Source organism: Neltuma alba, unplaced genomic scaffold (assembly GCF_004799145.2).
Source record: "Neltuma alba isolate B1F8T4 unplaced genomic scaffold, ASM479914v2 tig00003439_pilon, whole genome shotgun sequence".
Lineage (NCBI taxonomy): Eukaryota > Viridiplantae > Streptophyta > Magnoliopsida > Fabales > Fabaceae > Neltuma > Neltuma alba.
The window spans coordinates 17,977-82,139 of NW_021633283.1; the positions used below are offsets into that span (position 1 = coordinate 17,977).

Here is a 64,163-nt window from a genome sequence, read left to right on the forward strand (position 1 = left end):
TATGGGTTTGTCTAATCCCATATAACGAGCAATCTCTGATAGTAGATACTATTTTCTCAATCTCAATCACAATTCTTATCCCTTATTTTTAATACTTCGTACCAAATGATATCTTAGCATTGACTAACAGGGATTAGGTTTAGTATATTTGAATTCTCATTGAGAGAAATACTCATATTTAGTGACAAAAGTATTTCAAACAAGATTATCTTCAATAAAAAGATATCTGTACGTAGGGAAAAGAAACTTACTGTTGATGCCTACAACAAAAATGGAATTGTGTGGGCATTTAGTATGAACTTCATTCTTTAAGCCCTCTTCTTCCAGAGTAGTCCTGTCTGAGCAATGAGATATCTATTTCTGTGTTCTTGTTTTAAGAGACATTTAAATCTCACATAGAATATGAGAAGAGCTTTTATCACAATATATATTGAGTACTTTAATAAGCTTAGAAATACTCCAAATTCAGTGATTCTTCGGATCTCTCTTTTAATAGTAGTTTTTTTGCTGGGTAATGACGCAACAGAAATTATTTAAAGAGGACTCTACTTTTTGCTTTAAGAAAAAAATAAGATAAGAGTTACATGTCACTTTCAACATGTTTTACACATACTAAGAAAAACTTTTAATTTCATTAACTCTATCTTAAAATTCAGCAACTTTTTAACTTTATCTCTATTTAATATGTAATATGCCTCATGAAAATAAAGTTAACATATTAATAAATGAGAGATAAAATTATAAATTTATATGAAAAAATTTCTGCTTTTACCCTATAAATAGAACCAAAAAATTCTTCTCTCTCTATCATTTAAATAGGACCAAAAGAAATACAAGTGAACCAAAACCATGTAGTAACTAAAGAATTAATTTTCTCAAAAATGATTGGGATCATAGAGCACGATCGGATTTGTTAGGAAGAGATGCTACAAGATTCATATGTAACAAATACTTGTTTTGATTTTTGGAAAAGAATCATTTTTATTATTGATGAAAATCTAATACATTTAAGTGATAAAAGTCTCTATACTCATTTCAGTCCTACATATAAACTATAAATAAGCAAATTACGTAAATTAAAAAACTGATGGAGTAGAGTTGATTAAAACCCATAAATGTGTAGAAAAACATATAATTTTCTGTCCAAATATACCTTTATCCATGGAGAGAATACACGAGTGAGAAATAATGAGTGGGAAAAGAGACGAGAGAGACATACAGTTAATTAGAGTAAAAAATATTAAATGATAAGAGTGTAACTTAATTGTAAAAAGGACCAGACTTATTTTTAAAAAAAAAACCGTAACTTATAAAAATAGTGGGAAGGAGTAATTCTTATATGACATTTTAATTTGGGAAAAGATATTCAAGTGTGCTTCTCTTAATGTATTGAAGAAAAGTGTACTTCTCTAAATTGTAACCGATTCCACTTAAATTCTATATGGCTTATTTAAAAAGGAAAAAAGAAAAGAATTTTTTTTTTCTTTGTTTTTTATGAAGGGTAAGACCTAATTTTGCCTCAAAAATTTTTCATGGGTATCTAGATTTTTTTTTGAATTAATATTGTCCCAAAAGTAGTAAAACAACAAAACTGTTCCTTCAAAAACTAATATTAATTATTAAAAAATTAACATTTATCGTTAACATTTTCAACTGCTTTAAGATAATATTGCTCTTTTCTTCAATACTCCTGGGTAACTATTAATCCAAACAAAATTTTCACCCACAGAAACCTTAACCCTTTCATTAACAACGCCCTTTTAAGGCTGAGCTCCCCACTGTCCGTAGGGCCAAATATTTTCTCTCTCCTCTCTTCAAATATTTTCAATTTGAAGGAGAAAGAAAAGTGAGAGAATCTCCTCTTTCATAGTATCGGTCGAGTAGTCAAAACTCATCTCAAGACTTTGGTATTATATTTTATAATGTTGTAGAGTTTCTATGTTGTTTAACCGAAAGACATGTGCACCACTCAAACCCTAATCTCGTGAGCATTGGATTCTTTGCCTTTTCACTATTGATTGCCATAATCTTGTATAATTCACCCCCAACAAAGTCCAAAAAACTTAGAAAACACACACACATATATATATCCAAGGGATACAACTTTTCTTATAATGCAATATATATTCGACGAATGCAATTTTTCTTTAATTGTGTGTCAACATTTGTAAATAGCCAGACATGTTGCATGTAGTAAAAGAAGAATTGTATCCGTTTAAAGATCTGACTCCTTGACTATTTCTGGATGATAAATTTTGAAATTATAGATTTTTTTGAGTAATTTTCTCTTTAAATTATTGTTTAGCTAATTATAAGGAAGGATGAGTCTAATTTTTTTAATTATTATAGTTTAAAGAATGTTCTCCACCTGAAACTATGCCACATGGGATTTTACAAATGTCAGGAAGATTGAGACGAGTTTAGAAAATTGAAAATATGATGACACACCTCCCAAAATTAGTAAAGACAGCAACACAATTGGGTGCTTTGAGTCATTCAATAAATACAATATTATTTGTTTTTAGTGTTTCAATAAATTATGTAATCAACAAAACATTAACAAAGCAGATACCTGCAATTTAAAAAAAAAATGGTTGACACCGCTCAAACCATTCCTCCCTCCATTTCTTATTATAAGAGACATTTGATGCTTATGACATGTTCCTATATATTAGAGACACTTAAAAGTTGTCTCTATTTTTTTGTGTTGATTTTCTATTTTACTCATATTTATTGTCTCCAACTTACACTCTTTCTCCTTCCCACTTCTCTTTCTTTGAATAATTTACCATTGTTCTCTCTCATGCTCTCTTTCCTTATATAATGAGGGCTTTTTTGGGGAAAAAATTACATATTTTACACATTGATTGTTCTTAACTAATTTTAACTGTTTTTTTTATCAACGTAATTCGGTTAATCGTCTCTTATAATAAGGAACGGAGGGAGTATTTTGAACACCCCCAGGGTGTTAGATGCAATGCCTCTGTGTGTGTATTATATGTAAGAAATTTTTTTTAATATAAATAAATGGGTTTTTAACTAAATTATATTATTCTCTTTTTACATGCATAATCGATTCGAAATATACACAAAAGGTATAATGTTTATATATATATATCAATTAAAATTTATGACTTTCTATTGCAATTATGTAAGCTAATTACGTGTTTTTAAAAACTACAACTCATATATACCTCTAAACAAAAATTTAAAATAGTATAACTAATTGAGAAAGAAATAAATTAAAAGACTGCTGGTAAAAAAAAAAGAAATAAATTAAAAGACATATAAGAAAGTAGTGAGAGGAAAGATGCCATTGAAATTGAAAGAGAAATAAACAAAAGAAAGGGAGAGGTGTTGGTAACATGATCAGCTTTGAAATCGAGGAAGGGCCACAAGCTACAGTAACACACAACGTCCTCATCCCTTCGTTTCACTGTTCCTGATTTTAATTTTTGGCCAGATTCTGATTTTCATTATATATATACATATATATACATATATATATATATATATAACTGTGTGTGTGAATGAATGCATGCATTTGTGTGTATGTGAGAGAGAAAAGACAGATACAAGTCAAAAAGAAAAAGGAGATAGCTCGTGAACTTCTGGCCTTGATGAATGTACAAACTAGATCTTATGCTTGTTTTTATTTTTATTTTCTTTTTGCATCAGATACACTCATAGAAATATAAATCAGATTAACTTGGTATGTTAATACTCCCTATCACCTAAGCTGCTGCGTTCTCAAAAAATGAAACGTGTGATCTTTTGATTTAGTCAAAACAACTATTACTAATTAATCCAAATGCTTGATGGTTAACTTGATCTCCAAACATGTATTGTTTGTAAATAATGCAATTTTCAAGAATTTATATATATGGATGATTATGTTTTAGAAAATAACTTTGAAATCTAACCCCAAAAAAAAAAAAATTTGATCAAGCTAGACAATATTAAATCATTTTGAAAATTGAGGATACATAGAGAAACACACTTATGTTGGAGATAGTAAATTAATGTTATTATTAAGATCCTGTGTTAAGTAGTTAAGATCATGTACGAATTAGTTAGTGACTCTAATTCATATGAAGAGTCCATTATCAAAGTATTATATATGGTGTGTCTATGTAGTTCAGGATACATAAATCATTTTTAGAAAGATTTATTATGTTCATTATCATTTGTTGAGTTGAAAAATGCAAGGTATTCCTCATATTCTTATCAGCTTCACTCATATATATGGGTGTGAATTTTGAATATTCTTGAAATTGTTAAGACAAAAACAAAAACTTCTTTGGCATTTTCTACCTCCGGTCCTAATTATAAGAGCCAGTTGACTAATTTGAGGAGATTAAGAAAGTAAGTTGAATTAGTTATTTGTTCTAAATAAGTGTTGTCTTTCCTAAAATATCCTTACTAATCAAGTGTATTGCTTAGAACTATCATTGTTAGAAGGGCTATTTTGAAAAAAAAATGTATAAATATGAGAGACAAAATGGATTAGGATCTTATATTTAGAACTAAAATAAAAATCAAACAATGTCTTGTATGAAGGACCGGAGGTAATATATATTTTCCATCAATTCCACATTTTCATGTTTGCTTCCCGGTTGATGAAGTGGCTTTGTGAAAGCAAGTGGTTACTATATTGAAGTGAAGGGAATTTTTGTACATACTCTTCTCATTGAAAAAAAAAAAGAAAAAAGAAAAACAAAACAAAGCATGTGAATAATTTTTCAGATTGAAAAAAACCCATCCAGTGCATTGGTAACAATTGGCTTGGAAAGATTGGGGATGTGACCCTTTCCTTATCACCTCAAGTCGGCAATATCCAAAAATCTAAATTGTGATTCGTAATGATAATGTCTTTTCCTGCAATGCTCATCCTCATGTGATTTAGTAGCACGAAAACGTAGGATTCTATTTATTAATCCCAAGTCATTAGTACTTGTTCCTTCGAAAAAAAAGTTAAATTATATATTCAATATCCCGAGATATTTATTATCTAAAATATTTTATAATACATTCAGGGCTCTAAAATATTTTTTTTCTGTATTTTTTTTAATGAATGATGGTGAATTCAATCTCATATGTCACACGCGATGATTTTTACTTTGTTTATTCATCATTATAGGACATCGCCATTTCAGCGTTATTAAATTTGTTTGGAAATAAAATAAATTTTTAGATGCCTAGTGGTGTATACAGAGAAGGTCTCGTAGCCAATAGTAAAAACCTTTTGAGAAGTCTACAATAAGGGCGAATTAGTTATTGCTACTGAAAGTAGATAACTTTGATCTCGACCAAAAATAAGTAAATAAAAAATTTATACTTAAAATCATGAATCACATCTTGAAAAATGAGAAAAAAATTATATAAGTTTTGAATCGGAGCATTCTTAGCAAAATATAAGAAAGAATTCTAAAAAAATACCTCTCAAATTCAAAATTTTAAATCAAGAATGATAACAAAAATGTATTCATTTGCTTTTCAAATATTGTTAATTGTTATTAAAGTATCGTAAATAAGACTAATTTGGAATTTTGAAATTCAAAGGCATTTTTTTATATTCTCCTAAAATATAATTAATGTCTTCTTTAATAACTTATAACAAGGATCACTTGTTTCTTTCTAAAATTGCCTTAACTGAGGAATCATAATAGCATATTTCAAGATTGTGGTAGGCTTGGCAGTTGGCATTAGTGCAAATTTTTCTAAATATTTGGCATATTTCCTTGTGTATTTATAAAAAAATGAAAAATAGATCATGTATGATAAAAAAAAATAAGACATATTATTTATAATTGATGAATAATAATAAATATTATTTATATTGTCTGAAAATGTTCCCCGTCGACAACATTGATTTGTTAGTCATTAATTAATGATTGTAAGAAAATGTTCTGACCCGACTTTTTCCTTCTTTTTTTTTTGATATGATATATACTTAACTGAATCATCATCAATATTTAAAGAGAAAATTAATTCTTTCTTATAATTTTATTTGATTCTCAATTAAATTCATTGCTTCTTCTTTTTATTGGTTCTTACAATTTTTTTAGTTGATGCACAAGTTTTTATTATGGGCATTAGTTTTTATGTTCATAATTTATCAGTGTATAAAAATATCTTTGTTTTTTTATAGAATAAGAAACACAGTGTTAATAGTTAACGACGACGTGGCTCGAATAAGAAAAATAGATTTGACATTAATTATTATGTATAAATGTCAGAAGATAATTATTAGCATAATTTGTATTTTTATGTCAATAATAAATAATTTTATTTTATCATTTTATTTCTTTTTTATTTATATTTTTGAAAATTTATATGCCACTTAATTAGCATTCAAAAAAAAGTATCGAACTAAGAACAAATGGTGAGCTAACAAATGCGTAAAAAGAATTTTTTTTTTTGCAGGAGAAATATTGGTTGGGGTTTTGAACCAAGAATGAAATAGGAAAGCTGAAAAAAAAAAATTAACGCTAGTGACGAGAAAAGTTCGGAAAAAAAAAAAATAGAAAGTGAGTTTAGTTGTGCAAAAGAAAGTTGAACTGTGCATCACCAAAAAAAAAATGATTGCACATAATAAAAAAAATTGCACTCAAAAAATGTTAAGCAGCAAGTAATAATAGAAAGTGAGTTGCATGAAGTTTTGGAGATTATTTGTCAATTAATTTCTCAATAAGGAATGAGACACTAATCCTCGATTTTCCTAGAAAGGAAACTACAGAGATATCATTAAAATTAGGAAAAATCTAAAATAAATATCTCTTAAAATTTAAAATCTTAAATAAGGAATTATTACAAAAATATATTGTTATCTTTTTTAAGTGTATTCAATTGCTATTAATGTGTAATAAATAAGACTGATTTAAAATTTTAAAATTTAAGGGGTATTTTCTTTCAAATTTTTTAGTAAAAATTAGAAATAAATATTAGGAAAAATGACCAAAAAAAAGACGCAGAAAATTACTTAATTCTAAATCAAATTTGGTAACAGTATTTTATGTGGTATGGACAGTACTGAATTTGTAAATAACAACAAATTTTTGTTAATATTTTTTATTTGATATTTAGTAATTTTTAATTTTTTTAATTATTTTCTCTAAATATTAATAGTAAATAAGATATCACGGGAAAAAAAAAACAAGAAAGAAAGTCTAGACTTTTTTTTATAGCAAATAAGTATAAATAAAATAGGGTGGGGGGGTGATGTAGAGAGAGAGGGTATTACTATTAGAGATACGATAGGCTGTAAAATAGTTGGTTGGGTAACAAATGATGTGGTCGCTTTCCAGGGGAATGCCAACTTTCTGACGTCTGTGAACAAAATTAAATGATTTACGATTTGACCTTCTCCATTACTGATTTGACGCAACAAGACTTTCCTTTTATTTTTCTTTTTCTTTTTTTCTCCCCATATTAATATTAATATTATTATTATTATTTTCTCAAAAGGCTTTTCCAAAAGACTCTGATGCTACATCAATCAGTCATTGTGCATGTCACAACTATTTTTAATTTCTACGAAAAGGCATAAAAAAACAATTTTAATTTATAATTTTTAACCATTCAAAAAGTAAGTGACAACACATTTTTTAATAATTTTTAATTTATAATTTTAAAATTTAACAGTCATTTTAATATTATTATTTTAATAAAAAACACCATTTATTTTTTAAATATATTTGTATGTTAAATTGAATTATGAAATTTGCTAAAAATAAATAGTACAATACAAAATTTATGATCCAAAACATACATAAGGATTTGGATTCATTTTAAGTGGATACAACTCTTCTTCATCATGTAGTATCATATTTTTAGGTATGTACAAATATTTTTTATTTTATATACAATTAAAAATAAGTGGCATGCACCTGAAAAAGAAATATATATATATATATATTGAAAATAAGTTGTATATGGATCCTCACACAAATTTTAAATGTTTTCGGGAAATTTTTCAAAAATTTTCTCGATTAAATTTCATTAAATAAATACCATTTATTCATTTATTGTTGAATAATTATTACTGAATAAAAGTTAATGATTAAAGAGTTCAAATAATTTCAGAGCTGGGCCTATATCAGTCTTTTGTCAGTAATTTTATTGAAGAAGTAGCCAATATCGTTTGATTATTTCTATTTTTGTGTCATTCTTGGCCTAAGCAAAGTATACAAATGAAGATTAAGATCATTCTGGTTAAATTAAAATTTTTGTAAATTATGAATACTCAAGGGTTCATGCTTGGAAAAATCACAAAAAAGACTGTAAAATTAGAAAAATTTAGGATCCATAATAATATTAGCATGGGTTTTGACAACAATTTTTATAAACTAGTCCCTAAGTGTAATTTTTTTAATTTCACAGTCTTTTTTTTGCGGTTTTCCCTTAATGCTTTGAATGATAGAAATAAAATAAAAACTAAGTGAATTTATAAAAATAAATCTTCTTTCCTTTTATTTTAAACAAGTTCAAAATTATTTCAAAGTATAGCTATTGTTCCATTTTATAATCAGCATTATTTTTTTGTATATAATAGATCGCCAAACCTAATAAAAATTTTTGTTCTTAAAAAATAATTATAGTTTCCAAGTAATCGAAGAAATAGTAATTTTTTCAGTGCTTCGAGAGAATAATTGATATTTATAATTTATAAATATAATATATATTGAAATAGCTCAGGGAAATGAACATAACAACCGGGGAAGCAGCCGGCACATGAAAACCGGGTTCAAGCGGACATACGGAAGATATTTTTACCATTTGAACACAGTACCGTGGGGTGATTTTATGATTTAGTGTTGATTAAAAAAATCATAACTATGATATTATTTCTGATCCTTAATATAAAAATTCGTTTAATTTTTATTTTGATCATAAATATAAAGTATCAATCTATTTTGGTTATCATATTTATCTATCTTTTTTTAAGGTAGTCCTGGTAATAGTGGTAGTAATAGCCAATACACTTGATTAGTAAGGATATTTAAAAAAACACCTATTTATTACAAATAACTAATTTAACTAGGTTTTTTAATCTATTCAAACTAATCAACTAACTCTTATATTAAGAACCTAAAGTAATATAAAAAAAGATAAATTAAATATTTTATTTTCATAGTTTTGACTCACTTAAAATTAACTTTTACGGGGCGAAACTTAATTTATTTTATAATTTTGACTCAATCAAAACTCAACTCATAAAATTTGACTTGAGAAAACTCAGATTTATAGTTTTAATCCTTTAACACATAACTCATTCAGTATTATATATAATATAAAAATAATCGAATTATGTGTGTGGGTTAGTTAAAATTAATTAAAGGTAATAAATGTGTAAAAAAATATTGTTGTTAATATAAGATTTACAAACTAGATTTTATATCAAGAACTAAAAGTAATATATTTATTTTTTTCAACTGTACATTTAATTATAGTGGGTGAGTGAGTGAGAGAAAGAATAAGTGGGAGAAAATGAAATATAAATCTCAATCAAGTTATAATAATTAATGTAGATACATGTAATCAATGAAGATAAAAATAAAAAAATCAATTAAATTTTTACTCATATGCAAAGTGTAACTTAAAAAAAATATAAATATAAACTAATATCTGTGATCTTGATGTTATTTTTCATATGTATCTGACACTCTAATTTTATTTACGGTGAATTCAGTGCCCTCGAAGTTGTTTTTACTAATCAACACATTTGTTAACTTCTCTTGATGGTGCATATGATCACATGCATCAGTTCAAAAGCGACAATTGACCCATTGGATCATGATAATGCCTCAAACATTTCTAATTATACGGATGATTGAGCGAATTGACTGATAAAAAAGAAAAAAAAATACTCCTTCAGCCTTAAATATAAAACTCATTTTATAAGGCAATTTACACTACAAAATAGATTTTATATTTAGGATCAGAGGAGTACAATAGTTTGATTAAAAATTAAATGAAATTATAAATATGAGATAAATTTTTTTTACAGAAAACTTGATTAAAATTAGGTAAAATTCTAAGGATATGATAAAAATTAAAAAAATTACAAAAATCTAATTGCAAGTTAGGTGAAGTTATAAATACGCACAAATAAATCAATTTTGTTTTCACGTAGGATATGTTGAGGAAGGAGAGACCATCTATCAAACCAGAAAGAAGAAGCATTACCCTTCCCAATTCTCAAGCCACCGTTTTTCATAAACTTGAATCCCACACTTTACAAATACTTTTCCATGTCTGAGACGAATAAGGCCTCACCAAAACTTGGACGCATATGACGCGTTTTTGCTCAGTTAAAGCAGTCATGCGCTGTGCAAGGTCAAAAAGAAAATACTCCTCCCGTCCTAGATATAATATCTTTTTTATAGTGTAGTCTTAAATATAAAATTTTTTTTTATAATGTAAATTATACTATAAAAAATGATTTTATATTTAAAACCGGAGGAATATATATACACACATACTCATGTAGTATTATTTACAGAATAAAGAGAGAATGGATTTTTTTATCCTATTTATGATATAGAAAGAGAAAATTTTTATATAAATATATAATTTTACCTTTTATATATTATTATGTTGACTTCATTTGAAAAAGTTATTGAATATTAAGATAAAGTTAACAAATTTTAAAATTTTTCTTAGTTTATATGAATATGTTAAAAGTAACTTATAATATGATTACAGAAACGCGTATATATATAGACACACAAATTTGTTCATGCTTATTCCTTAGCTTAAAATATATCTTGAAGTAAATTATTTATCATTCTTCATAAAAAATACAACAATTATTAATCTTGTTCTCGCTGACCAAAGCATATGTATGCCCATATTTTTATATGAACGAGGTAGATGTTTTATACCTGACAATGCATTTGTTTAACTCTATATATACCTTGGCATCTGTCTGTAAGAAAATTATAGTTTAATACATATATAGTTGCCCACACATATATATAAAGAAAAATTTATGTCTAATTTTCCAATATATTTTCTTATAACAGTTTTAATTAAAATGTGCCAAGTTTATAGTTTTTACATGCACGTTTTTAGTTAAAAGCATATAGTTAATTTATCTTCTAAATAACTATTCATATTTTAATGATTTTTAAATTAACAATTTTTTTATATTTTTACGAAAATTTGTTGATCAGCTTTAAAATTTAACTCAACAAAAAAATTGTTAAACATTCACATTTGTATGTTTAATTCTTCAATATTTTTTACTGGCAAAATTAGCCGGGAAGGGAATCATCCCATCTACGTTAGTGACTGGCGTCTTGAAATGAAAGCTTCTTTTTAAATGAGACTGTGGGGGGTGTTTGAACACCGTAAAATGATTTTAAAAAGTATTTTTTTAAAATCAAAATAAGTCTCTTTACGTTTTTATTTTATATGCCGTAAAATTATTTTTAAAGTTATAATTTTGTTTCCATTTGAACACTTCTTATACGTATGATTAGCCGTTAGTGGTTACGAGTTTTTTTAAGACAAAGAAAAGAAAGTAAGTGACTAATGGTATCCTGATATACTAATACATAGTAAAAATTATCTGAAAGTCAGGGAATTTGAATTTAAAAATAAGAAAAATTATGGACAGCTTGATTATTTCAACCATAACTATCATGAAAATTCAGTTATGACAACTAATGAAACTCGACACAATAACTGATAGATAGCTAAGTTTTTTAAACATAATATGCAGTGTAAACTGCGTATGGAAAAAGCTTTATTGAGATAAAACCTATTTTAATAATCTTTATGTTTTAGGGAGATTAGCCCACAGTTAACATTCTCTGGAGCTTCATTCAAAATGAACTTTTAAACAAATTCACGTAAAGTGATATAAAACTTTTCTCATATATTTATTTCGTATTTTATGAAGCACATTTAAAAAGTTACTTATAAATTAATATAAACAAATTCTTAGTTTCTAGCAAAAAAAAATTAAAGTTGCTACCAAACAAATAAGTAAAAATGAGATTTAGAAAAACAAAAATGGGAATAATGGCATGGAACAATGGAGAGAAGAGAGAGAAATGTGTAAGGAGTAAGGAAGGATACACATTTGGTCAAATGAGAGGGTGGACGACCTTAATAAATGAAGGTGTCATAGTGGAGAGTGCTCAGATAAGAGAGAGGAAAAAAAATGAAGTTTTCAGAGACAGTACACATTGGTGGGCTGTCTTCCCGCCATTAAAACTCCTCTCTTTCTCTCTCCTCTTATATTTCATTTTCATTTTTCTTATTATTCCCGGCTTTTCTCTCCCATTTTCTTTCTGGGTTTGCCATTTCCTCTCTCTCTAGAAACGACAACAATTCTGGAAGCTCCTCTTCTATAAATAGGACTCTCAGGCCCTTTTCGCTTAGCCACTAGGGTTTTCAGTTTTCACACCTCCCACACACGAGAATCATCAAAATCAAAATTTGCTCCCAAAAGGAAAAACAAAAAGGGAAAATTATTGGCCATCTCTATCTGGTCCTTCACTCCTGCTTGCAAGCAAAGCAAAGAGAGAGACCGCTCCCAATTCATAAATATCCTCACCAGAGAGAGGAGAGAGAAGAGAGAAAGAGGTTTGGGCAAAAGAATTAGAGCCAGGGGATCAATAATTCTTGTGCGAATTGAAGACTTATAGGAGTGATCATCATCAGCAGCAGCAGAAGAAGAAGACGAAGAAGACGAAGGGGGAATTTGGAAGAAGGAGACAATGATGAATGAGAGTGGTGTGAAGCCTGCATGGCTAGAGTCGCTCATGGCGGAGACATTCTTTGGTGCGTGTGGGGTCCACCAGAATCGCAGGAAGAACGAGAAGAACGTCTTTTGCTTGCACTGTTGCCTTAGCATCTGCCCCCACTGCCTCCCTTCTCACCCCTCCCACCCTCTTCTCCAGGTACTTCTTTCTCTCTCTTTCTTCATCAATTCTTCAACCTCCTCTTCAGTTTTTCCCCCTTAATTCCTCTCTCCCAATCTTGATTCTCTGTTTTCTGCTGCTTAATTTCCCCTATTCTTCGCTGGTAAGTGAGAATTCCTTGATTTTCCCCTTCTGTTTCGCACCCGCATGTGGTTCTATCTTGGAAAATTTCCCAGTATTTGTGTTTCTGTGTTCACTTTCTGGCTTACGATTCTTTGATTTTCATCATCATCCTGTGTTTTCTGTCTGTGCTGGGAGGTTTTAATTCAGAGGCAGCCTTGTGTGTCACTGGATCTCTGTTGCCTCCTTTGATTGTACCTCGCATGCAATTAACCGTCACTGATTATGAGTTAGCTTCTGCTTTAATTTTGCATCCTTCTGGTTTCTCTTTGAACACTGAAGATGAAGATATGGTTCAATAATTAAGCTTCTCAGTGATGAAATTCAGCTGGGAAAGAACTGGGAAAAGTCATGTACAGTACCTAGTAGCAAATTCTTTGGCTCAAGATTCTTGCCCAGAAAGAAAAGATTAAATTTGTGTGTGCAGTCCAGGATGAATTAAATTAGTAATTGTTTCTGCTAGATTCTCTTTCTATGGTTTTAGGATTTGGGGTTGGTCAGGGAATATTTCAAATTTGCTGGGTTTTGCTTTGTCTTTGTGGGGAGGGGGTTTCTACTAAAAATGAGAGGGGACTGAATTGATTATCGAAAAGAGAGAGTGGAGAGTAAATTTTAAGGGGGCAATAATGTCTCAATTAAAATGGTGTTTCCTGGGAAGGGTTCATGAAATGGTTGTTTGATTCCCGCTTTTTGGTTTTTGGTTTGTTTCCCATTAATGGAAGATCTCTTTTTTATCCATTTCCACCTGCAAAGGTTTCTCAGCTGTTCCTTTCAGTGAAAGCGAAAGTTTGACCAATTTTTGTTCTTCCCCAATTCCTCTGTTTATTTATTTATTTATTACTATTCCCCATATTCCCTCATTTATTTCATCTCCAATTTCAGCCCCAAAATTTAAAAATTAAGGGTTATATTTCCCCTTTTGGTGAATGATTTGAGAGGATAAGTTTCAACAATTCGCTCCTTGAGCCCTGTTTTTAGCCTTTTTCTTTTTACAAGACGTGATATTTTATTTAATAAATATATGTCCACATCCGGTAAGAGTAGTGGGAAAGAGTAATAGTTGATGTGATATTAGAGTTTATTATAATTAATAAGGATAAAATTGAGAATCATTTGAATTTTATAACAAATTATATACTTTTAACTGTTTTTATTTATCTGTATGTGTGAATTATTTGAAAATGACTTACATCTAAAATTCAGAGAGAGTTGAAAGAAGTTTGAGATCATAATTTAATTTGATTTGATGTGACTGGTTTGTACTTTATGCCCTGAATAAGTTAATTGAATGTTTAATTTTAAACTTTCACAATATGTTCAAAAGGAATTTTGATTGTCTCCAACTATTGGCAGTATATTGCTAGTTGCTAAATATGAGTAAAATTAAATTAGTGACTATTTATAGAAAATGTAGCTTTATCAATTTATGTGAATATTGATATTGATAATTTGTGTGTTGTAATTTCATAGTATTCTTCATGCCACATAGAGGTGGATTGTAGTTCTCTTTCTACTCCTATACACTATTTTCTGCATAGTGCCTTCAATTATTTTCTTGTCTCATTCTGTTCAGTTTTTTTTTTTACTTATTTATTTTCATAAATTATTGGAGAAATTTGGTGCCTAGCTGTTTCAAGAGAAGGTAAGGGTTTCTATATGTGTGTGTGGACTTTTTTTAAAAAAAAATGTTTTAGGAATTTATTGTTATTTTTAATGAGATTCTTACCCACTAATTATGCATTGAAAGATTTAAGCAAAAACTATTCACATTCATTAAAAAAAAAGCTATTCACATAAGTGCTTAATATTCAGAATTACAAATATTTACAAGTCTCAGTTTAAGAATTTAACCCTTAAAATCTTTCTAAATTTGGTGCTTGTGGACAATTTTTTTTTCAAGAATTAAATATAAATGTTGATATTGAATGAGAAAAAGCATGAATGTAAGGTACATATGATGCAAAATAGATTCTTTTGGCACAAATGTGGGGTCTATAGTGAGAGATTTGAATGAAGTTATTGTTCCTCAATTTCATCCTCTCTCTCTCTAATAATATAACTTCCTGTCTTTAAAGGATCTAAATTAGATTTCGTGTTTATCCTTTTTTTTTTTTTTTAACTATCTTTATGATCTCCATAGAATTTATTTATGTATTTATTTATTTTTGGTTTTGATGAAAGCATTTAACAGATTTTCTTAACTGTTGGTTCAAAGATATAATAATAATTTAAAATATAAAATAAAAATTTAATTATCAATTATTCAAATAAAATATCTGCAATCAGACAGAGATAACTACCATGTATGCATCTCTTTTTATTCATGACTTCTCAATAATATAATTTATCATGAACAACATATTTGTGATGATAAATACGTGGAAATCATGGAGAGAAAAAATGAATGAGACTTAAATACTTGTACTAAAAAATAAGTGTAACATTAATTAAGCCTGCAACAGTTCACCTGCCCTATTACACTGCAATTATGTATGTGGAAGTAAACTACGAGGTTTTTGGAAAATTATTTATTAAAAACAAGAAAATTAAATTAGAGCTTTTTTTTGCAAACAATTGACCATCCAATTAGAGGGTGTATTACAGCTGGCGCTGAGTATTATTATTGATTTATTGTTTTTTTTTAAAAATTTTTGGTGACTGGTTGGGACAGGTGAGAAGGTATGTGTACCACGACGTCGTTCGACTGGGTGATCTGGAAAAGCTCATTGATTGTTCCAATATTCAGGTCAGCAAAATGCCCTTATTCTTCCGAAACAGTAAAACAATGAATAAGAGGAAATGATGCTGTTACCATTTTTGCACATCTGTTTTTAAGAGGTCCCAGGGATCTTATTCACATAAAGGAGATTCTTTTCTTTTTGATTCGGGAAAACCAGTCAAAACGCCCTGTTTTTAAACTTTTTTATTAGAAAAATCCCTCAATTCGTTTTCATCATAAAATAATTTTGTACTTTTTCTAGGTTTCAAGTCTGTTTAATCAATAAAATTTAAATACATATAGGGATTTTGCGCATTATATTTTTTCTACCTTTTCTTTTGAAAGGAGTAGAAAGGGAGTGTTGATTATAATTTGTACACTGAAAAATAATTGTATTGCTGAGTTTCAATATTTTTGGATTTAAATAAATACTCAAAAAGTTGCTTCAAGACAGGCATATACGATAAACGGAGCGAAGGTGATATTCTTGAAGCAAAGGCCACAGTCACGGCCATGCAAAGGCTCCGCCAACGCTTGCGGCACTTGCGATCGCATTCTTCAGGACCCTTTCCTCTACTGTTCTCTCTCTTGCAAGGTCTTTTTCTTACCCTCCGGTTCTTATTACTCTTCCGGTTCTATTTATAAATCATTTTCAATATATTTCACGTAGAATAAAGAAAATTTTAAACTTTATTAACTCTCGTTTAAAAATCAATAAATTTTCAACTTTATTTCTATTTACTATATATTATATATTGTGTAAACAAAATTAATATAATAATACATAAAAGATAAAATTATACGTCCATGTGAAAAAAAATTTCTCTTAGTGTCTTTTAAATAGGAACAAAAAAAATGTATTCGCTTTCTATTCTATGAGTATAACAGCTGTTTGGAACCTTTCTTCTCTTCCAATCCTCTCTTAATATATTTCAACAGTTTAGATTTTAATTTTTTATAAATTATTTATAAAAAATTTTGAAAAACATTTAGTGCACTTGTAAACCATTAGAATTAAATTTTAATATAGCTTGTAATTTATTATTTATAATCTAATATTTTAATAACAGTTTAAAAAAAATTTAAATCTAAGCTGTTAAAATATTAATCTAATAGTTAAAAAGGAAGAGAATGAAAAAGGATGGAAAAAGAAAAAGAGAAGAGGTTCCGAGCGCGATCCCTTTATTTTGAGTCATTAATTAGGAGACAAATATGTGCATTTTCTGTTTAAATTTGGACAAAATCTGAAATTTGCTTTCTTAATTACTAGTTCCGAACATTGTGTTTATGTGTGCAGGTGGATCACATGGTGGAGGAAGGGCAGGACCTGTCGGGGATTTTGCATGGATTCCAGGAATCCGACTTCGCCTTCTCCCACTCCGCTTCCTCCGACCAGGATTCCCAAATTGCCCCTCCCTCCTCCTACGGCTCCTCCGGCAATTCCGTCATCTCACCTCTCCGCCTTCCCCGCCTCGTCCTCTCCCTCGGCGGCAGAAGGAAGGGCGCCCCTCAACGAGCCCCTCTCTCTTAGCTCACCTCACCGCCGGACCACTCCTAATAATTCATTTCCATCAATAACTTAATTATGCCTCTTTAATTTACTTTACTGAGTCCTAATATATATTCATCAATCATCCAATTTCAGGACGCAATGAAGATGTTATCAGTCAAATAAGCAGCTTATTGTTAAGTTTTTAGTTACTTGCGTTGTTATTATATTCGCCTCATAACATGCATGCAAAAAAGCCAGAAAAAAAAAGTGATGTATAATATGTGAATTTTTTCTAGTTTTTTTTGGGGGGGGGGGTGTTTTAAAGTTCTCTGGTGGTTTCAGTTAGTGGCATGGTATGCAGGGAATTTCCATCTTCATCCTATGTCGTAGGTGGATCTCAGGGTGTTCTGGAAATCCGCCAGTTTTGTGTCTGGTGATGTAATGGAAATTTGAAGTTTATGTAATGTTTATTAAGCTAATATATATATTTATTATAGCTTTGTATGAAGTTATTATGACTTTTTTCACCACCTGATTCTTCTGTTTAATCTTTTATTCATCTTTTTTCAGATGGGAGTGACTTCTTGATTTTTGTTTTCATTGTGGAACGTAATGGTTCTCGTGAAAAAAACAAAAAAGGAAATAAGAGAGATGAAAATAAATAGATCCCCAAAATCAAATTATTATTATCCCTGACCATTTAGTATGGAGTTTTGCATGTAAATTGTTTCAGGCGTAATGCAACGCTATAACTTGATATCCGCTTTTAAAGTGAAAATAAGTCTTGTGCCTGTTACATTTAATTTGCAGCAAAATCAGTTTTAATTGCGTTCAACATGAAACTCAACATGCAATGATTTTGTAGTATAGTGGCATGAAATCTTATTTTGTAAATGGAAGGTTTTGGATTTGATTATACTTGTAAGTTCAGTTGTTCATATCTGTCTAAGGGTGTATTTGAATCCCCCAAAATTCATGCAAGTAGAGATAAAAAAATTTTCATATATTTATTTCGTATACATCGTAAAATCATTTTCTATGACCATAATTTGATCTCTATCCAAACGCTTAATAGTTCAAAAGGAGAAACGTGAAATTGAACATGCTTAAAGTAGTCTTCAATCCAGTATATTGGCTCTAGGACGTTTATGCTCAGAAAGTTGCCTCAACAAAGTTTTTTGGGTACAATTTTATGCTCAAACTTTAGATAGGGTTCGGGCTTAATCCAAATCAAAAGCAGTGCACTTAATCTGGCTCCTCACTGGTGATACTCTTTCGATACTAAATATAATACTCATTTTGTAGTTACACCGTAAAATAGGTTTTATATTTAGGACCGGAGGAAGTACTATTTTAGATGGGGTAAATCTACAGCAAACAATTTGGTATATATCTAGGTACCTCTAAATCTTGCCTTTCCATAATTAACGGAGTATAAACCCCCTTTTTTCCTATTTAATGATGAGAAGGGGTGGTTCTTACTGCTAAACTCACTGATGATTGGCGCAGCAACAATCAAATCCTAAGGTAATGGAGGATAGTTAATTTTTGTGGTTATGGAAGGGGTCATATCATGGGGTGTAAAATGCAAGTGCTGGTTTCTGGGGCATGAGGCAGTTATGGTACAGCTGATAAAGTAAGAAGACGAGGGGGGAGACGTAGGGTTTTCTGAAGGGTATTGGTGGGTTCTTATGTGGGGAAGAAGATGCCATTATAGTCATCTACATTATATCCCTCCTTTTGTTTTGTTCTTCTCTCTCCCGCCATCTCCTTGTGGTCTTCTGTCACGTGCCCCTCACTTCTGAACACCTCCGTACAGTTCCAATATTACAATTATTGCAGGCGAGGCCGGGGGGCAAGTAAAATCTTATGGAACAAAAAATTTTCCTCGTAAAATACAATTTTTTTTAAATAATTATGGGAGTTTGCGAAACAAGCACTAATTAAGCTTATTTGATGCTTCATAGTTGTTAATTCAATAAAAACATGATAAGTAATATGTTAACTCCTTTTTTTTTAACATCAACCTTTCAATATGTGGCAATCATATTGAACTTGACAAGTGTTGTGAGGTTCTGATTAAGAGTAATCTAACATTTTTAATTGAAAAGAGCAAGCACTAACTATCTAAGATCAGAAACTGAGAGTAAGCCCACAACCTTACAAACAAAACTTTTATGTCACCAGGTTAAGAAGTTATTGACAGAACATATTACTATCTCCGGTCCTAATTATAAGACTCCGTTCATAGATCCCGTTCATAACATTGTATTTCCAAGAGATTAGCTTATTATGCATGGGTTTGCATTTTTTTAAATTAGTTTTAAAAGCTTTATATTTATAGCAATGAAAGTTTTGCATGGTGTCTTTAAAATGTTTATATATATTATTGAATTATATATTGATTAACATGTCGTGAAAACTAGTTTAAATACAAGTATAAATATAAATATTTTAAAATAATTTATTTAATTTTTAAATTAATCACTTAAGTTTTATATTAAAAAAATAGGCGAAAAAGACAAATAATAAAAGAGGAGAGAGAGTGGGGGGAGAGAGTTCACATGGCGTGTCACTTTCTATTCTCATCTCTTTTACTTCTTCGTCATTCTCAGTCTGACCCTATCATCACACTCCCTATGCCCCTATCGTTTTGCCCTAACCCTGCTACACTTCTTGGGGTTCTTCCACGTGTCACACTCTCCTGTCCCTTTCCCCTACCATTCTTCATTTCTTACTACCTTTCTCAACCATAACTTCTTCGTCCTTTTTTTTTTTTCAAGTCTAAAATATAATCTTTATAACTCTCAGGTACTAAATCCGAAGTGACGTGGAGACAGTGTTTACTTTTTACCTTCTGAAGGGACGGTAAAAAAGGTCAACAAAGAGTATGTATATATGACTATTTAGAATAATTTATAAGTAATTTTTTAATTTTAATTTATAGAATATGAAATAAATATATAAAAAAAGTTTTGTTTCGATTCACGTAAAACGTGTTTATAAATGATTTTAATTGTGATGACAAACAAAGTCATAATTATACAGGGAGACACTCCTCTTGTAGTATACGGGAAAATTTTTCATATAAATATATAATTTTATTTTTTACTTATTATTATATTGATTTTATTTTTATGGAGTATAATAATAAGGATAAAATTTAAAAATTGTTAAATTTGTATAAAACATATTAGAAATGACTTGCTCACTTTAATCCATAATATAGTAAGTTGCTTAACTTTTTTCACATGTCAAGAAATGAAAGTTTAGTTATTAAATTGATTCTAAAATGATAATTTTTTTTCTATTTTATTGCTAAAAATGATAAAGTTGTCTTTAATGTTACTCCCTCCATCCTTTATTCCAGAAGTAACAACTACTATTCTTCTCTTGTTTCTAAATATAACTAACACTTATAAGTTGTCTTAAATTTTCATATCAAATTTTTTATTTTGCCCCTATTAATTACTTATTTTAATATTTAATATATTTATTGTCTCACTTTTCAAACCATCATCTCTCTTCATTACACATTCTCTCTTTTTCATAATTCTCTTTATGATAATAATTTTTTTATTCTCTTTCTTATACTCTCTCCCCTATAAATAAAGATATTTTGAAAAAAAACTTTTAATTTTTATCTATTTATTGTCGTTAACTAACTTTTTGACCTATGTAAGAAACGAAAGGAGTACATTATTATTATCTCATATCTCTCTCTCCTCTCTCTTCTATATTTAATGGGGTGAAAGTGAAAAAAATCATATGAATTATTTTAGATCATAATGTTTTAATCCACATCTCATGTTACGAAGAAGAGGGACTATACAAATGAGATGAGGGGAGTATTATTGATGAGCCAAAGGCCATGCCCGTGCATGGGGTTCCATGCAGCACAGGGAATGCAGAAAGCATATAATTGGCTTCAATGAGCATTCCAACGTATTTAATTAATAAATAATAACTAATTGCCATCCTAACGAGCATTTCAATGTGGAATCAGCAAGTTGTTTCTCACTTCACAGCCACTATCTTCTCTCTTGACTCAAGTTTTTGTTTGCTTCTCACCGCATTACATTATTCTTTTTATAAATTAATTATTTTTCAACATCATGTACGGAGTCTAAAGTTAGAATCTGCACCTTTGCAAATTTATACTATCATTTATGGGTTTGAAGAAAAACTCAAAATAGAATTTGCTTTTAAATTTTTAATTTCTTATGAATATAAATTACTCTTTTGGTTCTATTTATAAATCATTTTCAACATGTTTCATATAAACTTGAAAAAACCTTAAATTTTATTAACTCTCATTTAAAATTCAACAACTTTTCAACTTTATCCTTATTTAATATATATTATGCCTTATATAAACAAAGCCAATACAATAATAAATGAAGGGTAAAATTATACATCTATACAAGAAGAATTTCTCAATACCCTATAAATAATACTAAAATTTTTTTCTCTCTATATCCTATAAATAAGACCAGATGAGTAATTGATTCTTGTAAGATATTTTTTTGGGTGCAAGAAATAAATTTTTGTGGGATACTCTATGTCTTGCTATTTATTAATAGGTTGATTTTATTATTTGTGAATGGTTCTCAATGCTTTTATTTTTATTAATTTTATTTATAATTGCAAACCATTTTTGCCTGAAAATTATAAGATTACATAATTTTAAAAATATGACTATTGATGTTAATATTATTTTAAACCTCCTATTCTAGAATGGAGGGATGGACATAGGAACGATAGATATCTATTTATAAGCTTTAAATTTGAATAGTAGTGTGATTTATTTTATAAATTTAATCTGAGTTTATCTTAAAGATATATTTAAAATTAAAAATATATTTCTAACATATTTATTATTATCTTTGATTCTAATTATATGACTTAGTCTATAATTTAGAAATGGGGTTTTATTGCAAGACAAGGAAATATTTGAACACCCTCAGCCCGCTTCCTATCATTTATGATGAGAGCACGGCAATCATTCTCTCTTCTTTTGACCAAATGAAACAAAGGAGCATTAAAATTTCTCTCTGTCCTGCAACCTTCGTCTCAGAATTTTTTTAACAATGTGATAAAACTTTTTCACATATGTATCTTGCATATTAGTATAAAATTACTCTTAAGAAGTTAATTCAAATACCTCTCCTAATTAAAATTAACATGGAATAGCGGGATATTTAGATAAGTTTTTTTAAAATCAATTTTACTATATATAAAATAAATATGTAAAAAAAAATTATCTCAGTTTAAATAAAAGGTGCGTGCTTTCCAAACGAGCCTAGAATGGAAAAGTTAGGGGGGCTGGGTTGGGGAGAGGAAGTCAAAGGAATGTGAGAAATGATGAAGAAGATGATGGGATGCGTCAGAAATGCGAGAAATTGGAATGGAAAAGGCTGGTGGCAACAGTAGCCTACGCCCCCTACTCCCACACCACCCCTGTGCCTATTCCCTTTCCCTTTTCCCTCTATTATTTCGGCCTCCCTTGTCAATATGTGGCCAGGATTACTCTGCAACCCCACGCTAGTTCATTGTTCTCAAGTCCCACGAGATGCCCAAGTAATATTCTTCTGTTTTTTAATATAAAATCTATTCTAATTTAATTAAATTAAAAAATTAAGTAAGTTAGTTAATTATAAGAAATATGATATATTTTTCTTAAAACACCTTAATCATCTTTCTTAATATTCCCTCTTATCTTCTACTTGATTATGGTTGTGGGAGTATCTATAGTAGTAATTTAGAAAAAATTAATAAATATAAAAAATAGGTCTTATATTTAGGATCCTCTCAGAATTTTTCTTTCTCTTTTTATTCTCAGAATCTCATTTCCACCGTTAGATCAATTAATAAATGGTTCAGATTTAATATTTTAAAAAGTAGATATCCACCTTCTCTATACTATTTATGTAATGTTATATTAATAATTTTATAAAGTATAAAATCTAAACCATTTATTATTTGATCTAATGATAGAGATCAGATACTGAGAAGAAAAAGAGAGAGAAGGATTATGAGAGGATCTAAAAGAAGGATTTTGAGAAGATCCAAACCTAATCCAGATCTCTTAAATAATGTCCTATATTAAGGACATGTGGATATTAAATACCAATGACCTCAATTGTAAATAAATTTGGAAATGCAATTAGCAAAATGCCCTTACAGCCACATCGTATCAAGTTATAGTTCAGATTTTGACAACCTCCTCTTTGGAATGTTAACAAGCAGTGGGTTAATTAGAACAAAATTCTTTAAGTGGTCTTTGAATATTGACAGCCAGTCCCCAGAATGTTGGCAAGTTGTAGCTCATATTTTGATGTCCCTTGTAATGGCTGCCAAGTTGTAGTTTAGATTTTTTTATTCTTGACCAGCAGTAGTTTAGATATTGATAAGTTGTTTAAGTTCTTTATCACAGATTTTGTTAATAAATATAATATTACCTTTTGTTTTTTAATACTACCTCTAGTTCTTAATATAAAAACTAGTTTGATATTTAATTTAATCCCAAATATAATACCCCACTTCATTTTGTCTCTTATATTTATCCTATCAGTCCTTATAGTAATTGTATATGTTAAAGGTTCTATTAAATGGTAGTTCTAACTAATACGTATTATTAGTAAAGATATTTTATGAAAGATAATACTTACTTACTATAAATAGCTAACTTAACAAATTATTTTAATTTATTCAAATTAATCGATTAACTTTTATATTAAAGATCGAAGGTAGTATAAGAGTTACATAACCAATTTAGAGATATTAAAAAAATTAGTTTAGTTAGTTATTTGTCACAAGTGTATGTTGATCTACTTGCACTATTCTTTTCAATCATGCACAATTAAATTCTAGGTGGGAATTCTTTTGTAATCAATATGGATATTTTAGGAACAAGATAGGAGATAAAATGAATCAAAATCTTATATTCAGAACCAAATTCAACTCTCAACTAGCTCTTATATTAAAGACCGAAAGTAGTAATTTCTATTTACATTCATAAACACTCCTTCTAGTAGCCTTGTCTTAATGTTTACAAATCTTTCCCATCATATTCATCTAAAACCCTTTTCACCCTAACTTCATTTCGTCCATGCTCACCCTTACTATTATTTTTTTTCCCCGAAAAACTGCATTACTTATTATTGCTTATAGAATACTCCCTCCGTTCCTTATTATAAGAGACATTTGATGTTTATGGTATGTTCCTATATATAAGAGACACTTAAAAGTTGTCTCTACTTTTTTGCATTGATTTCCTATTTTACCCATATTTATTATCTCCAACCCACATTCTCCCTCCCTCCCACTTCTCTTTCTTTTAATATTTTAATTATTCTCTCTCCTATTCTCTTTCCTTATTAATGAGGGCATGTTTGGAAAACAAATTATATTTTTTACACATTAATTGTTTTTAACTAATTTTAACTGTTTTTTTTATCAACGTATTTCGGTTATCTGTCTCTTATAATAAGGAACGGAGGGAGTAGTATAATTTGTTGGAATTTTTACATTGTGTCTCAAATGATATGCTACCTCTTATCTTTCATATAAAATTTAGTTAACCAATTTAAAGGGACTAAAAAAGTTAAACAAGCGATTTAATTTTCTCTGAAATGTTTATGCATGTTACTACTTCTGTTTCTAATTGTAAGACCTTGTTTATAAATTACAAATGAAATTTTATAATTAGTACTAGAAGTAGCATTATTTTATATATTAGTTCATAAATTAGAAAAATTAATTTAAAAAACAATGATAAACATAAATATTTTAAAATAATTTTTTAAGTTTTTTAATTAACCAACTAAATTTTATATTAAAAATCTCGAGTAAAAATAGATATAATTTGTATATGTGATGTGTGGGGATACTCCACATATAATAAAACATATGGCTGTCACGCCAGGTGACAGGGGACTGAGAGCATCTTTCTTAAGGTGACCAACTTTTCGGTGTGAATTGACAATGCAATGTTCTAATCTTTTTGATTTCTCTCTTGTCTCCTCTCTGGGAGCAACTCTCATTTCCTCAAATACATCCCTTCTTAAGCATATTGCAATCATTTATAAATATCAAATAAAATTTATAAATATACAGTGATGAACAAGTAATTGGAAAAAATTGCAAAAGCATTAAATCCTACATGATTTAATAGTAAAAGATTATGAAAATTTTTTCAGAAACCACTTAGAGTAACTTCTTAAAATCACTGATGGTAACAAAAAAAAAATTCCTACAGTAACTTGAAATCTGTTTTCTTTTTCAGATTCTAAATATTTTTTTAAGAAAATAGACAGGCACTGTAAAATTTTACAAAAAATGATTTTTTTTTCCAAGAAAAAAGCTTTAAACAAACTGGCCTTGGTACGTATGAATAAAAAAGTTGTTAATTTAAAATAAAAGAACTATTGAATGAAAAATAAATACTACTTTCATTTGGATGATATGGACCTGCAGTTCTGGGCCTGTGAAAATCCAGGTTCATTTGGTTTGTTGATTGCACAGTGCATTTGAATTCTCGAGCACTATGGGCTTTATTTACCATTTCATTAAGTTTTTTCAGTTAATATAATATATATATATATATATCTTGTCTTGTAATTATTTTTGAACCCTTATTTTGTAAATTTTTTTTATTTATCTAATATTAACCTCTTTTGTTTTTGGAATAGAAAACTGAATACAAACTAGACAAAGCAGCTAACGAAGAAAGCCAATATACTTATCCCTCATCAACCTCCCTTTCTTGTCTAATTGTTGGATGTTGATTAAAGATCCAGAGATTGGCATGCATCCTATGAGAGAATTTAAACAGATGTTCCCTAAAAGAGTGCTTAATCAGGACTTGCCAATCCCTATTCACAAACAGTCTAGCATCATCAATGATATTTTCAAATGGATGATTATTATCGGATCCTCTGGTAATCAAATTAATAGCTTCATTAACCTCTTTAGTTTCACTAATAAAAGAGTCTGATATTAAAATTTTAAATGTTGACAAAATATCTATAAAACATTATAAAAAGATCATGACTTGAGGTTAGTGGCACTAGAATTAAAGAACTCAAGACATACCTAATAAATTAGCTCAAAAAAAGATATTCTTCCGGTTCTAAATATAATACATTTTTTGTTATGTAAATTATATTATAAAAAGAGTTTTATATTCAGGACTGAAAAATACTTTATAAAATTAAGAAATTACATTAAGAAATCTTTTTTTTTAAAAAAAAAAATATGTGAATTGAGAAATATCAGTCAGAATTTAACCTTCTGAATGTCTACGGGCATGGCAGCACCGTACTGGCGCCACGGCCGGGCAATATTTGAAGAAATTTGACCGTTCAGTCAAAATCTATAATTAAAGAGAAAAAAATAAAGCGTATTGTTCAAAAAACAGTATGGTTATTTCTGACCCTCTGTCGGCTCATATAAACTGGTTCATTTAATTTCATAAACTGGTTTAAATCAATCAACTTTTTAAAATTAATCCAGATTGCTGGCTGTTTTGAATTTATTTTTCCCTATTTACAAAAGTAAAATGTGTTAGAAAATCAAATCTACAAAAAGTTATTTTGGGGCAAAATAAGTTGATATTACCCACATTACCATCACATATATGAATTATAAATCTGAAAATAAAAAATTGCGATAGATATTTATCCCGACGACGAGAAGCTCGTAGCGTCATCAACAAGAAAACACCATGGAGATCTTGGACTTTGTAATGTAAATTTGAAACTAATGAATATATAATACCTCAAAATTATCAAAAATTAAACTAAAATCTGAAAAGCAACCAAAAGTTTCTCTTTTGCATCTTAATTAAGATTGAAGAAGACCCTCCCAAGATCACAGAGACGGCGCCGAACAGAACCATGGCTCACAGAAACACACCAGAAGAAAGAATAGTGCTCGTGTGTGTATATATATAGCTAAGTCAATAACACAAAAACTGATCTCTGTACAATTAATTAATCAAGGGTTTGGAGTTAATGATATGGTATTTACATAATAAAACCCTTAATTAATTAATTAATCAATTAATCAGTTAGTTAATTACTCCTCCTATAGTTTCCTAAATCAACAGAATATAGGCGTTAACTACAAAATCGCCTGCGAAGCCAAACCCTAATCATTACAGACAAATATCTGAATCGTTCTTTCAGCTGAACCGAATTTGACTCGAACAAGAAGGCCATTGATAGAACAGTAGCAATTCCAACCATCATCATCAGCACGCGCTGAGGCGGAGCGTGGGTTTATGCGCTTCTTGCTTATGCCAATGTCCTTCTTCTTCTTCGATCAACGGAGGAAGATTCAGGTCAGGGAGGAGAAGAGCAGCAGAAGAATTAGAAGAGCGTGTGACCTTCCTCCTCTTCGACGATTCATCTTTCACAGCAAAGGAACACGATCTTGCTTTTGCACCGCAAAACCTCGACGAATTTCTGTGATGACTCTCCGATCGTTTTCTCTTCTGAGCGACTTGAATCTCCAGATTTGGGAACCAATGAGGGGTTTTGCGGCCACTCAACGGATCAAACTTGCACATCGTTCGCTGTTTCAGGGCGCCCCAGCGGAGAGGAAACATGTTTCGAATCTCAGAATCGTGAATCAAAAGAGGAAGCCGAAGCAAAATCTGAGCGACTTGGAGTTCATTCTCATCGAAAGCCATATAGGCGAACGAAATAGGGAAATTTACAGCTAGGGAGCAAGCGAAGGACAGAACGAACGAACAAAACGATGGATTGTGAAGAAGATTAGGATTTAGGAATATATAAGAGGAAGGGATTCGATTGCTTGAGCCTCAAGAACTACAGAGGAGTCCGAGTTCAATCAGGAGAGATTTAGCGCGCTAATTGGAATCTACTCATAACATCCAGTGATCTTCATTTATTATATGACCCTGGAAGCGCAAGCAAATTGCACGCCAAATTTTCGCTTAGTTTTCAGATGGGCCCACTTTTTATTAATTAAGCAGTAGTAGTATTCTTTACTTAAAATAAAAACCTGAGCTGCTTATTTATGCATTGCTGCTGTTGAAAATATCTTGTTTTAATGATTTTTTAAAGTTATTTCATTGATTGATTTATAAATAATGTGGGTTTAATTTGACCAGTCTGAATTTCATTTTATTTTTATTTTAATTAGAAGAAGGACAACATACAGTGTACGAATATATTTCTTATGAAAAAACCAGCACATATTCAAGAAAAATAATAGTTCAGTGCTTTTGAAAAAACAAATTTAAAAAAATATATCAATAAACTCAAACAAATTCGAAAAATATATGTAAGATTAGCACTCTACCTCGTGCATTGAAAATAAGTGATAAAATGCCAACGGCCTTATTTTCTATTTATAACGTCACCTCATCAGTAAATGGACTAAAAATCTAAGACCGAGTTGCGTCACTTTGCATTGAAAAAATTACTTATAATTAAAAGGAATAAAATAAGTGATTAAGGCTTGTTTAGACAGTTTTTTAATCATAATTTATGAAATATGAAGTAAGTACGTGAGAAGAATTTTATCTCAATTTATATGAGATGTATTTTTAAATACTGACGGCCGTCAATCCTAACAGGGCAAAACCAATTTTCACAGTCGCAAACGCAAAACAAACAGTTGTACAAAACTAATCTTCACTGTCGCAGGCGCAAAACAAACAGTTGTATTTACAGTCTGAGAGACCAGCTGGCAAGCCTAAACTTTAATTTGGGCTATATTTTGGCCGCACAGTGAAATTTTTTTTTTAAAAAATAATCGTCTTCATCCGAGATAAATAATCCTATCGAGCTGGCAAGCCTGAATTTCATTTCATTTTATTTTAATTAGAAGAAGGAAAACATATAGTGTAGGAATATAGTTCTTATGAAACTAGCACATATTCAAGAAAAAATAATACTACGTCTGGCCCTATTTAGAATACATCTTTTGTAAACTATAAAGAAAATCTTATAATTAGGATCGGAGGTAGTAGTTAAGTACTTTTGGAATAACAATTTTAAAAATATATCATAAACTCAAACATATTTGAAAAATATGTAAGATTAGAACTCTACTTCCTGCATTGAAAATAAGTGATAAAATGCCAACGGTATTTTCTATTTATAATGTCACATTATTGGTAAATGGACTAAAAATCTAAGAAGGAAGTGCTTCACTTTGTATTGAAAAACTAGTAAAAAATAAAATAAGTAATAGAGGACTGTTTAAAATAACTTATACATAGTTTTTTAATTATAATTTACAAATTATAAAATAAGCATGCGAAATTAATTTTATTTAAGTATTTACTATCACCAATCCTAACAGGCCCAAATCCAACTTTCACCTTCGTAAACGCAAAACAAACTCTTGTACTTATAGTCTGAGATATTAGCAAACCTAAACCTCAATTCGGGCCACATCCTGGCCGCACGGTGAAAGAATTTTTTAAAATTGAAAAATAAGTGAGATCGATTTAACTAATTTAATTAGATTAAAGAAGTTAGGTAAGTTAGTTAATTATAATAAATGTGACACATTTTCCTAAATACCTAATCATCTTTCTTAATACCCTCTCTCCTTCTTCTACTTGATTATGGTTGAGGGAGTGTCTATAGGGATAATTTAGAAAAAATTATAAATATGAAAATGAGTATTATATTTAAAACCAAAACCAACTCAACAATTGGGTCCTATATTAAGGCCGGACGAGTATAAAAGAGTGAATTTTTTTTATATGAAAAAAAATCATATTCATCCGAGATACCTTTTTATGAAATAATTTCCTTAAAAAAAAATATATTAACATAGTTATACATTATTTTTACATGATATAATTAGAACAAAATCAATTTAGAATTTTAAAATTAAAAAAAGGAATAAAATATGAAGAAGTTTTAATATTTTTTATTTTGCCAAAGACAAGGTTTTAATGTCAATGAACAATAATAATTTACGTAATGTACGTCTTTTCCTGTGCATAATCCAAAAATTTCAGTTCTGTAGTTTTATTTTCTCACATCCACTTGGGAAACAAAAATTCATTGGATATCGAAAGAAAAGGAAGAACGTTGTGCGATGCGCGATTCGTATTTTAGATTAATAATTATACAGTTGAGGGAGGTCTTCGCATTATCATCAGAACCACAACGTTACTTTTTACAAACTTGGATTCTAAAATCTGATTGTTATTTATTGCAACAAGATGCTCATACCTTCATCGACAAGACAACAATCTACAAATCTGCGATCTTTCTTATGTAAATTTCTAAATATTAAATAACGAATACATCAAAATTAACAAGAATATTTTATAACCTGAAGAAAGCAGAAAAAATATCACCCCCAAAAAAAAAAAAACAGAGAAGACTCTTCCTTCTTCATGCAGTGAAAAAACTGTGAATCACATAGGATATAAACGTAATTTTACACAAACACAAGGATATATACCCAGTGAATAGCACAAAACAGATCTTGCTGTACAATTAATTAATCAAGGGTTGAAGTTAATGATGTGGTATTTATATAATAAACCCTTGATTAATTAATTAATTAGCTAATTAATTACTCCTTCTACAGTCACCTGAAGGACTAGAATATAGCCGTTAATAACTACAATCTCACCTACGAAACGAAACCCTAATTACATACAGATCCATCTGACACGTGTGAATGGTTCTTTCACCTGAACCCAATTCGACTCGAACAAGAAGATCATCGATAGAACAGCGACATTTCCTCCAGTCGGCGTCATCATCACGCGCTGAGAGGGAGCGTGGGTTTATGCGCTTCATGCTCATGACAGTTTCCTTCTTCTTCTTCGATCAGCGGAGGAAGATTCAGATCAGGGAGGAGAAGAGCACCTGAAGAATTAGAAGATCGTCTGACCTTCTTCCTCTTCGACGATTCATGTTTCGCAGCAGAGAAACACGATCTCCATTTGGTGCCGCCGATCGTCGACGAATTTTGATGTTGATTCTCCGATCGTCGTTTTCTCTTCAGAGTGATTGTCAGCTTCGAACTTGGGAACGAGAGAGGCGTTTTACGCCCACTCAACGGAACGAACCTGCACATCGTTCGCAGTTTCTTGGAGCCCCAGCGGAGAGGAAGCATGCTTAGACTCTCAGAATCGAAAATCAAACGAGGAAGCTGAAGCAAAATCTGAGCGACTTGGAGTTCAGTCTCATGAAAAGCCATATGAGCGAACGAAATAGGAAAATTTACAGCTGGGGAACGAACGAGAATGATAGATTGAGAAGAATAGTTGAGATATATATAAAAGGAAAGGATTGAGTTACTTGAGCCTGACGCTAAGCTATAGAGGAGTCCGAGCTCAATGAGGAGAAATTTAGCGCGCTAATTAGATTCCACTCACTTTCAGTGATCTTTCACATTTAATGTGCATAACTGTAAGCTTTAGGCAAATACCACGCAAAATTTGCTTAGTTTTGTTGTGGGCCCACTTTTTATTGATCAAAATCAAACGGTCTTCTTTAATTAAAGCTAAGCTGCTCAGGCTGTTGAAAATGTATTATATCAATAATTTTAATTATTTAGTTGAATAATTTAATTATTGTGAATATAAATTCACCAGTAGAATTTTTATTTTTATTTTTTAAATTTAAAAGAAAAAAATGAATTCAAATGTACTGTTTAAGTAATTTGATAAAATTCCTTGTACATCAAGTTCTTTATACCCATTATATCAAGTTCTCTAATAATATATTACTATGTGTTTTATTTTTTAAATGTTAGTATTTAATGACGATAGCACCATGGTTGAAGCATAAATTGGGGAAAAAATTGGAAAAAAAAAGATGAAACTATGGCGAGTGGATCCAATGTCGGCGTACTATATTTCCGCCCTTGGACAATCCTAGATAGATGCTTGGGCCTTTTACTTAGTAGAAAGATACTATCTCCCGTCATTAATATAAAAGTTAATTGACTAATTTGAATAGATAGGTGTTATCTTTCTTAAAATATCTTGTAATCATATGTATTAGTTAGAACTGTCATTGGATAAAACTTTTAATATATGCAACTATTATAAGGATTACTTTAAACAAAATGGATAAATATGACAATGGCACCATGACTGAAGTGTACGTGCGGAGGTTGTAAATGCGATATGCAAGAACAACTTCTAGAGATGAATGAGCGGGATCAGCTCTATGACTTTGTGATGGGATCAGACGAAACATTTGGAGCTGTGAGAACTCAAGTACTTAGCACAGAGCCTACAACAAGATTGGGCAATGCGTAGCTTACCAGCTGGTGGCAGAAGACGAGCAACGTAAGAGAGGGCAAATATGAGCCATGCGTGGGAAAACCAGTCATTGAAGAGGCAGCATTCCAAGCACAAACCACCAAAGGCTACTCTGATCGGAGAGATCGCAAACGGGACAAGTCAAAATGTGGACATTGTAAAAAGACTGGGCACATCTACTCCGATTAAGTTAGCAAAGCACCTCAGTCGTCAGGAAGAGCAGTAAAAGCACACGAATCATCAGCCAGGGGAAAATATGGCAGTAGCCCTTGGATTATAGATTCTGCAGCCTAGGATTTGGGAGCCACAAGTATAATGAGAGGTAAATTCGCAAACAAGATTTATTTTAATATAATTTTTAATTAAAACACATACCACAAGAATTGTTTCAAAATATTCTTTAACGACGTTATCAAAATGGCAAAATAGAAAGAGTGGTTAGAATATTTTACTTTTCATAATATAACTCACTCGAAAGTTATTTATTACCACTTATCAATTTTACCTCTATTTATTGGTTGTATAATTTGGTCATTGAGAAATAATTAGAGGGGTGTGAGGTGCATGTTTGAATGAGGAAAAAGTTGAAAATTTATTTTAATTTAAGATAGATTTAGTGAGTTAATTTAGTTTTGGTGAGGGAGTTGAAGAGGGGGTTACGTTTTGGAGGGAACAAGTACAAGATGTATATACTTAATTGTTTTTAAATTTGGAATTTCCAAATTTGTTTGACCAAAAAATTTATCAATTTAATTTACATATAATTAATTAATAATAGATGGAGTAGAGAAATATTTCATATTATCTATAAATTATTCGATAAAATAATTTGAAAAAACATTTGAAAGCATTTTCAACTAATTAAAGAATCGCTAATACCACTACTTACCTTTGGTCAAAAAATAATATTGTTTAGTCAATAAAGAGTGGGCCCACCTACTAAAACTTCGGAAGATATTTGCTGACGCTTGGGGTCTCACGTGCATTGACTTTGACTATAAGTGAGATCGATCCCTGAGTGCGAGGTGCCCTACCCCCACCGATCGAAATTAACCACGAATCCCTTCCTTTTGCTCTCACGACTCAAAATCATATTTCGTTAGTTCGCTCCTGATATGGCTTTTGATGAGACTGATGAACTGGAAGTCGCTCGCATTTTGCTTCGATTTCCTATTTTGATCGACCATTCTGAGGCTCGAGGCATGTTTCCTTTCTCCTGGGGCTCCAAGAAGAAGCCATCAATGCGCAGGCCCACTCCGCTGAGTCGCCGGAAAACGCCTCTTCCGTTCCCAAATTCCAAGAACATCAGAAAAATCACCCTGAAGAGGTCATCAAAAACATCGCAGAATCATCATCATCATCATCATCGGAATCCCTCCTCGAGACTTGTTGATAATGACAGAAGATCGTCGCAGAGGAAGAAGGTCAAACAGTCTTGTGCTGAATCTTCAGGTCCTTTTCTCCTCCCTGATCTGAACGTTCCTCTGTTGACCGGAGAAGAAGAAGAAGAAGACTGTACTGGTACCTGTGAAAGCAAGGATGGAATAAGCCCACGCTCCGTCTCGGCGCGTGATGAAGATGGAAGAAAGCGTTGCTGTTCTGCCAAGAATCTCATTGTCCGAGTCAAATTCGGTTCAGATGGAAGAAACGATTAGGATATGTGACTGACTGTAATTAGCTAGGGTTTCGTTTGTAGTTAATTCCTTATTTTGTTCATTAAGGGTTTATCACGTAACTACCATATGATTGCAGCTTGACCCTCCATTAATTATTTGTGCAGATACAATTTTGTTTTGCTGACTGATCAGTTACATAGAGGAGCATCATATGCTTCTCTCTTATTTTTGTGTGTTTATAATTACGTTTATGTTTTATGATAGATTCATGCTTCTATGTTGGTTTGATTAGGTTTTCTTGAGCTTCGCATAATTGGTAGTGCGCAAAGAACCTAATTTAATAGACACCCACTTAAGACCAGTAATATTGGCTAACCAACCCGCAAGCAAGTTGGCTTTTCTAATTAGGAATTCAATTCACTCAATGATTCCCAATAAATTTCTTTTTTTTTTGGCAAGAATGTTTTCTAACCAGCCTTCACATTATAGCTGATGGATGGTCAAATGTACCCTCTAGGTGATCAACAATCCACCACTAGCAAATCGATCAAAAAGGATCAAGTTAAGGGGACAGTAGAGGAAGTCTGAAACGATTAGGGAGGTGCAACAGTATCCTTCCCTCTTGACAAAATTTACACAACAGGCTAAGCAAAAAAAAAAAAAAATTTTTTTTGACCGAAAAAACTTGTTCGAATGGGTGTAAAAGCCAAGCAAAAGGTGAAGTTGACACCTCAAAAGTTAATAGTTCCACTCATTGATCCGGTTGTTGTCGTGAGATTAGCAATCTTGTGAGTTGCAAGGAATGAGCTAAATAGCATGTTAAATAACATGTTATTATCTCTGATTCTAATTATAAGACTTCGTTTATAGACTATAAATAAGCTGTTATAATTAGGATCAGAGGTAGTGATTTTTACTTAGTTTCCTTATTTTCTTTAAATTAATTAAGTGGCTTCTCTAAAGACGGGAGAAGTATTTTTTGGGACTTACCATTATGTATAAAGGGTATGTGCTTATTCAGATTTATTTCCAGCACGTTGTATAGCAATAGCATGTATCTTAAGGGAAACTATGGCATATCTAATTACAAATAATTGGCTTGAACTATAAAAAAAATAATGATAACGCAACCTGTCAATTATATTTATATCAATAGAAAATAAGAATAAAATGAAGTTATTTAGCTGGTGGCCTTGGCCTGTGCCATAATGTCAGTAAACTTATAATGGTTTCTTATAAATTTACTATTTAAAATAAAGTAAAATTTAAAAAATACAATATAATACAAAAACTAGTCAGCAACCTTTTCTTAAGAATTTCTGTTATTTGAAAAATAAAATAATTTGTAAACTGGTTTGAAAACAGCTAATTAGGATCAAATTTATAATTATTATTTATTATTTATTTTCATATACTATTTTTTATACTTTATAATTATAAATGTAAACATTAAAATAAATAAAATAATAAAATAATATTGCATCAATTATATTTTACACCAAACATTATTATAATTAAATATTTTTAAAAATAAATGAAAATATTTATTATTATTAATATTTTACCATATTTAGTAACTTAACAATATACTTTGCTGCTAATTTTCCTATTTGTGATGAGGTAATTAAAAATGAGTCACGGAGCGTCTGTCCCTATAAATTTTACCACCCATGTTTGTGTGTATATATCAAACACAACAAAGTTCCTCAAAATGTCTCAGAAAGATTGAAGAGCTGGTAGCTGGTGATTAGCGAGCAGGAAGGAAGACGTCTTCCCCGTGAATTTATACAACTCAATCAAGAATTTCGCTGCCCATAATCTGATTAATTCCACCGGCGCCGATTACCAGAGTCTGCCGACCTATTTTATCCGTTGTTAATCTCCCCCTGGTATCTATCCTCAACCTTCTTTCATTTCTTAAAGGTCGTCTTGCATTGTGTTTCCGAGATCATTCGTTTCCTTTCGAATTTTCAGATTGCCGTAAGAGGAAGAACGATTCTTTGTGGCATTTCTTGTTCCAAGATAATGTAAAGATTATCCTCGACTGCCATCCCCGACGGTAATTATTAATTACAAAGATTCAAATTCGATAAACGGCAAGAGGGCGGAATTGTCAGAAGGATCGATGATTCAGAATTCAGAAGATCACGCCGGTTCCACTGACCAGCAGCCGCGGCCGGAACCACCGTCTATCTTGCGCCTAAAGGACGAATATGTGGCACCAGAGCACGAAGAATTGGTTCGACTTACTCTCGCAACTGGTTCTAATTACCAGTCGCCACCACAAAAGCCACCGCCTCCTCCTCCTCCCCCGGAATTTCCACCCCATCCGTCTCTTCTACAACTAATGCCTCCATCCTCCTCCTTCGCACGATCATCGGAACCACCGCCTCAATCACAACCCCGTCTTTCTTTCTTACAACTATTGTCTCATTCTCCTCTCAATCACCGGAACCACAGCGTTTCATTGCTTTACCGTCATCCCAGTTTAATAACATCTCTAACTTACAGCCTCTATTCCTTCTAGCGCCGGCGCCACCCATATCACAACTCCATCCGTCTGTTTTACTGCCTTCATCCTTCTCACAGCCACCGGCAGATGAAACATCAGAAGGCCAAGCTCATCGTCGGCCCAGTGCCAGACGTCCACGTAACTACAAGAAGCCAGGATGGGAGCCCACCATAAAGCCACCATATCCATGGGCTTCAAACATTAGGGCAAAGGTTTTAAGCATGGAGGAATTAATATCCAAGAATATGATCGTAATAAGTGGGGAGGTTTATTGTAAGGAGTGCAAGAAGCAGTTCCAGATGGAGTACGATTTGCCATCCAAGTTCTCTGAAGTTGTTAGCTTCATAGCTGGGAATATGGGAGGCATGCATAATCGAGCACCAGATGTTTGGTTAAAACCTGAGGGCTTAGACTGTAAGTTGTGTGATAGAAAAAAGTGTGTTCAACCAGTGATCCCCTGCAAGAAGAGAAACACGAATTGGCTTTTTCTGTTTTTGGGGCAAATGATTGGATGTTGCAATCTCTATCATCTCTGGTACTTCTGCAAGCATAACGACAAACATAGAACTGCAGCCAAAGATCGATTGGTTTATTCAGCATATGCCACTTTGCACTCTCAATTAGATCCCAGCAAAGCTTCTGATCTGTATAATAACTAGCTAGCTTTTGGATCCATGTATGCACTGTTTCTCAAGGTTTAGGCCTTTTTCTTTCATCTTAATGTGCTACTGATACAGTTTATTTTTGGTTTCAATAACTAGCTCGACGCGAGAGCTTCAGATCTATAATTAGCTTGGATACACACACACACACACACACACACACATAAGTGAGAGTATGCTTTGATTTTCAATGTTCAGGATTATTACTCAATGTTTAGGATTAGTACTCACCTGGAAGTCAATGAGGAGATCCATATAAGGCTTAAGGATTTTGATTATTAGTTAATGATAATTACAGGTTCAATTACTCCTTCCGGTCCAACAATATAAGACATCGATTGGCAGAAAATTATGGTCCAAATTGTATGACGTTGTCCACATAATTAATGTGATTTTTTTTTCACTTTTGCCCATATTAAATATAGGAGAGAGATGAGAGAGAATAAAAGTGTAACATTGAAAGCAACTTTGTAATTTTTTAGGAGTAAGATAGGAAAATTTTATCATTTTAATGAATATTTAATAACTAAATTTTCATTTTTTAGAATGTGAGAAAAGTTAACCGACTTTTTATATCATGGACTAGAGGGACTACAACTGCTTTTCAGAAATCGAGTATTTCTCGGTATTGAAGCTCAATGAGTTAGTTATGGCAAGAAATAACTTTAACTATAACTAATGAGTAATGAGAATTACAAGCTGAGTAGTAACAGTTATTTTTCATAAAGGAGGAGGGGGACAATATGATAAATTGACAAGAAATAATAATGTTAGAAAAGATCTTTGGACTACTCTAGCGGTCTTCATATGTCATTCTCGGTTGTCCCTCCTTGTTTGGAATTTCAAAACCAAATTAAACATAGATCTATATGATTTAAATCCCTTGTTAGAATAATATTTAGGATTATAAATTTAATTTGGAGAATTTTCTAATGCTTAACTAAATTCTTTATTCATATACCTACTTTTTTTTTTGGAGACATATACCTAAATTTTTTCACATTTTCCAAGGTTTTATATTAATCTTGAATCATGATATTGGCCTGATAGAACATTGGCTTCGAAGAGGATAGGCTCAAAGAAGATGGGTTTTTATATATTTCTATTGCCATTTCTTTCTTTGTTCGCTTGTAAATTGCTTTGTTGGTCCTTCTTTGATCCAATTTCCTTGAGTCTTGTATTGGTGTTTTGTATTTCGACTCTATATAATGAAATCATATTTGCCGGTAAAATTTTTTCAAATTTTAATTTCCTTCCAGGTAGAACAAAGAGTCTTAAGTTTCAAAATAAACTTTAATTCGTTTCCTTTTTAGTTTATAATTTAATTTTTTTTTTGACCAGAAAGTTTATAATTTAATTTAGTTTTTGTTAATCAAGATAAAGAGATAAATAAAGATCAGATTAAATACATTTTAGAATACGCGATAATCAAATTTTAGAATGTAAAATCGGTAAAGTCATGTTGTAGTATTGATTTTCTAAGTCACAAATCAAGGTTTCATTTTTTTTTCCTTCATAAAATAAAATTATCAAAGTACCATACATAATCACAGGAGCACATGTCATGCTTATTGCAATGAAAGCATGAATTACTCATTGTAATTTGGACCATCCAGATGGATATTAGATGGTCTGTATTGAATTTAATTTGTTAAATATATTTTTATTAATTTTTTGTTTTAATAAATATAGAATTTAAAATAAAAATAATCTTATAACTAACATATTTTTTGAAAAAAATAAATTTATTATTTAAAAATTGCACACTAAAAATCTTAAATCTAAATTATCCATATCAATTTTTGGATGATCTAGATTGCATTACAAGGATAAATACACGGTATTCATTGCTATGAATATGATGAGCACTAATTGAGTACTCCCATAATCATAGTTATTAACTAAATTTAGTCAGAAGGAAAACAACAATAGCAAATCAACCAACACTTATACTATTGGTGACAGACACATGGTCAACTTGAATATCACAATTTAGTACTCCTCCGGTCCTTAATATAAGACCTATTTAACTAATTTGATTAGATTAAGGAAGTTAGGTAAGTTAGCTAATTATAAGAAAAATCACACATTTTTCCTAAAACACCATAATCATCTTTCTTAATACCTCATCTTCCTCTTCTACTTGACTATAACTGAGGGGGTATCCATAGGGGTAATTTAGAGAAAATTAATAAATATGAGAAATGGGTCTTATATTTAGGACCAAAACCAACTCAAGAATTGGGTCTTATATTAAGGACCGGAGGAGTAATTTCGAAAGATGAAGTGGTGGGAAAAGAACGGACCTGGCTTCTCTCCGCTGACAAGGTCCCTCCGCTGCCCTCCTCTACCCAAAACACTGCCGTTTTGGGTGCAAAATGAGGGGAGCTGATTGCCTTTTTTTTTTGTATTCCTTTTTTTTTTAGTAGCATCTAAAATATTTTTTTGGTAGCACCTAATGTCTCATAATAATTTTTGGTACACTTAATACTCTAAAATATTTTTTGATACATTTAGCATTTTAAAACATTTTTTTCATAAGCATCAAATATCCTAAAATAATTTTTTTTACATTCAGTATTATAAAATATTTTTTTAGTGACCTGGCTTTAAAAAAAAACAAAAATACAAAAAAAAGGGAATACAAAAAAAAAAAAAAAAGCAATCAGCTCCCCTGATTTTGCACCCAAAACGGCAGTGTTTTGGGTAGAGGAGGGCAGCGGAGGGACCTTGTCAGCTGAGAGAAGCCAGGTCCGAAAAAGAACCCAATTAATTTGAAGGACACCCGCATAAGACTAGCAATTAATGGCTAACCATGCTGCACAATAGGCTAGGCAAAAGAAAATTTCATTCTTTGGCTACAAGAGCTTGCTCGAACGGGCGTAAAAGCCAAGCAAAAGGTCAAGTCCACACCTAAAAAAAAAGCTGTCATGAGAGTCCTCATTATCGGAGTTCTTCAAGATATAGCATGTTATTAAATGGAAAAATAGCATGCTATTAAATGACATATTAATTTGGAAAAATGACCCAAAAAAACACCTGTTAAATTTTAAAAAGACAAGTGATGCTGGCTATTGTTATAATGGTTTTGACTATTTTTGCAATGATTTTAACATGTCAAAATCATCTATTTGTAATTTTAAAATTTAACATGTATTCTTTTAATCATTTTTCCTATTAATTTTTACTTATTTTCCTTAAATTAATTAATTGCCTTCTGCATTAAAGGCAAGAGAAGTATTTTTGAGACTTACCATCATGTATAAAGGGTATATAGTTATTTCGATATATTTCCAATTTTCCACCACATTGCGTGGCTATAGCATATATCTTAAGGGAAAGTAAGGCATATCTAAACAGAAATAATTGGCTTGAACTGTTAAAAAAAATTAATCATAATGCGATGACTTCCCGTCAATTATATTTGTATTAATCCAATTAAAATAAGAATAAAATGAAGTTATTTAGCTGGCGGCCTTGTGCCATAAAGTCACTAAACTTGTAAAAATTAAAATAAAAAAAATAATATTGTATCAATTATATTTTAACAAAAAATAAATATTATCATTAAATATTATTAAGACAAATAAAAATATTTTTCATAGTTGTGATGACGTTATTAAAAAATGAGCCAGGGAGTGCGTGTCTCTATACATTCAAACATCTATGCGCATACACACACACACACACACATATAAACACATGAAATTTCGTCAAAATGTCTCAGCAAGATTGAGTTGGGGATTAGCGAGTAGGGACGAAGAGGTCTTCCCCGTGAACTTATACAGCTCAGTCAAGAATCTCGCCGCCCATAATCTGATTAATTCCGCCGGCGCCGATTACCAGAGTCCGCCAACTTATTTTATCCGTTGTTAATCTCGCCGGTATCTATCCTCAACCTTCTTTCAATTCTTAATGGTCGTCTCGCACTGTGCTTCCAAGATCATTCGTTTCATTTGGAATTTTCAGATTTCCGTAAGGAAGAAAAACGATTCTACTCTTCCCAGATTCTTTGCGGCATTTCTTGTTCCAAGAAAACTGAAAGATTGTCACTGACTGCGATCCCCGACGGTAATTATTAATTACAAAGAGTCAGATTCGATCTTGAAAAGCAGAAACGGCGAAGCAAGGGCGGAGGGATCGAAGATGGAGCGTCCAGGAGAACACACAGGTTCCACTGACCAGCAGCCGCCGCCGGAACCACCATCTATCTTGCGCCTAAGGGACGAATATGTGGAACCAGAACGCCAAGAATTGGTTACTCTAGCACCAGGCTCTAATTACCAGTCCCCGCCACAAAACCCACCGCCTCCTCCGGAATCACCACCCTTTCCGTTTCTTCTTCAACAAATGCCTCCATCCTCCTCCTACTCACGATCATCGGAACCACCGCCTCAACTACAGTGTTGCCTTGCTTTACCGTCATCCCAGCGAAATAGCATCTTTATCCAACAACCGCCATTCCTACCAGCGCGGGCATTACCCATATCAGAACTTCATCCTCCTTGTCTTTTACTGCATTCATCGTCCTCACAGTATATAGAATCAGCGACGAATAGCATCTTTATCCAACAGCCACCATCCCTACCAGCGCCGGCGCCACCCATATCACAACCCCATCCGTCTCTTTTACTGCCTTCATCGTCCTCACAGTATATAGAACCAGCGCCGAATAGCATCTTTATCCAACAGCCACCATTCCTACCAGCGCCGGCGCCACCCATATCACAGCCCCATCCGTCTCTTTTACTGCCTTCATCGTCCTCACAGTACACAGAACCAGCGCCGAATGGCATCTTTATCCAACAGCTGCCATTCCTACTAGCACCAGCGTCACCTATATCAGAACGCCATCCTTCCCGTCTTTTACTGCCTTCATCGTCCTTACAGTATATAGAATCAGAGCCGAATAGCATCTTTATCCAACAGCCGCCATTCCTACTAGCGCCGGCGTCACCCATATCACAACCCCATCCTCCTTGTCTTTTACTGCCTCCGTCTTCCTCACGGTATATAGAATCAGAGCCGAATAGCATCTTTATCCGACAGCCGCCACTACTACCAGGGCCGGCGCCACCGATATCAGAACCCCATCCGTCTCTTTTATGGCGTTCATCGTGCTCACAATATATAGAACCCGCGCCGAATAGCATCTTCATCCAACAGCGGCCATTCCTACCAGCGCCGGCGTCACCTATATCAGAACGCCATCCTTCCCGTCTTTTACTGCCTTCATCGTCCTCACAGTATATAGAATCAGCTGAGCCGAATAGCATCTTTATCCAACAGCCGCCATTCCTACTAGCGCCGGCGTCACCCATATCACAACCCCATCCTCCTTGTCTTTTACTGCCTCCGTCTTCCTCACGGTATATAGAATCAGAGCCGAATAGCATCTTTATCCGACAGCCGCCATTAATACCAGGGCCGGCGCCACCGATATCAGAACCCCATCCGTCTCTTTTATGGCGTTCATCGTCCTCACAATATATTGAACCTGCTCCGAATAGCATCTTTATCCAACAGCGGCCATTCCTACCAGCGCCCGCACCACCCACATCACAACCCCATCCGTCTCTTTTAATCCCTTCATCTTCCTCCCAGTATACAGAACCACCGCCAGGATTCCATTTTTCAATGCCTTCATCCTCCCGTCAATCGCACAGAGACAACGGTTCTACCCTAAAGTGGCCGGCGCAGATATCACCAGCAGAACTAGCTCCACCATCAGAAGCCCAAGCTCATCGGTTCGGTGCCGGACGTGCACGTAACGACAATAAGCCGGCATGGGAGCCAACCATACAGCCACCATACCCATGGGCTTCAAACATGAGGGCAAAAGTTTTAAGCCTGGAGGAATTAATATCCAAGAATATCATCGTAATAAGTGGTGACGTTCACTGTATGGAGTGCAAGAAGCAGTTCCAGATTGAGTACGATTTTCCATCCAAGTTCTATGATGTTGTTAGCTTCCTGGTGAATGGTAACGACAATATGCATGATGTGATAAAAGACTGTAAGCTGTGTGGCAGAAGGAAGTGTGTTCAACCAGTGATCTCTGGGAAGAAGAGAGAGACGAATTGGCTTTTTCTGTTTCTGGGACAAATGATTGGATATTGCAATCTCGCTCATCTCAAGTACTTCTGCAAGCATAACAACCTTCCCACAAGTGAAGCCAAAGATCCATTGGTTAAGTTAGCTTATACCGCTTTACACTGTCAATTAGATCAAAAAGCTTATGATCTATACAATCAATAAGCAGCTTTTGGATTGATTGGGCTTTTTGTTTCAGCTTGTTTTGTTTGTGGTTAGTTTCAATTAGATCCGAGAGTATATCCCAGTGAGTGTATGCTTTGTTTTTCAATGTTTAGGATTGTCAATGACAAGTTCCATATAAGGATTAAGTACGACTTAAGATTAACGTTTAAAAAAGGATGTATGGACTCTAGTGGTCTCCATATTCCCTCCATATTATTTGAAATTTCAGAACCCAACATGATATGATTTAAATCCCATAATGTTGATTATTATTTAGAATTATATATTTAATTTAGAGAATTTTCTAATGCCTAACCAAATTCTTTATTCATATACCTAAATATTTATTTACACATTTTTAAAGGTTTTATGTTAATCTTTAATTAGAATACATGATGAAAGTAAATAAATCACGAAATTGTTGATGGAGCTAGACAACTTAGCATCATAGTAGCCTCTCTTGACTGCATGCCTACCAGTTTTTGCCACTGTCCATATTGCTTCATCATTTTGAAAAATCTGTACTAATTCCAATGCTTAATATAAGACCATCATTGACTAATTTGAAAAAAATTAATAATGTTATTAAATTGCTTTAAACTATTTATATTTATTATTTTTCTAAACTAATTTGTTTTACTTATAAGTTAATGTAGTAGTATAATCTAATGATCTATATAAGTATTTTGGAGAGATCATGTACTATGTTATAATTAAGTAATTCAGTAACTTTCTTAAAATTTTCAAACTAGTCAATTGGGTTTTATATTAAAGACAAGGTAGTGTGTGCATATATATTTATGAAAAATAAATTAAGTTATTTGGCCAAAAATATATTATGCCCATCACTGAAATAGCAGAATATGTGGCCGCAGCGAGGTGATTAGTACAGTCATTCCGAACACGATGCTTTCATCCAAACGTTTCAAACTAAATTAAGTACGCGCACAAATAATCTTGTAGATATTTAATGACTTGACAATACGTAATTCATTTTTAGAACTTGTATCTATATATACATATATATGTAATTTGTAATTTTAAAAAAAACACAAAATTTATATTTTTAAAATTAAACAAAGGGGAAATGGCAATTAGGTCCCATTCAAGGGAATTAAATACAAAAAGGTCCCTTGAAATCATGAAATTATTTTAAAGTCCTAAAATTTTTTTTGTATTAAATTTTATTTATTTACTTACCAAATTACCTTTTTTTTTTTTTTAAAGTTTGTATTGACAACTGAAAGAGCAGTGGTTGATAACTCAGGGTACAAGGATTGACAACTATCGTGGCTGGTTTGACAACTTATGGTGTGATATGCTGAGAAAATGTGTTGTCAAACCAGCCGTGATAGTTGTCAATTCTTGCACCTTGAGTTGTTAACCACTGCTCTTTCAGTTGTCAATATAAATTTTTTTTTAAAAAAGGGTAATTTGGTAATTAAATAATAAAATTTATTGCAAAAAGGTCCCTTGAGACTTCAGAATAATTTCATGATTTCAAGGGACATTTTTGTATTTAATTCCCTTGAATAGAACCTAATTGCAGTTCTCCCTTAAAAAAATTATTGATCTAAATTGGACAAATCAATCAAGTCTCAAATTCGAATACCTGTAAACTTGACTGGAAAAAAATTTCAAATTAAAAAAGGACAAAATTTCAAGATAATAAAAACCTAAAATTATTCAGTAGAACAACAATGAGGGAAAATATCATTATAGTAGTTAAAAGTGACATTAAAAACTAGAACAATCTTGAACTTGATATGAAGGCCCTTCATGAACTTCGATAATTTTCCGATGATTTTCTCTTGATCAAAAGATAAATTTCAATCACTTTAAAAAATGCAGTTAGCAATGAAAATTAGTAATAGAATTGGTTTGCAATGAAATTTAGCGATGAAATCCTGTCACCAACAGAATAGCGACAGAATATATAATTTCTCTTCCTAAGCTGATTTAGTGATAAAATTTCCAATAGATTAACGACGAACAGATTTCGGTTGCTAATTGACTGTTTTTCTTTTTGTGAGTGGTGGCCTGTCTTGAGCCTCAACTCTTAGATCAATCAAGGAAGTTTTGCGAAAATTTTAATCATCGCTCAAATTCATCCCCAAAGCTTAACCTAACGTCCAACTTTAAAGTGCAGTTCTTAGATAACTGGTCTCCATGAGCTAATTAAGAATATATATATATATATATGTTGTGTTTGTGTGTGTGTGTATTAGTTGGTTGTGTATGTGTTTGATAATTTGTTTTATCATTTAATATTCTACGCATGAATTACGTTCAAGTGGGCCTTTTAGAAGAAACTCACGATGAACCAGGTGATCGGAGTAAGTATCACGGTGCTCATTCAAGTACAATTTGAATAGTCCGAATTTAAAATTTTTAACTGATAATTTTAAGTTAAAAAAATATATATATTTTAAAAAACTCATAGTTAAAAGAATTTTTTATTTCAATTATGCATCTATTAAAGGAAAAAGTATTTTAACAAATAGATTTTGAAAAAAATAAGAGTACATCGAATGAAATCTCAATCATCTATATTGAATATAAATGGCCTAAATTTGTAGAGCACCATGGTAGTGGATGAGGGTTGAAACTGGTTCCTTCATAATATTGTTTAAAAATTAAAAATTACCTTTTTCAATCTTATCTCAATTTATTGGTTGTATATATTATATATTGGGAAATAAGAGAGATGTGAGGCGCATATTTGAATAAGGGAAAATTAAAGTTGATTTTCCCCAAATTTAAGATAAATTTGATGAGTTAATCACTCTTTCTTAGTTTCAATAGAAGGTTGAAATTAAAATGACTTATATTTTAAACTTACACGAGAGTATAAGATATATAATTGATTAGATATTTTTAAATTTAAAATTTTCAAATTTTTGACCGAAAAATTTATCGATTTAACTATACTTGAGTGAATGGCATGTTTGTCAAGTTTTGGTTTCAAGGGAAAGGACACACCCACCCACGTCCAACAACTCGTCCAACATGGGATATCATTAAACGAAGAGTTCTCTGGAAGCTGGTTTTGCAATATATACTTATTTTCAATGGATGAACTACAATAAATAAATCTTATCAATCTCTTTAATTTGATTACTCATGCAGTCATGCATAGAAGAAATCTTAATTTATCTTGTTTAATATATCTTCATCCCGTGTTATCAAGAAAAAATATCTTCAACGCATGAAGATGAAGTAGAGAAAGACACCTTATCTATCTTTAAATCTGTTTATGAGCTAATAATATAACTTTTTTTTTATTTTTTTTCAAAATTCCTGACATGTTTGTTTTCTTGCATATATACTGAATTGAATTAATAAAGAAAATAAATTCTAACATGATTCACTTCTCTTGAATGAAGTGCTGTTGGTTGTGTTTTAGGGACATCATGGGATGCTTAAATGATTATAATGATATGATGGGGGTTATTATATATATATATATATATATATATTATAGGAATAAGTGTCCGATTAGTCACTTCTGTTAAACCCAACTCTTGTTAGTATATATATGATATGGGTTATATTTACATGCTTATGTGCTGGAAATTTATTTATAATTTGCTGTGTTGATGTGCCTTGGATGCTATTACTTAAACAAAAATATATTAAGGATTCTAATAATATACTGTTTTGAATGATAATTGGAAGCTAGAAAATGATATCTTATCTATCTTTAAATCTGTTGGAGTAATTTAATTTTTAAAAGTATATATCAAGATTCCAATATTAGCTAGAGGCAAACATGAGCAAAGTCACATGAGAAAGGATAGTTTCCATGCATGAGAAGAAGGATGCTCATTAAATTTAAGTCTTTGGAAACTCAAAGGGTTGATCTAGTCTTCTAATTAAGACTATTAGTTTTTATTATTTTATATGTTAATGAAACACTATCAAATGTCGAGATATAAAGTTTAAATTTAAAAAATAATAATGATTGGAACAAATTAAATTAGAAAACTAACTAAAATGAAATAAGAGAACAGCCTAAAGTATTAGAGTATGAAACGTCTACTTCTGCCAAAATAAACTGGACTAGCTTATAGTAGCCATGAACCACAAAAATAAAATGGTTCACCAAAATATATGATACGAAATCAGATAAACTTGTTTAAAGGGAAGCAAAAGAAAACGCATACTCTGACCTATATATCTCAGCTAGCTACATTTTAATTATATAGATCAGAAGCTTCAGGATCTAACTGACAATGTAAAGTGATAAAAGCTAAATAAACCAATCGATCTTTGGCCGCAGTTCTGTGATGGCCGGTATGCTTGCAGAAGTACCTGAGATGAGGGAGATTGCAAAATCCAATCATTTGTCCCAGAAAAAGAAAAAGCCAATTCGTGCCTCTCTTCTTGTCAGATATCACTGGTTGAACACATCTGCTTTTATTACACAAGTTACAGTCTAAATCCTCAGGTTTTAACCAAACCTCTGGTGCTCGATTATGCATCTTGTCGTTTTCGTCAACTAGGAAGCTAACGACTTCGGAGAACTTAGAAAGCAAATCGTACTGCATCTGGAACTGCTTCTTGCACTCCTTACAATAAACGTCGCCAGTTATCACAAGGATATCCTTGGATATTAATTCGTCAATGCTTAAAACTTTTGCCCTCATGTTTGAAGCCCATGGATATGGTGGCTCTATGGTCAACTCCCATCCAGGCTTCTGGTAGTTACGTGCCCGTCTGGCACCAGACCCATGAGCTTGACCTTCTGGTGGTTGAATTTGATCTGCTGGTTCCGGTTGTTCTGGTGGGGATGGCTGCGCCTGCGGTTTTTGGGTTGAAACGTTCTCCATGTGCAATTGACGGGAGGATGAAGGCATTGAAAAATGGAATCCTGGTGGCGGTCCACTGTACGGTGAGGAGGAAGAAGGCAGTAGAAGAGACGGATGGGGTTGTGATTTCGGTGGCGCCGGCACAGGTAAGGCTGGCGGCTGTAGCTGGGATAACGGTAAACCAAGTGAAAACGGTGGTTGCGGCGGGGACCTTGATGAGGAGGAGAATTGAGACAATAGTTGTAAGAAAGATGGGTGGGGTTGAGATTCAAGCGGCGGTTGTGGTGACCGTGAGGTGTTGGCGGAGGAGGATGGAGGAATTAGTTGTAAAAGAGACGGGTGGGGTGGTGACTTCAGAGGCGGAGGAGGCGGTGGCTTTTTTGGCGGAGACTGGTAAGAAGAACCTGTAGCGAGAGTAAGTCGAACCAATTGTTCATGTTCTGGCGGTACATAATCGTCCTTCAGTCGTAAGATAGACGGTGGTTTAGGCTGCGGTGGCATCTGGTCAATGGCTGGTCGCTTGTGGGACCGAATTTCTGCGCTCATGGTTGAGAAAGTGGAGGGAGAAAGAAGAAGAAAGAAAGGCGGAAAGTGGAATGAAACAGAGAGAAGCTCTCTGACATCGGTCCCATAATGGCGGAGGCCGGAGGGGTATTTATATGTTATCATTCATTATATTAAATTTAAATTTCTTCCATTCTATCTTCTTTTATCTTAATCTTTGATCTTTGGTTATTGGATCATGACAATCAACTTTTACTCTCATTTATTTACAACTATTTTTCACTAAATTCAAAATAATATTTTTTAACAAAAAAATTTATATTTCTATGTAACTTTTTTTTTTAATGGCTAACATTATCTTTAATTCTTCATATATAACCCGTGTGTATATATATCGATAAAAGTCACTAATATACATACATACATATATATCTATAGAGAGAGAGATATTGGCCTAAGTATATTTTATTTTTAAGATATGCAATGAATTCGCATTTCGCATTATAATGGCAGCGAATGGAAGGTGGAGACTAATTTTTATTTAATTATTCATATTTTTATTTTTCAATTTTTAAAGGAAAACGTATAAATTAAATTTTGAAAGATGCTAACTCAAATTTTCAGATAATTTTATGGAAAATAAAAACAATGAGTACCATTAAATTTTTTTCGGGTATAACTTAAAGTATCTTCTCAAGCCATTTCAGCAAGTGTGTTTTTTAGATTTGAACTTGTGTTCTCCTTCTTATAGGAGTGAGAGCTAGGGGTAAGCAAACAACCTGCAACCCGGCCAATCCGTAATCAATTATAATGATTTTTGGTGTGACGGAATTTGCAAATTTCATCTCTAGATTCTATCACCAATTCATTGTCTTCTTCCTTTTCTTGGTAATGCCATAAGCTCTTCTCGTTAAATTTAGCCCTAATCAAAGACCTTCCTTGCTTCCAACATTGAGAAAACACCACTTTATCACTGGTAGCATCCTTATCCCAAAATCACCTTCACCGCATTTTGATATCCTTGATTCACTACCCTAAACCACACACATACCACGTGACTGAGGAATTGCTCTCCAGGATGATGAATTGCACAAGAGAAAATAAATTGTACATAAGGGAAGTTAAGTTACACACAAAAAAATGGTTTGCATAAAGTATTAGACAAGGGAACTAATTTGCACATAGGAAGGATGGATTGCATATAATGAAAGTTCAATGGCACCCAAAAAAATACACAAGGGAAAATGGAAAATGAATGCACATACGGAAAATTAAGCTACATGAAGTCCTTAATAAGAATTATTTGTTGATTAATTTCTCAATGAGAAATTTATCCCAATTTTTTCTAAAAATGATTGTATCTGATTTAATAAAATTCAAATTCAAGAAGGCTCCTTGTAATATATATATATATATATATGATCTAATGGAATTGTACGTCGTTGTAATTTACAAAAAGTTGTTGTTAGTTTATAAATTATTTAACAAATGAAAATGATAGATTATATATGTTGTAATTTTTAATTAATATGCAGGGTCAAACTGGACTGAATGAGTCCGATTTGATCCGGTCAGCAAGTCCGATCTGGTATAGTCGGACCCGATTTCATTTTTCTATCATTGAATTGAATTAATAAATCGGAGGGTTGTTAAGAAAAAGAAACAATATGTTTTTTTTTTTTTGCCAGAGAGAAAAAGAAACAATATACTAGTAATTGAAATGGAGGGAGAAAATTTATAAAAGCCCCATGTCCCCCAAACACATTCTTTAATGGGAATCTAGTTTTTAAACTATAAGCATTAAGCCATGTACAACACATCCATGCACATGCAAAAAAACAATACAAAGTGCTCATTTTAATTTGGATGAGAAAGCAAGATTACAACTTGAAAGGAACTAGTAAAAGCGGAAGTAGCTACTCTAAGTTATCTCTAAGGCCAGATAAATATTCAGCTGGTGGGTGCCACACCATAGTCATGTCTTCCATAAGCATGGGCGCCTCCTTGGCGAGATGATCAGCACATCGTATGTTAGCCCGAGGTGTGTATCTGATCTAGATTCCAATTTAGACCATCTAGATTTATTTTAGATGGTTCAGATTTAATTTAAATATTTTTTATATTTTAAATTATTTTTTTATTTTATTAGATACTCCTCCGGTCTTTAATATAGGACCCAATTGGTGAGTTGGTTTTGGTCCTAAATATAAGACCCATTTCTTATATTTATCAATTTTCTCTAAATTACCCCTATAGATATTTCCTCAATCATAATCAAGTGTAGAAGAGGGAGAGGGGTATTAAGAAAGATGATTATGGTGTTTTAGGAAAAACGTGTCACATTTTTTATAATTAACTAACTTACCTAACTTCCTTAATCTAATCAAATTAGTTAAATGGGTCTTATATTAAGGACCGGAGGAGTACATAATTTAAAATAAAGATAATCTTATAACTGTCTTTTTTTTATAAAAAAAATTTATCATTAAAAAAGTGGCATATTAAAAATTTTAAATTTGACCATCCAAATCAAATTTTAGATAGTCTATAAGTACATGCATGGTGTTTATTGCTATGATGAACATTAAATGAGAAGAATCGGTAGCAAGTCTTCTTGTTCTTTAATTAAATCGTGCAATGTAATTGATATTTTTATTTTTATACAATGCATACAAGAATTAATTTATGATAATATAAGGTCAAAGTCAATTTATATTGAATGTAACGTTGCTATTTTTGCATACCTAAAAACAGTAAATGGGTGCATATGTACACTGAACTAATAATGAAGAATTATGGCTGGTCAAAACACAATGAAGAATTATGAAAATTCAAGAGAAGATCCCTAATTAAGGCATAACCTTTTTTTTTTTTTAAAAAAATGATTTTAAGAACATGGACAATGACGTGGAAATGACAACAAATTCAAATCAAATCAGAATTAAGAAAAGAATCCTAATGTTGAAGTTTTCAGGCTGGAACATGATGTTCGAGCCAATCGGTGCATTTGTCGATGGCTTTTCTGAATATATGCTCAAAACTAACAGAACAAGAGGGTCCCTAATCTTGACAATAAGAGCTGCAGGCATAACATTTTCACATACATAAACACACAAGACCCCATATTAACTATAGTTAGGTCCAATGGAAGGGATTTAAGTCCCTTTGAACAAGGTCAGAATTTGAAAAAATATCCTTATTTATGAAGATAGTGAGAATGAGTAGGAAAAAAATATGTTTGAGAGATAATTAATGCAATAATATACTCACTCCGTCTTTTTTTATAACCAACAACTATTATCCTTTTTTGTCCCTAAATATAAGCAACAATTACAAGTTATTTTAAATTTTTGTAACTAATTTTCTAATTTGCCCCCCATTAATTATTTATTTTAATACCCAATATATTTATTATAACATTTTCCAAAATATCATCTCTTTCCATCCCCATTCCCATTATCTCTATTTTATAATTCTCTTTATTATAATAATTTTTTTATTCTTTTTCTTATACTTTCTCTCGTCCTTAAATAAAGGTATTTGGGGAAAAAAACTTTCAAGTTCTACTTATTTATTGTCTTGAACTAACTTCCTGATCCACATGATAGAGTCTAATATTGCTTATAAAAAGGGACAGAGGGAGCAAAATGTAATTAAAGGGGGTAAAAATGAGAAAAATTGATTAAAATTTCAGGCATGTTTTAAAAATTAAAAATAAAATGTGGAACAGCATACACACATATATAGTATACCACTATGATTTTTAATATAAGTCATTTGTAACATATTCTCATATACTAAGAAATGCATTAAATTGACAAGATTTTTTAATTTTATTCTTGTTAAAGTTTTCTCTATTTGCAACTCATTTTCATAGTCATATACTCATAGATATCCCTCCTTTCTTTTTTTCTCTTTCCAAATTCTAATGAGAATTAAGATTGGAAAACAAACATTAAATATACTGCAAGCGGCTCATTTTTTCGAACAAAGCTTTCCCGGCTTACATTTGGTTACATTTATGACCAGGAGTGGTATATGTTTATTGCATTTATTACATTAAACGAGACATTAAATGCTTGCAATAGAGCAATAAAAAGAGTTTGTTAGTTCCAGAAATTCAGTATCAACATCAAGTAATACTTCTCTGGTCCTATTTATAAGTTACTTTCAATATGTTTCACACAGATCAAAGAAAACCTTAAATTTTATTAACTGTAATTTAAAATTTAATAAATTTTCAATTTTATCATTTAATATACATTATATCTCATGTAAACAAAATCAACACAATAATAAATGAAGGGTAAGATTGTACATTTGTGTAAAAAAATTTCTTTTCAGCACCCTATAAATAGGACTAAAAATTATTTGCTCTCTCTACATTATAAATAAGACCAAAGGAGTATATAATATAATGAAACAACCATGAAGATTTATAAGAATCGTCCAACAGAATTCTGCATCTGAAAATCAAGCATCATGCATACTCCCCTCTACTTATCAGCCCTTCTTTTCCTCATTCTTACAGCGAAAACCTCAACAAGTTCTATTGGTGTCCACCACTAACGTAGGAACAATAATGATCAAACCATAGACATAAACTTGACGGCGATCGATATTCACAACGATCTGCCATCAAACTCATCAAGATTCTTCGTTGTAGGAAGCTTCCGACAGACAGAAGCAGGGATTGAACCAGACAAATCGTACAATTTCTTTCCATCGGTGAGCGAAAAGGCGACGTGCTTCTTCATAATTGATCAGATATGTGCAGATTGCATGTTGTTCGATCCGGATGTGGAATATAAGGAACACTTCATATTTTTGTCGGTAAAACTTGATGGCATATATCGTAGTTTGGATCGAACCAACTGGGAGAAGGCTTCTTGGCAACCTGCAGATAAATGCAAGTAGATGCTATTCTGTAGTACAAATTCAAGGTAATAAATAAACAATTTCATGTGTGTGTGTGTGTGTGTGTGTGTCGGTATATATATCAAGTTACGTGAAAGGTTATAAATTAATATCATGAGTTATATTGAAGCATATTTAAATATCACTATAATCCTTCATACAAAACACTCATATTACTATGTCCGGTCCTATTTATAAGCTTTAATTTGAAAAGAGGTGTGGTTTATTTTATATGTTTCAATTTGGGTTTGCCTTAACATTTAATACATTTTTTTCAATATTGCTCTTATTTATTTCTTTATAGTCATGTTTTCCAGCACATTCTCTTTTATTCTTTTTTTTATTTAATCAAAAGGCATATTTGAAATCAAAAGTATATTTTGAACCTATTTATTGATTTTAACTAATTGTTCGTTATCATGAATTAGTTATTTGAAACATATAATAAGAAACGGAGGGAGTACTTCATAAGGATTAGCAGAAGACCAGAAGTAGTTAAAAGTTATTTGTATCGTTATAAAAGTACAAAAAATTATTACTACTACTTTTCAATATTACCCTCGAATTAATATCAATATAATGCACCTTAATTACTGTAGTTATTCTTTCTTCCAACGCTGGTCAAAAAAGTTATTCTTTCTTCCAAAATCTCTCTCTGCGATACAATTAATTAGGGTATTTTTGGAAAAAAGAAGAATTTAATACTATTGATTTTTTTGCGAAGTGACTTATATTCCTCCAATCCATTTTATAAAAGTTTCTAACTAATTTAGATGTATTAGTAATAACAGTTAAGAGCACCAAATTTGTTATAAAATTAGAATGATTTTTTATATTATCATTATTAATCGTGCCAAACTCCATCATCATATTAATTTATATTCTCTCACTATATCGCAAAATATATCTAATGCTTATTGCAATTACTCCATTCGGTTCAAAATATAAGCCAAATTTTGCTAGAGGGGCTTTTTTTATAAGATAAAATTCACTTTTGTGTAAACATTTAATGAGTTTGTTTTAACTTTAGCCTCATATATTCTCTTTACTCTTTGATTCATTTATTACATCTTTTACTTATTCTTTTAATTAATAAGGGCATATTTTTTTAAAAAAATACATGTCTTATGTATTTATTATTTTAAACTGATTTTAACTAATTTCTTAATAAACATAAATGAATAAAGTTTAACTTATATTTTGAAGACAGTTTAGAAATATCTTTCAGAAGATACTACTCGATCACTTATTATTTGTCATTTGTAGAAGTTTTTCACAGTCCAAGAAAAGCATTAAATAGATAAAATCTTTCACTTTTGCCATTATTAATTGGAAAGTATTAAATACTAGTATATTTTTTCTCACTTATTCTCTCACTCTTCACCTTTACTATAATTAATAGGAGCAGAATTTAAAATGAATCATTAAAACAGTACAAATACCAAATAAAAAAAGACCAAGATTCCTCTCTACAAGGGAGAGATAATAAACACCGGAGTGGTGTATTATGAAACGGACAAGAGAGAGTATTTATGATAACATAAACCTCTTAGAAAATATCTTATATATATTAAGAATCAAATTGATAGTAAAAAAAAAAATTTTTTATAGTTCATATCAAAGTGTATATATGATAGAAATCAGATAAGATTGTTTACAAGGTAACAAAAAGGGTTAAAAAAAAAGCCTTAACATTGAAGGCATTGAAACGTCCACTGCTGCCAAAATAATCTGTACTAGTGGCCATGAAGCACCAAAATAAAATGATGATATTCATAAATATGTATAATAAAAATCCGATAAAAGGGAAACCAAAAAAAAAGAAAAAGCTCTACTCTGACCTATATATCTCAGCTAGCTACATTTTAATTATATAGATCAGAAGCTTGGGGATCTAATTGACAATGTAAAGTGGTATAAGCTAAATAAACCAATCGATCTTTGGCCGCAGTTCTATGATGGCCGGTATGCTTGCAGAAATACCTGAGATAAGTGAGAACGCAATGTCCAATCATTTGTCCCAGAAAAAGAAAAAGCCAATTCGTGCCTCTCTTCTTGTCAGATATCACTGGTTGAACACATCTGCTTTTATTACACAAGTTACAGTCTAAATCCTCAGGTTTTAACCAAACCTCTGGTGCTCGATTATGCATCTTGTCGTTTTCATTGACCAGGAAGCCAACAACTTCGGAGAACTTAGAAAGCAAATCGTACTCCATCTGGAACTGCTTCTTGCACTCTCTACAATGAACGTCGCCAGTTATGACGAGGATATTCTTGGATATTAATTCGTCAATGCTTAAAACTTTTGCCCTCATGTTTGAAGCCCATGGATATGGTGGCTCTATGGTCAGCACCCATCCCGGCTTCGTGTAGTTACGTGCCCGTCTGGCACCAGACCCATGACCTTGGCCTTCTGGTGGTTGAGTTTGTTCCTCTAGTGGCCGTGGCCTCTGTTCTGGTTGTTCTGGTGGTGATGGCTGCGCCGGCGATTTTGGGGTCGAAACGTTTTCCATATGCAATTGACGGGAGGATGAAGCCATTGAAAGATGGAATCCTGGTGGTGGTCCTATGTGCGATGAGGAGGATGAAGGCAGTAGAAGAGACGGATGGAATTGTGATTTTGGTGGCGCCGGCACTGGTAGGGCTGGCGGCTGTAGCTGGGATGACGGTAAACCAAGTATAAACGGTGGTTCTGGAGACCTTGATGAGGAAGAGAATTGAGACAATAGTTGTAAGAAAGATGGATGGGGTTGAGATTCAAGCGGCGGTCGTGGTGACCGTGAGGTGGTGGCGGAGGAGGATGGAGGCATTAGCTGTAAAAGAGACGGGTGGGGTGGTGACTCCAGAGGCGGAGGAGGGGGTGGCTTTTTTGGCGGAGACTGGTAAGAAGAACCTGTAGCGAGAGTAAGTCGAACCAATTCTTCATGTTCTGGTGGTACATAATTGTCCTTCAGTCGTAAGATAGACGGTGGTTTAGGCGGCGGCGGCATCTGGTCAATGGCTTTTCGCTTGTGGGACCGAATTTCTGCGCTCATGGTTAAGAAAGTGGAGGGAGAAAGAAGAAAGAAAGAATGGTGGAAAGTGGAATGAAACAGAGAGAAGCTCTCTGCGACATTGGTCCCATAGTGGCGGGGTGATTATTTATACATTATCAGAGACTGGGTCGATTCATTATTTTAAATTTAAATCTCTTCCATTTTATCTTCTCTTATCTTAATCTTTGATCTTGGATTATTGGATCATGACCATCAACTTTTTCTCTCATTTATTTACAACTATTTTTCACTAAATTTAAAGTTATATTTTTTAACAAAAAATTTCTTCGTAACTTTTTTTGCTAACATTATCTTTAATTCTTTATATATCCGTGTGTGTGGGTGTGTGTGTATATATCTCTCTCTCTCTCTCGATAAAAGTGAGTAAAATATATAAAGATATAGATTGGCCTAAGTATATTTTAATTTTAAGATACGCAGTATATTCGCATTTCGCAATATAATGACAGCGAATGGAGGGTGGATTTTTATAGAAAAATGTACTCCTCCGGTCCTAATTATAAGACCCAATTGACTTATTTGAGGAGATTAAGGAAATAAGTTAAGTTGGTTATTTATAATAAATAAGTGTTGTCATTCTTAAAATATCCTTACTAATTAAGTATATTGGCTAAAACTATCATTATTAGAAGGATTATTTTGGAAAAAAATGCATAAATATAAAACAAATGGATTGGGTCTTAATTAGGACCAAATAAAAGTCAAATTGGGTCTTATAATAAGGACCGGAGGAGTATAAATTAATTTTTGAAAGATGCTAACTCTAATTTTCAAATAATTTTATGGAAAAAAAAACGAGTAACATTAAATTTTTAAATTATTAGTATACCATCTTGACATATTTCCAAATTAAATATTACAAATACTAAGATTAAAATAAAATTGAATAAAATCTTATAGCTAAATAAGTTACTATTATTTAATAAATATTGAAATACATATTTCCAAACCACAATTTTATGTTATTTTTCAAAGCAAATCATCCTGTCCAAGCAAAAATTTCTTTAAGTTGTAGATAAAAAATTTGATTAAATATTCTTAAAAATATAATGATCAATAATTAGTTAATTAATACTCCCTCCTTTTCAAAAGCACCAAAAAAATTACATAAATGATTGAACTTAATTAAAATTAATTATTTCTTACATCATATGAAAATTATTCTAAAAAAATTATTCTAGGAGTTTGGTTAATTAGTTAGAAGTTGTATAATTAGAGATAGGGAGAATCTCAAATAAATCTAGCTAAAATACCCAAACTCAAATTCAGGCCTATACTTTTAACAAATTCTTAATTAAACTAAGAACCTTAATTAGGGACGGCTAAGTGTTGTTAAATAACCATAATCCCCCATTTAGTTAAAAAGAAAAATTGATTAATTTACTGCTCTCAAATAATCCTTCATTTTTTATCATTATTTTTTAAGACCAAAAAAACATAAGTAATTTTATTGTGTTTAAAATTTGTATAAATAACTAAAACCATTTGATAAAAAAATATACCTAAAAAATCAAAAATAATTTAATAAAAAAATATTAGATTGGAATTATAAGTAGCCTTTATATAAGTTTTTTTTATTTTCGGTTCTTATCATCTACGTTTATTTTATTTAGTAACAATTTTGGATTCAACCGAAAACATAAATTGTGATTAAAATATTTTAAAATCTTAAAATTATTTTTTATAACCTGAAAATAAATAATATTTATTTAAAGACTACTTATATTATAATTTAAAATTTTTTATTAAAGTATTTTGAAGGTTTTAGTTATATATACAACATTTTAAATATTAAAAAATTATTTATATTTTTTGTCTAAATATAAATAATAAGAGATGATAAACCATTTAAGAGAGATCAAATAATAACATTTTATTTTTAATTAAAGATGGGCATTCTGATTATTTAAAATTTCTCTTTAGTTCTCATGTATAAGCATTAATATAAATTTAGATATTTTGAATGGATTTAATTAGAATTCTTTCTCAAAAATATTAGGTGAAAAATTGCATTAAAAAGAGATATTGGGTAAAAGAAGCCGGGGTCTTTCTATGGAGGGGGTAAATTATTTAGGAATGAACTTGTTAGTTAAATATATTGAAGTTTTGATCGGTAAATTATAACTTATTATTTTGAAACTTTAAATTTTATCATGCCAATATAATAATTCAAGCTTATTAGCCTAAAACCTTAGAAAATATCAAAATATGTAAATAAAAATTTAATTATGTGAATAAAAATTTATTTTTCTTTTTTGCAATAAAAAGTTAGTTAAACATTAGAAAATTCTCTAAATTAAATACATAATCCTAAAATATTGTCACAGGGTTAACTGGTTTTGAAGTTTCAAATAATAAGGGGGGATAATGACATCATCACCACGGGCGTTTATAGGTGCTTTTTCTTGACATTGATTTTTTCCTACCAAATTACCATATTACCCCCAGTTATACTTGCCTAATTCATGAGAAATAATTGTTATTATGAAACACGTAATTGTCGAAGGAAAAGAAAAAAAATTGTAATTGTCATTAGTTATAATTAAAATGATTATTTGTTATACTAACTGTCATGAAGCTCCATATTCTATGCTCTAACCTCTAACCCTTTAAATTACCAGAAGTTTAATTTGCAAAAAGTTATCATATATCGTTGAAGTTGTAATTAATTGTCAATAGTAATAATCAAAGTTGTTAATTGTTATCCAGAATTTATTATTGAGCTTTAAATCACTCCTAATCCTCAAAACCTAGCAAATGAAATTTTTGAAAACTGGCTAAATAATATACTCCATATGTCCCTTATTATAAGATCCTTTGAATTAAATTGTGTGGTTTAAAAAATAGCTAAAATTAATTAAAAGTAATTAATATGCAGCAAATGCAAATTTTGTTTCAAATATACTCCTATATATCAATGGGTAAATGTGAAAGAGTAATAGTGAGATAAATGAAGAAAGAGAATATATCAAATGTATTAAATTAGGAGCAAAATAAGAAATAATACATTAAATATTTAGACAAACTCAAAGAGAATTTTATTAAAAAAAAAAGACCTATTCAAAAAATTAGATGTTATAATAAGGAACGGAAGAAGTAGGATGATAATTGATATATATTGTTTTTATTTTTATTTATAATAAAAGTTATTCTATTATTCATCACTTTAAATATGTCATTAAGTTCTGACACTTGAAATCGAGTTGTTATTTATGAAAAGCTAGTTATTAGTGATAATCAGAGTTGATAAACAAAAAAGAAAAAATCAAATCTTTCGAAGATTTCATAATGGACCAAGACGCAATATCTCAGATGACGGGAGAAGATGCTCAAGTTTAACCAAAATAGAACCCAAATCCATTCACAAATGTCACCCTTGAAATTATGATATATATTATTCTTTACCTTATCTCTATGAATATTTTGTAACCCTCAATAACATTTTCACGCTTAATACATATGACTTTTTTTTTCCCTTTTCAAATTAATTTAAATTTAAATTTCTTCCATTTTATCTCCATTCATTGTAATCTTTGATCTTTGATTATTGGATCATGACCATCAACTTTTACTCTGATTAAAATAAAACTATTTTTCACTAAATTTAAAATTATATTTTTAACAAAAAATTTCTACGTAACTTCTTTTTGCTAACGTTGTCTTTACTTCTGTATATATAATCCGTGTATAATGTGGGTGCGTGTGTGTCGATATAGATTGGCCTAAGTATATTTTATTTTAAGATATGCAGTATATTCACATTTCGCTATGTAATGACAGCGAATGGAAGGTGGAGACTAATTTTTTTATTCATATTTTTCCTTTTGAATTTTTAAATTTTTATAGAAAATGTATAAATTAATTTTTGAAAGATTCTAACTAAAATTTTCAATAATTTTAAAAAGAACGAGTGCCATTAAATTTTTAAATTATTATTATAACATCTTAACGTATTTCGAAATTAAATATTAAAAATGCTAAGATTAAAATAAAATTGAATAAAATCTTCTAGCTAAACTAATTATTATTATCTAACAAATGCTGAAATTTCATTATAATCTAACAATAATTTTATATTCTTTTTCAATGCAATTCATCCTGTTCAAGCAAAAATGTCTTTAAATTGTACATAAAAATTTGATTAAAAGTTCTTAAAAATTTAATCTTCAATAATTAGTTAATTAATATACTTCCTACTTGTCAAAAGCACCTACTAAAAAATAGAAAATTTACATAAATTAATGAAGTTAGTTAAAATTAGTTATTTCTTGAAAAATATGAAAATTATTTTGAAACTAATTAGTTAGAGAAGTTTAGTTAATTAGTTAGTACGTAGTTGCATAATTAGAGATATTGGGTAAAAAAAAGTTGGGATTTTTATATTGAGGGGTAAATTATTTGAGAATTGACTTATATTGAAGTTTTGATTGCTAAGTTATAATTTATCATTTTGAAGCCTCTTAATCTCATATATCAAATGGGGAAGTAGAAATTTTTAGAATCAAAATGTATTGATTTTCAAAGTTTATTATGCGAATATAATAATTCAAGATTAACCTAAAACCTTAGAAAATATGTAAATAAAAATTTACATATATGAATGAAAGGTTAGCTTTTTTTTTTTGGCCAAATGAATGAAAGGTTATTAAACATTAGAAAATTCTCTAAATTAAATATATAATCCTATAATATATTCACAAGGGATTTAAATTAGACAATCGAGGTTCTGAATTTACATAATATCATATCAATCATTTTTTATTAATAACTTACTCATTTTGGGTAATACCAGAAGAATTGTTATCCACTTTAAGCTGTAAGACTTTAATTTTACCTCAATATAAACTGCTGATAAAAATTGTCATTGAGGAATTAATTTTTGTTAATAGCTTCTTCATTTTAAGCAATTCTTGAAAATTTGTTGTCATTTGCATGTTTTAAGACTTTAATTTTATCCAAATGTAAACTGTTAATAAACGTTGTTATTAAAGAATCAAATTTTGTTCATAGTTTATTCGTTTTAACCAACATGTGAAGAATTATTATAATGTACTTTCAAGTTTTATAATTTTAATTTTACCTAAGTGTGAACTATCAATAAAAATTATTAATTAAAAAATCAATTTTTGTTAATAGCTTGTTTGTTTTAGGTAATATCTAAAAAACAATTGTCATTTCATATTTTAAGGGGAACAGCATCTTTTACTAATATTTTGATATCTCAATTTAGTATATCTATCCTTATATGGTACTCTTCCAGTCCTTAATATAGGATCTGTAGCATATTTAACTATTTTGATTAAATTAAAAAATTAGTTAAGTTAGGTAATAATCATAAATATGGCATATGTTTACCAAAATACCCTCAGTTAAAACTTCTTTTAAAAAAATGACGTTTCAAAAAATGTTTTAAATTATTTTATTAAAAATATAAAATGGTAGAATTGATGTATATGTGGAATTAATGAGTAATAAGTACTCATTCACTTTATAAAATGCGCCTCCAGTTCTTAATATAAGACCTACTAATTTGACTAGATTAAGAAAGTTAAGTAAGTTAGTTAATTATAAAAAATATAACCTGTTTTTTTTCTTAAAACACCATAATTATTTTTCCTCAATATCTTCCCTCCCTCTTCTACTTGATTATGTTTGAGGGAGTATCTATAGGGGTAATTTAGAAAAAATTGATAAATATGAGAAATAGGTCTTATATGTAGAATCAAAATTAACTCAACAAATTGGGTCATATACTAAGGACTGAAGGAGTACATAGGTGTATTATTAATGAATAAAAGTATTATTGTGGTATTTAATTATTTGATAGGGGTAATTTAGAAAAAAATGATAGATATGAGAAATAGGTCTTATATTTAGAATCAAGATCAACCTTCTAATTAGGTTCTATATTAAGGAATGCATGATTATTATGCAAATTCATCTTCTTGATTTGTCTTTTATACATTTTAAAGGATTTTTCCTTTAAATTATGGTTAATTGGTTTCGAAGTTTCAAATACTAGTGAGGGAGAATGACATCACCGCTGGGCGCTGGATTTTGTTGGTGTTTTCTTGACATTAATTTTTGGAAAATTTCCAAAAAAAATATTTATAAAATTTCAAAATCTCAAATTAGGAATGAGAAAAAAAAAGTTTTGTTATTTATTTTTTAAATGTTATCAATTTTTATAAAAGTATAGTCAACAAGATTGATTTGAAATTTTAAAATTTAAAGGTACGTTTTTTTTTTTTGGATTCTCCCTTAACTTTTTTCTTATCGAATTTTCAAATTGCCCAATGTTATCGTTGCTGAATTTATGTGAAATAGTTGTTACTATTAATCGTGTAACTGTCGAAGCAAAAAAAGAAAAGAAAAGTAGTTGTCATTAGTTATAATTAAAATTATTGTTTGTTATAGTAACTGGCATTAAGCTCCAAATGACTTCTAAGCCTAACCCTTTAAATCAACAGAAGTTTAGTTTCTGAAAAGTTGTCATATGTATAGTTCAACTTGTAATTAATTGTCATTAATAATACTCCCTCCAGTGCAGAATATAAGGAGTTAGTTAAAAGAAAATTGTAGTACAAAATATAATATGATTTTCTATTTTGTCTCTATTAAATATATGAGAGATAAACATATTATTAGAGACATAACTTTATCATTTTTAAGGATAAAATAGAAAAATTCTATCATTACACATGTAATGACTAACCTTTATTTCTTGATATTTGAGAAAAATTAATCAACTTCTTATATTGAAATCATAGGAAATAATGATGAAAGTCGTTTAATCTTATCCAGAACTTATTATTGATCTTTGAATGACTCCTAGTCCTTAAAACCCCACAATGAGCTTTTGAAAACTAGCTATCAATAGGAAGATATGTATCCTTAATTTGCATTATTTATATTTTAATTTTTGTCGTGAATTATTATTATATGACAAATACAACATAGTCAGTAAAGTTAGTTAAAATAATTCATTTCTCCTCATCAAAAAATTAGTTTTAAAGTTATTATTTCCCTGGCCCTTAATATAAGATTTACTAAATAATTTTAATAGATTAAAAATAAGTTAAGATAGTTATTTGTAATAAATATGTGTTGGTTTTCATAAAATACTACTGTTTTTTTTTTTTTTTTTGGATTAAGAAGGAAGCTAAAACAAACTAAGGTCCAAGGCTTCACCAGAGGAGCTAAGAGGTACGTCCTTGTTAAGAAGGTCCCGCACACCATCAGGAGGGTCATAGACCATGGTAAAGTCAGCCAACATAA

At 30.9% G+C, this 64,163-nt stretch overlaps 5 protein-coding genes across 5 annotated transcripts; 3 read left to right on the plus strand and 2 right to left on the minus strand.

The window, feature by feature from the left end:
* The first annotated feature begins 12,731 nt into the window (after positions 1-12,731).
* On the plus strand, positions 12,732-17,305 carry LOC114741590 (uncharacterized). The gene is made up of 4 exons (XM_028929856.1): positions 12,732-12,914; positions 15,727-15,801; positions 16,229-16,369; positions 17,072-17,305. Exons 1-4 carry the CDS (start codon positions 12,732-12,734, stop codon positions 17,303-17,305), a joined length of 633 nt encoding a protein of 210 aa, XP_028785689.1.
* Positions 17,306-36,287: 18,982 nt separating this feature from the next.
* Positions 36,288-37,333, plus strand: LOC114741591 (probable E3 ubiquitin-protein ligase LOG2). The gene is made up of 2 exons (XM_028929857.1): positions 36,288-36,567; positions 36,690-37,333. The coding sequence occupies exons 1-2, from the start codon at positions 36,288-36,290 to the stop codon at positions 37,331-37,333; spliced, it is 924 nt and encodes a 307-aa protein (XP_028785690.1).
* Positions 37,334-41,832: 4,499 nt separating this feature from the next.
* LOC114741592 (loricrin-like) lies at positions 41,833-42,849 on the minus strand. The gene has a single exon (XM_028929858.1). The coding sequence runs from the start codon at positions 42,847-42,849 to the stop codon at positions 41,833-41,835; it is 1,017 nt and encodes a 338-aa protein (XP_028785691.1).
* A 124-nt stretch (positions 42,850-42,973) lies between these two features.
* On the plus strand, positions 42,974-43,594 carry LOC114741593 (uncharacterized). The gene has a single exon (XM_028929859.1). The coding sequence runs from the start codon at positions 42,974-42,976 to the stop codon at positions 43,592-43,594; it is 621 nt and encodes a 206-aa protein (XP_028785692.1).
* Positions 43,595-47,790: 4,196 nt separating this feature from the next.
* Positions 47,791-48,951, minus strand: LOC114741594 (formin-like protein 5). Its single transcript, XM_028929860.1, has one exon. It carries the CDS (start codon positions 48,949-48,951, stop codon positions 47,791-47,793), a length of 1,161 nt encoding a protein of 386 aa, XP_028785693.1.
* Positions 48,952-64,163: the final 15,212 nt, after the last annotated feature.

Excerpts from the sequence above, each read along its gene's own strand:
- LOC114741593 (XM_028929859.1), top strand. The coding sequence starts at position 42,974 with ATGCCTTCATCCTCCCGTCAATCGCACAGAGACAACGGTTCTACCCTA.
- LOC114741594 (XM_028929860.1), bottom strand. The coding sequence starts at position 48,951 with ATGAGCGCAGAAATTCGGTCCCACAAGCGACCAGCCATTGACCAGATG.
- LOC114741592 (XM_028929858.1), bottom strand. The coding sequence starts at position 42,849 with ATGCTATTCGGAGCAGGTTCAATATATTGTGAGGACGATGAACGCCAT.
- LOC114741590 (XM_028929856.1), top strand. The coding sequence starts at position 12,732 with ATGATGAATGAGAGTGGTGTGAAGCCTGCATGGCTAGAGTCGCTCATG. Across the intron at positions 12,915-15,726 it reads CCTCCCACCCTCTTCTCCAG|GTGAGAAGGTATGTGTACCA; the intron begins GTACTTCTTTCT and ends TGGTTGGGACAG. Across the intron at positions 15,802-16,228 it reads TTGATTGTTCCAATATTCAG|GCATATACGATAAACGGAGC; the intron begins GTCAGCAAAATG and ends GCTTCAAGACAG.
- LOC114741591 (XM_028929857.1), top strand. The coding sequence starts at position 36,288 with ATGATTCAGAATTCAGAAGATCACGCCGGTTCCACTGACCAGCAGCCG. Across the intron at positions 36,568-36,689 it reads ACCGCCTCAATCACAACCCC|CGCCGGCGCCACCCATATCA; the intron begins GTCTTTCTTTCT and ends TATTCCTTCTAG.